Here is a 72,089-nt window from a genome sequence, read left to right as displayed (position 1 = left end):
ACAAAATCCATCCCCCTCTCTTTCCTCAAAAACATTTCGATCACCCTGTTATGTAGTTCATGGCACTTCATTTCTCTCGAGAAGTCCTTTTGTATTCCATCAAGGCCAGTGCTGAGAGTCGACTCCGTTCAGTTGGGTTTTTGAGTAGGTTTTAATTCGCTTTAGAGCCTAAATTGTTCGCTCAAAAGACGCAGTGAACACGGGATTGTAAGCGCTAAACACACAAATCTGTACAGCTGCTTCATGATTCACTCAGATTGTTCTGATGAAGGAAATCGATGAGATCAGTGGGAGGTTTTACTGAAAAATCCTCCATGGCGTACATTACAGTCAGCTCTGTTATTAACCGAGACAGATCAAAAGGAGTGCTCCATGGCTTTGTGTCAAACTGGACAAGGCTGGATGTGTCTTCCTGAAACTTTTGTCCAACCAGAAGGTCTGAATACTGTGACGTTTCCTAAGCCTGCTAGAAGGCCCTGCTGACACCAACTCAAAATTTGATTGGTTGAAGGAAATTAATATCTGACGCTACGTTTTGTATTACAGGGCCCTCAGAACTGATGGTGAATGCCTCATTAACTCTGACCCTGCCTGGCAACAAACGACAGCTGAAATGCGATTGGTTAAATGCTCCAATGTGAAAATATACCTGTCTGGAAGCAGCATAACCATCATAAACACAATAAAAGGAAAATTGACAGACCATTTGGAATGATTTCTTTATTTATTTAATACAGGGGACAGCGCGTATTAATAAACATTTCTGTCAAATTGCCAGAATTTGCCATAGGGCTATTTTTCACCTGCAGTTCCTGGGTAGATTTTAAAATCACGCTAAAAAATAACAAAAAATACATATTTACATAACATTCCATACATATATTAAACAATGCATTCAATAAAATTAGCAGTTATCAATCCAAAATGAGACAAATTTAAGAACGTATGCACACATAAAAGACAAGACAGTAGCAAGGATTGGTGAGAGGAGGTTTACTTAGTGTTGACAGCTCTGATTGTCAATGAGACATTTCTTTAATTGTGTCTTGAACAAATTATATGTTTTGATTTTTGATAGTCACGGGTGTAACTATTTAATGAGTATGCATGGACAAAATATAATTAATCAAGTTCATTAATCTCAAGTTCATCTCACTGTCAATCACAGATACCCAACACACCTCCCCTGCTCAGCTCAAAGTCACTTTGCTGGACCTTCATTTTTTTAATAACTCAAATGTTATTGATTTTATAATGTAACCATATTTCTGCTAACCTCTTGGCCAGGACAGCCTTGCAAAAAAGATCCTCATCTCTCTGGGTTTTATAACTGGTTAAGTACTACACAACAAAAGATGGTCATAGAACAACAAAGTGCAAACATTCACCCTTTATAGCAGAGTCAAATTCAGTGAAAACATGGACAGATTAAAACATCAAAATTTAAGCAGATGCGGGATCTCTACTGATTTGAATTTTATGTAAAGTGGAACTAATTTTAATAACATCCTTACATACAATGAAGTCCCTTGAACAATACAGCAGTATTGATTTGAACTCTGTCTTGCTCCCCTCAGTCTCTCTTCTTCTGTATGTAATTATGTCACCTAAATTAAGTTCTAAACAAACGGGACAGTAAATATATAGGTCCAATATATACGTCTGAATTCCACAATGGGTTGATGTCGTCTTGCAGTTCCAACATTTGTGGACCCAAAAGAGGACTGTCCCATACCAGGACATTGATCCCAGGATGAGGTTCAGCCATGGATCCACTCTCCTCCCATTCAATCTCTGGAACCAGCATACCCTGACAAAAAAAAAAGATACTGTTTGTGAACAGCACTGTTTTTTTTGTGTTTTAGATTATGTAGGCACAGTGACCCACTAATAATTACTTATATTGTTGCTGGCAGGCAGACCTCATATCTCCATAACTGTTTATAATTTGCAAATAAGTGATCCTTAACAAAGTAGTGAGATTAGTACAGCTGATGGCTCATAATGCCATGCATTGTGATGCATTTTGAACTTGCAGTACTGTAGATATGAAAAAAGAAAACCCTATTTTTAATTTGTATTGTTTTCTTTTGTAAATAAACTCAAAAGCTTCCTAATCTCACATCAGCACAGCATTTTTTTTTTAACCCTTGTGCTATCTTAGATGACCCCACCCTTACATTGAAGTGTTCTCCCTACCATGACAAAGGTGGATAAAGGTGAAGAGGATTTCATGTAATCCATGGACACCAGTGAAGATCACAAATCATTGAAGAAAAAAGGTTCAGTGCACTGTCTTGTGGGTCTAGATCAGGGGTGGCCCGTGGGCCGTATCCGGCCCGCCAGGTGGTTTAGTCCGGCCCACACATGAAGAGTAAAAATCATAAGCATGTTTCTAAAAGAAAGCAAGTTTTTAGTCCATTCCTGTGGCGAGTTCTGATTTTTTAAAGAAATAACCGAAATGCGCAATTCCACCACTAGGGGGAGCAAAGGAATAGCTTAACAGGTGTAACAACATTACTGCATGTGCCAAAAATGAAACCTAACAGCTCTGTGTCTGGGTAGGCAGTAGTTTGGTTCCCTGTGAGCCTCACCACTGAAGGATGATCAGTAGTGACACCCTAATGACCAAAATGTTGTCAAAAAGAAAAAGGTTGAAGTGAAGTCCTGAGCTTTCCAGAAAAATGGAAAGCGTTTTATTTGTTCACGGAGCTGAATGCAAACCTGCATGCTTGGTATGTCTTTAACAGGTTCTCCAAGAATATAACATTCAGCACCACTATGAGACTCTCCACAAAGAAAAGTTTCAGCATTTGCAGTTAAGAAAAAAAAAGATTTAGCAACTATTAGCTGGACCGATAAATAACCATCTGGATTTACTGCAGCCCTGACGTCAGTGATGGAGCAGTGACACCTAGCTACCTTATTGCAAACAAGTTGGAGCAAACATCCGAATCATTTTCTGATGGTGAACTTATTGAAAAATAGGGAGCCCGTGTCCTGTGTCCATCAAAGAGCTCTGCGGCGGAGCTAGTAGTAGCCTAGCAGGAGCTATCGTATGACAAAGCAGCCTAGTTATCATAAATCTTTTGATATTTTTCTTATATTCATTGAGACGGTAATAAAGTGATCATTTTTGTTTTTCATGTTCCTTTTTTGAACAAATATGGGTCACAGAGACACGAAAGTTACTGCTGAAAGCGGCTTAGTTTTGCCGGCGTACAGAGAGCATATCCGCGTGAATGACTTATGACGTGAATAATTATTGCGTTCGAACGGATTAATTATTGCGTTCGAACGACATAATTATTGCGTTCGCACGAGTTAATCATTTTGAGGGAACGGAATAGTATTTTGAGGGAACGCAATAGTATCTTGTGGGAATGGAATAGTATCTTGTGGGAACGGAATAGCATTTCGTGCGAACGACATAATAACCTGTGGGAACAAGATATTAATCTGTGGGAACAAGATATATTTTTATATCTTAATGTCAGGACATGGGCTCCGTAGAAAAATGCTGAAGGCTGCAGAAGTCTTGTGCCCCAAAAAGCAGTCGACCGTAACCCTTGTGCTATCCTAGGCACTTTAACATTGGGAGTTGGGTCATCTAAACCCACTAGACAGTCTTCTTCCTCTTTTGGCTTCTCCCATCAGGGGTTGCCACAGCGAACAAGTCGCATGGTAAACTTGGCAATGTTTTACGCCGGATGCCCTTCCTGACGCAACCTTCTCAAACCGGGCTTGGAACCGGCACAGGGGTAGAGAAGGGAACAGGGAGCAGCCCGGAGTTGAACCCTGGTTTCACGGACGGAAGGCGCTGCAAACCAACACGAGCTAAACCGGCTCCCACTAGACAGTAGTGGTGTGTATTGGCAAGAGTTTGGCGATACGATACGTATCCCGATATGCTTCCCGCGATACGATACGTATCCCGATATTTTACCAAAACATATTTTCTTTCTTTTTTTCTTTAAATATGACTTTGAAAAAAACTCTACCTGAATTGTAATGTCTTCCACTGTAATATAATTGTCAAATTCAGTTTATTTAATGATCATGTTATGTTAAGCACTTAATGATCAATGTTAAGCACTGCAACTGTATCTCATATATAAGTTGCGTTTACCAAAGAAAATTCATAGTGCTTTTATTTTGATAAGTTAAAATATAGAAAGGTAACAGTCGACATTGTCTGATTTCCACAACAAAATATTTTTCATTATAAGAAAAACAAAGAATGAATGTGCCTTAATCAATACATTCCTATTAGGGAAATAAAATGCTGTTTAATTTCAGCATTGCTTAATGTAGCTTCTCCAGTACTTTTAAACGGTTCAGGAGCCTGAATGGTGCTTCAAAAAAAAGGCTGGGGTGTGGGGGACACTAATTCTTTCCAGAAACAATAAAGTGTGATGACGCAGCAGGACAGAACGAAGGAAAGTTGCTCTAATTTGAAAAAGAGGGTGCTTTGTTTACATATCAGTCTGCTCTGCCTCTGCTGCAACTTTGCAGCCACACTTCTCACACACAGAAGTAAACTAACGCTCCTCGCCACGATGTCGGCCTTTTCTCAGAGCGTTGTACACATCCCTCTGATCCATCAGGTCGCTAAACTTGAATCTATTGCTGGAATGTTCTGCAGAACTTTAGCCCGCTTTGCTGATAGCATTTTAGCCGATTTAGCCGCTGCCATGCTTCACTAGTATTTATCTGAGCCGCTAAAAAGCACCACAATCCTCGTTTTTATATGTTACTGGCAGCAACATGGCTCAGAGTTTCTGTTTGGTATCCATCCCAATTAAAAAACAATGTAGTTCATGTCTCATAACAACAGAACAAGCTGCCTCTGGCTGCAGTCATCCTGTTGTCTTGTGTGGAGTAGAGCTGCTCTAAGAGGCTCCATGTGCTCTGCTGCCAACTAGCGGTCGGGCTGAAGTGGACAACAAGAGTCAGACGCTGAAGAACGCTCAGAAATAATTAAATAAATATCGATCTGGCAGCATTTTTGAATCGATACAAGTATTGCCAGATGAACTATCGCGATATTTTACAGAATCTATTTTTTCTTACACCCCTACTAGACAATGCTCTGAACCTTTTTACTTCAATGATTTGTGATCTTCACTGGTGTCCATGGATTACATGAAATCTTTCCACCTTTATCCACCTTTGTCATGGTAGGGAGAACACGTCAATATGAAGCCCATTGACACGACTGTTGTTGTGATTTTGGGCTATACAAATAAAATTGAAATTGAAAATATAAGGGTGGGGTCATCTAAGAAAGCACAAGGGTTAAACATGAGTCTGTCAAGAATTAGGACTCCAGATCCAACATCTCTGAGGAAACATGGGCAGCTATGTGAAGGAATCCAGTCATTTATTGTATTTTCAGTCACTATTGATGAAAGCACCAACATCACAGATATGTACAGCTGTGCATATTTATTAAAGGTGTTGAAGAGACCGTCACAGGGGAGTTTCTAGAGTTGATGGACACAACAACAACTGATGACATAGTCAGCTCTCTTGTGCTGGACAATGTTGGAGTGAACTGGTCACATGAAGTAATTTTGGTCACTGATCGCACTCCATCAAAGGTCAGGAAGAAGGCAGGTGTTGCCACAAAATTCAGGCAGAAACCAGGAAAAGATTATTATAATAATGAATGGTAATAATAATGGACATTTCATTGTGTTTTTCACACTTGAATGACAGTAAATGTGTTTCTGCACAGGGTTTGAATCCTGATATCTATGGACAGGTGAAGTTTCAGGAGAGAAAGGAGGTTAACTCCAAACTCTTATGTTCACAAATGTTTGCAAGTTTAATTTAGTGTAATTTTGTCATCGTTTGGACGTTTACATTTTAGGAAGATGTTTCATTTTTTTTCTGTAGCCCCACTTGAATTTATTATCAGGATTGCTTCAGTGTCAGATTCAAAATATTCAGTCTGTATAAAATTGAACAAACCAATATTTTTTAAAGTGAAATTAATTTTATTTAAGATCCATTGGCCTCTGTGAATGAATGTGTAATAAGAAATGATAAGGCTACCATGTTCGTTGAGGCATGTTTTCCAATTAGGTAAAATAAACAAGAATAAAGCTTTATTTTGCCTTTAGGCTACTGGTCCGGCCCACTTGGGATCAAACCGAACCAAAATGAGTTTGACACCCCTGGTCTAGATGATCCAACTCCCAATGGTAAAGTGCCTAGGATAGCACAAGCGTTACATGTTTTTTGGTAGGTAGGGAGGGCTGGTGAGCATGAAGGACCCAAAATGCAGAGATGGGGAAACAAAAAAGGGAAACAAAACTAAACTAACTGTGGGCTAAACATGAAAATATTACAGAAGACAGTCAGGGAAGAGACATTATGGTCCAGCACCAGAGGAAGAGAGAGACAAGAATTAAATACAAAACAGGACTGACAAGACACAGGTGAACATGATCAGGAGAATACAAGGGGACAAGGGAAGTAAAAGTCAAAAGCATGACAAAACAGGAAACCTTCCAAAATAAGACAGAAAACAGAACTAAAACATAACAGTAAAAAAGTAAGCAAAAAACTAAGGCAAAGACTCCCAAACCCTGACACAACCAGGGACTCTGATTTTTTATTGATATATAGATGGAGTCCATTTTTAATTTACAGAAGTGCCAACCGTTTGAAAATTAATCATGGAGGAAAAATTAATAAATTAAGGTAGTGGAATTACATGAGACCAAGTCTCTCATAAATCAGAAAGGAGCTGTGTAAGATAAAGCCATCTAATACACCATGGGCTACACAGACGTAACATGTCTGGTTAGAAATAACTTGTGGCAAAAGGACAAAAAAAGTAAACCTAAAAAACAATTATCAGTAAATAGGTCTCAGAGCTTCCCTCACCTGTCCAGAAAACTCAAGGATAAATTTGTTTGTATTAAAAGAGTTTATCTCTTGAGTAAAAAAAATGTTGATCTAAAATGTAGAGGAATGTTTTCCTTTATCATTTTTCCTTGGATTTTTATTTCTTTTACGTTTAAATAAACCTGAAAAATGTTATATTTTTTACAGCCTAAAGTAATCTTTAGCTTATGTACAGTGTCTCCCCAGATCTATTGACCTACTGCTATCCGACAGTTTTGCATTTGAAAACATTTGCAAAGAATTTTTCATTCTTTGCAAATGTTCTGTTTAAAAATGATACAAAAATTCTTTAAGCTTAAACTGTTTTTCACATATACATATTTTAAAGCTGTATCATAATCTGGGTTAATATATTCCACGAATAATACACTTTAGTCTCTAAGATTTCTTTTTCTCAACTTTATTCAATTGTTCTGAGGAAATGCTGACACTTAACTTCCACAAACTCTGTCAATGCTGATTTTAAAACAGTGAGATGAACCGTCAAGGTATATTTGTTCTGTCACAAAATGAAGTGGTAACTGATGTAGTTAAGGAGGCTTTGCACATAAACTTTAACTTCTAGACTTTTAACCAAAACAATGCTGGTTGGTTCCATGAATAGGTTAACTTGTGAACATCATTTTTAATGTGTGCATCAACAAGATAAATAAGGAAACCAACTCTAACATCTTTTACTTTGCTGGTATTGTTACATGGAACTTACAAAAATGAGAATTTTTTTTTCAAAGCCAGAAACAGGAAGCTACACAGTAAGACCTGCTGCTTTGATGACTGACAACTGATTAAAACAGAACTAACACATTGAGTCTTAGTATTTGACAGAAATTCAGTGGATCCCAGAGCTGCTGGCGAAGACCCTGGTAGGTTTTCTTCATCTTTTTGCTAGTAGTATTTTGATTATCAGTATCATCATGAGTTTTTGTTTTCTGGGTTCCATGTCATTTTTTGATGCACTCAGTGCTGCAGCTGCACAGCGAGGACCTTTTAAAGTCTTCGTTTAAATGTAATTTACATTGTTAGAGCATTGCATTTTGGGAACAGCTGCATGAATCCACTCTTGTATGCATTTATCTCTTATAGATTATGTTGCAATACCTTTACAAAGATCTGAGCTTCAGTAACCGCTCAGTGAAAATGTTCATGCACATTTTAATCTACAGGCATGCCGTGGGTGACAACTCGTAGCCAAAACAAAGTTTTTATGTATTATGTAGCCTATGTAGTTTCCTTCTTTTTTAAATGTTTACCACATTAATGTCTAGGAATAAAGAAAAGAACACTAGTAATATCCATTTTTGTATTATTAAATGCTACAAGGATTAATGAAATGCAACTAAATATCTATGTGTAATTATATAAAGTTTAATTTGGATAATTAATCGTGAACTTGTAGGAAAATGAAAAAAAAAACACACATATATGTTTATATACATAATGAGTTCCTGTAGAACATTTATTAGCCATTCCTTGGAACTAAAAAAATGTTTCTCTTTGCTCTCTTGACAGTGACTCTTTAAAGTTTATTTCTCTAATATATTTGTTTGATCACTGACACTGCTTCACTTTCCATTAAAACATTTTATGTTAACAATTATTGAATTCTAACATTTTGAAACATCTAAATTACTGATTATTTTGTGTCTCTTAGGTCCATCATTTGTTTAGTGTTGGGCGTCATGGAGCAACTCAACTTGACTGCAGTAACTTCAAACATCTCCTCCTCTTTTGAACTTCTCCCTTCTCCTTCCATGGACTCCAGAGGTTTCACTGTGCCGGCTGCAGTGATTATGTCTCTCTGCTTTCTCCTGGGAGTCCCTGGAAACATTGCTGTCATCATTCTGAAGCCAAAGTTTCAGCAGCTGTCCAGCATGACCCAGAGTTTGATGCTGAATCTGGCCGTGTCAGACCTGCTCTGTCTGCTGACTCTCCCTCTGTGGATTTACAGTCTGCTCTACAACTGGATCTTTGGTCTCCTGGCCTGTAAATTCCTAGCATATCTCACATATTGCAGTCTTTATGGAAGTTTGCTGACTGTAGTTTTGTTGAGCTTTCAGCGTTACATGCTCATAGTGCACCAGCAGTTTCAGACAAAAATGAGATTGTGTCTGGTTTTGCTTTGGCTGGTTTCACTGATTCTTGCCATCCCTGCTTTGGTGGTTTCACAGGACATCCCTGATAAGCACCGGCTGCGCTGCGTATTACTATTGTCCTCCAGAAGCAAGAAGTTAGCTGTGATGGTGACAGATACTCTGGTGGGATTTACTTCATGTTTTATTGTAGCATTTTCATACATTCAGCTATATAGGAAGGTGAATCGATCACCATTTTTTAACAACCCTCAGACATCCAGACTGGTTACCAGTATCATTATAGTGTTTTTTGTCTTGTGGATTCCATACCACACTATAAATGTATTGGTAATGGCAGCTCCTGCCTTACACAATAGGAGGCTTTACAAATCTCTCACAGAGTTGCATCGCATTATTAAAGCACTGACATTTATAAACAGCTGTCTTAATCCACTCCTGTACGCATTCACTTCTCACATTTGTAAATGTTAATTTTAAAACAGTGAGATGAGTCATTTCTCTGGATGTCACTGAAGAGGAATTTTCTTAGGTCAAAGTGATTTACCGGTACTTTGTCATAGAAAGCAGCAGATAATGGGATAACTGAGGCTTTGCCTGTAAACTGTGTCATTTAACCACAACTCAGTTAGTTGAACTTGTTTTTGGTTTCTATAAATTGCTTTACTTGCAAACATTTTCATGCAGCTTGCATCAAAAGTAAATTACGCCAAAATATTTTGAATTCATGATATTATTAGACTTGACATAAAAATTTGATACAAGAATAAAGGAAATGTTATTTTTAGATTAAGGTTTGAAATAGGAAGCTCCACAGTCAGACATTTCTCACATGAACAGTCTTTGAGAGTTGAGAGTCTTATTTTAATGTAATTTTTATATAAATAAACCGCCTTGTATTTGAAGTGAATGCTTACTAACTTTTATCTGTCATCTATTTTGATTAAAAACAAATATATTTTTTTCCTACTGAATGTTTATTCTGTTTATTAGTTTGTTTTTGCTTATAATTCTTCATTAAATGAATTCATCAGTGTAGGATGAAGCTTAAAGTGTTTGGATGATGCAAAAGGAAATGCTGTATGTGACAAAAATGTTAACAATAGTCTGTTTTGCTTTTTGAATAAATATTTGTTTGTAATTGTTTGTAAATAATAATTTGTAATAATCGTCTGTAATTTTTTTCTTTTTCTTTTCAGTGTTCCTTTTTTTATTTCACACCAATAATATTTACCTGCTTTTTATTTGATCAACTAAAAGAGAGTTGATAGGACCTGGCACCTTTATATGCTTTTGAATCTTAAGTCTTTTCTGGGGGTTTTTACATTTTTGTTTTAATCTCAGCTTTGGGCCCTGACCGGTTTTCATCTAGGCTCCAAGACATAAGTAGATCTCTTTTTCAACTCACCAGCAGTAATTACAAGAATTAAAGCCGCAAGCGGCGTTGTATGGCCCGCAGAAGCAACCCGCCTTCCACGCCCAACTCTACGCACCACCGCCGCCCTAACCCCCCTAACCGCCCACAATGTGTTCAGTTCCAGCCTTGGATGCATGCTTTCGATTTTCATTGTATTACATTAAAAGGCATGGAAGTTATAACAGTGCTAGTTCGCCACACGCACGCCATTCAAAATCTACAACTTCTAATTGCATCATTTTGTTCCAGAGTAGCTTGCCATGGATGGCCAAAAAGTTTCCAGATGATCAATGAAAATTCCAACGACAAATTTACATTTGAATCCGGCGGTAAAGGTGTTTTTTACGGAGAATTCAAGATGGCGGCCTTTTCCCGAGGTCCAACGTCGACAAAAATCCAGAGGTAGTTGTGGACTTGCTCTAGCAACATGTGTGTGAAATTTCATGAAAATCCCTGGAAGAAAAGTTCATTTTTTCCTATTGTGTAAAAATGCGAAAATAGTGAGATTGCAGACCTTAGCACAAAATGGACGCAAAACCGTAGGTGGTGTTGCCATCCCGTAATGATTTCAAAACTTCCTTTGGATATCGTTGACAAGGGTATATTGGTTTCGTTAGTAAATTCTCAAAAAAAAAAGGTCAGAATTTTGTTGTTTTTGCTGAGTCAGCACATTTTCTTGCCATGGTTTTTTGATTACCACGCCCACATCTCTTTATCGATTTTGTCGTGCGTAACATCGTTTTGTTCAGCGTGGGCCAGGGATTCGCATATTTCCTCTTCACGACATTATGATAAAAAATGTGCGAGCTAGCCAAGATGGCAACGGTTGCGAATACGCAACGTGCACACCGTTCAATAACTACAACTTCTAATTCCAACATTTTGTCCACATCACCTTGCTTTGGATCCCTGAGAAGTTACGAGACAATGGCAAAAAATCCTTATACGCGTTTTTATTTGGATGTAGCCGTGTCTCCTGATGACTCTGGACCCCTGGATAGCCTTTTAAATTGTATTTTAGACATTAAAATGTGGATGGGAGAGAACATTTTGCAGCTCAATCAGGACAAGACTGAAGTCTTGGTTATCGGTTCTGAAGCTGAGAGAGATAGGGTCCAATCTTATCTGTCAACCCACTTTATGAAAATATGTGATACAGTAAGGAACCTCGGTGTGATTTTAGATGCAGATCTTAGCTTTGACCAACATGTGAATCAACTAACTAAATCTGCATTTTACCATCTAAGGAATATTGCCAGAGTGAGACCCTTTCTTTCTAGAGCCAGTGCTGAAATCTTAATCCATGCTTTTATTACATCAAGGATAGATTATTGTAATGCCCTCCTTTCTGGTGTAAAGAAAGCCACTCTCAATCGCGTGCACCTAGTCCAGAACTCTGCTGCCACCTTTTAACAAGAACTAGGAAGAGGGAACACATTACACCAATCTTAAAATCTCTGCACTGGCTCCCCGTCAGCTTCAGGGTTGATTTTAAAATTCTTTTAATAGTTTTTAAGAGTGTCCATGGTCTTAGTCCTTCTTTTATTTCCGACTTGCTTTTAACGTTTGAACTTCCTAGAGTCCTTAGGTCCTCAGGTGCAGGCCTGCTGAAGGTCCCCAGGGTCAGGACAAAAAACCACGGCAAGGCCTCATTTAGATACTATGGGCCTCGTCTGTGGAATAGCCTGCCTGAGGATGTGAGGGCCTCATCCACTGTGAAGGTTTTTAAAAACAAATTAATGACACACCATTTTAAATGGGCTTATAATTAGATTGTATGTCTTTTTATGATTTATGATGTTTTATCACATAATTTTAGCATTTTACTTGTTTAATCTATATATGTATATATATATTTTAACTTTTATATTTTATGATATTTTATCATATATATATATTTATTCTTCAATCTTTTTGTTTTAATGATGTTTTATCACATCATTTTATTATTTTATTTGCTTAATCTAGAATTTTTTAATCTTGTATTTTATGACATTTTATCATATACATATCTGTTTAATCTAGAATTTTACTTGTATACTTTTTATGATATTTTAACACATATTTATCTTATTAGACTGTTTACGAGTGTTTTCTCACCCTTGCCTGGGGTGTTTGGGTTTATACTGACACCCCTGCCAATAGGAGGACAGGGCAGACGGCGCCTTCTGGTTTCTCTGGTTTATCTTTATTTATTTATTTTCCACTGGTGTTTGTCTTTGTGTATTTATTGTGTGGGGCTAATTTAATGTATCTTATTGCACTTTATTGCATTTGATTTTGTTTTAATGTACAGCACCTTGAGCTGTCTTTGTTGTCATGGAAGGTGCTATATAAATAAAATTAATTTAATTTGAATTTGAATGTTGCGTTAAAGGGGCTTTATTTTTAAAATGCGGGATGGCGGCCTTTTCCCTAGGTCAAAGGTCAACGACACTTCTGTGGTATTTGTAGACTGGAGCTGGCAGCAAGTGTGTGCAATTCTGTGAAAATCGCTCAAACCAAAGTGTCGTTTTTTCATATCGTGGGAAAACACAAAAATCGCCAATGAGTTCGCCACAAAATGGCGCCAAGCCGTAGGTCGTGTGGCCGTCCCATAGTGATTTCAAAACTTCTTTGGGACATCCCAAACACGTGTGTTTTGGTTTTGTTACTGTATTTTGAAGTACGTTTTGTTCGGCCCCATGCGCGTTTCTCGGCCCATTCATTTTTTTTGACGGGATTGCTGGCCGTGATGTCATCGTCTTCGGGGGGGTGACGTTGACTTTGTGGAAAATTCATTTGCAATTTATCCCAGGTGTGTGCACATTTTGGTGACTTTTCGAGCATGTGCCGGGGGTCACATTCTCGCTGAAAGGTGGCGAAGTCGTTCCAACTGCGAAAACAATATGGTCCTTGGAGTCAGTGACTGCTGATGCGGGCCATAATTACCCGAACTTTTATTGTCTTGTTGAGTGTTTATTTTGAATTACAATGCTGTTTTTTTCTGCTTCTAATTGAAAAGTAAGAAATCAAAAAGGTTAAATCATTGGGGGGTATCAACTATTCTAACCTAATGTCACATATTTATTTATCTATGTCTGTTTCTAATGCAATATGATCTGTATTTTATCAATGCCTAACTGAGTATTTTTGTTTAATTCTGCAAAAAACTCAGTTCATGTGTGCAACATACATTTACTTTCTTCAACAAAATAAGCAATAGTATAACCTTAAGATTTAGATTTTGCTCCTATCTTTTATCCATCCATTCCTGAGGTAGGATGGATCTCAGCAAAGGATGGTAGGATTTACCATCTTTTTTCTGGTAGTATTTTCATACACCCGTCTCGAGCCAGTTTAGCTCGTGCTGGTTTGCAGCGCCTTCCGTCCGTGAAACCCGGGTTCGACTCCAGGCTGCTCCCTGTTCCCTTCTCTACCTCTGCCGGTTCCAAGTCCGGTTTGAGAAGGTTGCGTCAGGAAGGGCATCCGGCGTAAAACATTGCCAAATTTACCATGCGACTTGTTTGCTGTGGCGACCCCTGATGGGAGAAGCCGAAAGTGGAAGATTTTCATACACCCGTCTCCAGAAGAAGGTGAAGCAAGCAGCATTTTTCAACAATCCACAGACAACCAGGCTGGTTGCCAGTATCATCATGAGTCTTTTGGTTTTGTGGGTTCCATATCTTTTTTTCAATGTTCTTTGTGCAGTAGTTATCTTTCTACACAATGAGGAATTTTTCAGGTATTGTTTGAAAGCTTTGTACACAGTTAGAGCCCTGCTTTTTGTAAACAGCTGCCTGAACGCAGTCTTATATGCATTTACTTCTCATATTTTTTGTTGTACAAAAAAGTAAATTTGCTAAGATCTGAGCTTTTAAGTTAACAGCAGTCTAAATATTTCAACTGTTATCAATGAGAGACAGAGAAAACATATGCTTTTTTTTTTTTTTTTTTTTTTTTTTTTTTTTTTTTTTTTTAACTTGTCCTGTCCAACAGCTAGGCAAACAGATGAGAGCTGAGGGCCTCTTGTGTTGGACATATTTTATTCTAACAAGAGGGGGAACAACCGCCCCCCGGGCGACCAAGACCGCCACCCAGGCCAGGGCCAGCAGGACCGCCGCGAGGCCCCCAGAGCCAGAGAGCAGGGAGGCGCAGAGGGAAAGAGAGCGCCGCCCCAGCCCAGCCAGGAAAGCAGCCCCCCGCCGCGCCGGAAGAGCCCAACGCAGGGCCCCACCGGAGAGGGACGCCCACAGCCCCAGACGAGCACCCCACCACCACCCAGGAGTTCCGGGCATCCCCCCGCCCCGACCCCAGGTACGAGCCAGGACCCCCCAAGGGAGACCCGCTCCGCACTCCAGGCAGCCACCCACCCGGCCCACGGTTGGTCCAGGTAGGAGCAAGGCAGGGGCCCGCCGCCCCCGCCCAGGAGGGGGGAACCCCGGGGAAAAAAGGGCGGCCCATAAGGGATGTTATAAATATGGCCCGACCAGGCTCGGCCATGTTGGAAGTTTGGCGGGGCCCAGCGCCCAGGGGCAAGGACCAGGACCCACCCCCCAGGGACACGAACACCCCCGGCTCAGGTGTAATATGAACCCCCCCACCGTGCGGAGAGAGCACCGCCGGGCCCAGGGAGCCGGCACCCAAGGGACACGGCCGCCATCGCCAAGGGGCCCACACCCCCCACCAGGGACGGGGTAGGGGACAGATGGACCCAGGTCCCACCTTCCTTGTAAAATGTGTGTGCGTGTATGGGTGTTTGAGAGGGTGTTTGTGTGCATGTGTGTGTGTTTATGTTTGAATGTATATATTGAAGGGGGAGGGGTGTGTGTACTAAGGGGGGTGCAGTTAAAATTGGCGAGTAGGGCACTAAGGGGACATCTCCTGATTACTCACAGTGATGTCCCCTCACCCTCCACACCAAGGGGCCCTAAATGTCTAAGGTGCGGTTAAAATTGGCGGGTAGGGTGCCAGGAGGACATCTGCTGCTTGCTGGCAGTGATGTCCAAGCACCCCCCCTACCAAGGACCCTACGTGTCTAAGGGGCAAATAAAACCAAACATATGCTTTTAACCAAACACTCTCATTGTTCATTTGAATTATTCGTAAATTAACTTGTTTTTGGTACCACACGGACGGATTCCAAGTTTTTTCAGTCTAGATTGTTCCTGTTTGTTTAAAGAAAAAGCTTGTTATTAGTGACTATCTAATGACTCAAAAAAGGAACATTTTTATTTCAGATCAATGCATTTTTAATAGCATTTAAAGGATAGAGTTGAAATGCTTTCCTTATTTTTTTATTTGCACTTAATGTAAACAATATCACATGTTTTTTTTATATTATACAAATAGAAGTTATATTTTTATATTAGACTTTTGAGTGAAGTCCAAATAGTCTTATTACTTCACATGTACTTCCTGTAAATGAGTGTTTCATGTTTATAAGAGATACAACTGCAGTAATACCTTTAATGCAAATGCAGGCATATGGCACGCATTCCATTTGTGCATTTATCTATGTTTGTGCAATGACTGATACTGCACTTTCCATTAAAACCTTTTTTATTTAAGTCATTTTTGAGTACCACTTTTCTGTCTATTCCTTGCACCGTTAAGTCAATAACGTTTTCTTATACTGACATAAAACTGTGAACCCTTCATGATTGTATGGGAGGCCATTTCCTGGAAAAACTGACAGAAATCTAGTTTGTGATTGTTGTGATAAGATCTTCAGACTAAATTAGTTTTAACTTTGTCACAGCACATGAGGCAACAAGAAGAGTTAGCATCCAGACAGCGATTCTTTTTTGCAGTGCAAATAATTTACTTTATGGATAAATTATTATCCTGGAAGTATAACTATACATTCACTAAGCATTAATATACAGAGGGATGTAAATATGATGAGTGCAAAGAGCCAAAATGAATATAGTGATGGAAAAAAGAAAGTAGTGTGTAGTATGAAAATAAGAAATATACCTAAATAGTTCAGAGAAAAGCTAAAAACACTGGGGCAAATGAGCAACAGATGCAGGTTATCCAATGAAAAGGCATCAGCATGCATGAAATAATTTAAATGACAATAAACAGAGAAGTTATGTGCTATCATTGCAATAAATTAGATGTCTAGCATGCGCTGATAAATAATTTGTAAACCGGTACTTTGTCATAGAAAGCATCAGATAATGTGGTAACTGAGGCTTTGCCTGTACACTGTGTCATTTAACCACAACTCAGTTAGTTTAACTTGTTTTTGGTTTCTATAAATTCCTTTACTTGCAAACATTTTCATGCAGCTTGCATCAAAAGTAAATTACGTGCAAAGGTAAAAGTAAATCACGCTAAAATATTTTGTATTCATGATATTAGACTTGACATAAAAATATGATACAAGAATAAAGGAAATGTTATTTCTAGATTAAGGTTTGAAATAGGAAGCTCCACAGTCAGACATTTCTCACATGAACAGTCTTTGAGAGTTGAGAGTCTTATTTTAATGTAATTTTTATATAAATAAACCGCCTTGTATTTGAAGTGAATGCTTACTAACTTCTGTCATCTATTTTGATTAAAAACAAATATATTTTTTTCCTACTGAATGTTTGTTCTGTTTATTAGTTTGTTTTTGCTTATAATTCTTCATTAAATGAATTCATCAGTGTAGGATGAAGCTTAAAGTGTTTGGATGATGCAAAAGGAAATGCTGTATGTGACAAAAATGTTAATAGTCTTTTTTGCTTTTTGAATAAATATTTGTAAATGTCACGAACTGGTGGTGGAGGACCCAAATGCAGGAGACCAAGCTTGGTGACAGGAACTAAAACATTTAATTAGCAAACTGAAACATGACAAAACTATGAGGGGAAACAAAACAGAGCAGATGACCTGACAAGGATGAACAGAAACCAAGACACTTAAATAGGCTGAGGGTAATTAACTGAACTGAAGACAGCTGTGGATCATGAACTTGAAGGTGGAGTGACTGACAAAGAAAACCAAAAATATGACCAAGAACAAAACCACTGAATCCTTACAGTACCCCTCCCCAAAAGGGCAGATCCCAGATGCCCAAACGAACCCAGAGAAGGGGACCTGGAGGAACAGGAAAAGAAAAAAGTCCAGAACAGTTTGGGTTCCTGCAGTCAGACTGAGGTGAGGGGCATCAGAACCCCTCCCCATGAAGAGTAGAAGTCCCAATTACTCTCCCCAGGGACAGGAACTATGAAGGGGAGCAGCACTGGTGATCCTCTCATCTGGACCAGGAGACATAGCCAAGGGGGAATGAATGGAGACCATCTTCAGGGACAGGGGACATGAAGTGTGGGCCTGGGGACCCTCCTCAGGAACACACATGAAGAGGAGCGGCCCCGGTGACCCTCCACAGGAAACTTGAGATTTGAAGGATGGTCCCGGCAATCCCCCTAAGGAACAGATTGGCTGGATGTGGAAGGGCATAGCATGAACAATGCTGCAGGAACTCATCTGGCGTGGCATGGAATGGCATGACGAGAAACTCCCCTGCTGGGTCCAAGGTGGTCAGGTCATTCTGTCGCGAACTGGTGGTGGAGGACCCAAATGCAGGAGACCAAGCTTGATGACAGGAACTGAAACATTTAATTAGCAAACTGAAACATGACAAAGCTATGAGGAGAAACAAAACTGTGACACAACAGAGCAGATGACCTGACAAGAAAGAACAGAAACCAAGACACTTAAATAGGCGGAGGGTAATTAACTGAACTGAAGACAGCTGTGGATCATGAACTTGAAGGTGGAGTGACTGACAAAGAAAACCAAAAATATGACCAAGAACAAAACCACTGAATCCTTACAGTAAATAATAATTTGTAATAATCGTCTGTAATTTTTTTCTTTTTCTTTTCAGTGTTCCTTTTTTATTTCACACCAATAATATTTACCTGCTTTTTTGACCAATTAAAAGAGAGTTGATAGGACCTGGCACCTTTATATGCTTTTGAATCTTAAGTCTTTTCTGGTTTTTTTTTACATTTTTGTTTTAATCTCAGCTTTGGGCCCTGACCGGTTTTCATCTAGGCTCCAAGACATTAGTAGATCTCTTTTTCAAGTCACAAGAAGTAATTATTAGAATTAAAGCCGCAAGCGGCGTTGTATGGCCCGCAGAAGCAACCCGCCTTCCACGCCCAACTCTACACACCACCGCCGCCCTCACCTTCAATTTTCACTGTATTACATTAAAAGCCATGGAAGTTGCTAGCTCGCCACACGCACGCCATTCAAAATCTACAACTTCTAATTGCATCATTTTGTTCCAGAGTAGCTTGCCATGGATGGCCAAAAAGTTTCGAGACGATCGATGAAAATTCCAACGACAAATTTACGTTTGAATCCGGTGGTAAAGGTGTTTTTTACGGAAAATTCAAGATGGCGGCCTTTTCCCGAGGTCCAACGTCGACAAAAATCCAGAGGTAGTTGTGGACTTGCTCTAGCAACATTTGTGTGAAATTTTGTGAAAATCCCTGGAAGAAAAGTTCATTTTTTCCTATTGTGTAAAAACTTGAAAAAGGTGAGATTGCAGACTTTAGCACAAAATGGACGCAAAACCGTAGGTGGTGTTGCCATCCCGTAATGATTTCAAATCTTCCTTTGGAGATCGTGGACAAGGGTATATTGGTAGTAAATTCTCAAAAAAAAGGTCAGAATTTTGTTGTTTTTGCCAAGTCGGCACATTTTTTTGTGACGGTTTTTTGCTTACCATGCCCACATTCCTTTATCGATCTTGTCGTGCATAACATCGTTTTGTTCAGCGTGGGCCAGGGATTCGCATATTTCCTCTTAACGACATTCCAATAAAAAATGTGCGAGCTAGCCAAGATGGCAACGGTTGCGAATTCCCCACGTGCACGCCGTTCAAAAACCTACAATTTTTAATTTCAACATTTTGTCCACATCACCTTGCTATGGATGCCTGAGAAGTTACGAGACAATGGCAAAAAATCCCTATACGAGTTTTCGTTTGAATGTTGCGCTAAAGGGGCTGTTCTTTTAAAATGCAGGATGGCGGCCTTTTCCATAGATCAAAGGTCAACAACACTTCTGCGGTATTTGTAGACTGGAGCTGGCAGCAAGTGTGTGCAATTGTCTGAAAATCGTGTGGAAAATTCATTTGCAATTTATCCCAGGTGTGTGCACATTTTGGTGACTTTTCGAGCATGCGGCGGGGGTCACATTCTCGCTGAAAGGTGGCGAAGTCATTCCAACTGCGAAAACAATATGGTCCTTGGAGTCAGTGACTGCTGATGCGGGCCATAATTACCCGAACTTTTATTGTCTTGTTGAGTGTTTATTTTGAATTACAATGCTGTTTTTTTCTGCTCCTAATTGAAAAGTAAGAAATCAAAAAGGTTAAATCATTGGGGGGTATCAACTATTCTAACCTAATGTCACATATTTATTTATCTATGTCTGTTTCTAATGCAATATGATCTGTATTTTATCAATGCCTAACTGAGTATTTTTGTTTAATTCTGCAAAAAACTCAGTTCATGTGTGCAACATACATTTACTTTCTTCAACAAAATAAGCAATAGTATAACCTTAAGATTTAGATTTTGCTCCTATCTTTTATCCATCCATTCCTGAGGTAGGATGGATCTCAGCAAAGGATGGTAGGATTTACCATCTTTTTTCTGGTAGTATTTTCATACACCCGTCTCCAGAAGAAGGTGAAGCAGGCAGCATTTTTCAACAATCCACAGACAACCAGGCTGATTACCATTATCATCGTGAGTCTTTTAGTTTTCTGGGTTCCATATCTTTTTTTCAATGTTCCTAGTGCTGCAGCTATTTTTCTACACAATGAGGAATTTTTCACGTATTGTTTGAAAGCTTTGTACACAGTTAAAGCCCTGCTTTTTGTGAACAGCTGCCTGAACCCAGTCTTGTATGCATTTACTTCTAAAATTTTGGGTTGCAAAAGAAAGCTTTTTAGTTAACAGCAGTTTAAATATCTCAACTGTTATCAATGAGAGAAACTGTTATCAGTGTTCATTTGAATTATTCGTAAATTTACTTTTTTTAGTACCACACAGACGGATTCCAAGTTTTTCAGTCTAGATTGTTCCTGTTTGTTTAAAGAAAAAGCTTGTTAATAGTGACTATCTAATGACTCAAAAAAGGAACATTTTTATTTCAGATCAATGCATTTTTAATAGCATTTAAAGGATAGAGTGGAAATGCTTTCCTTATTTTTTTTTGCACTTAATGTAAACAATATTACATGTTTTTTTTTTATATTATACAAATAGAAGTTATATTTTTATAGTAGACTTTTGAGTGAAGTCCAAATAGTCTTAATATATTCACATGTACTTCCTGTAAATCAGTTATTCTTGTTTATAAGAGACACAACTACAGTAATTTCTTTAATGCAAATGCAGTCATACGGCACACATTCCATTTATATTCACATGAGTTTTGTTTTTCTTGTGAGTGTTGCCTCTATAAAATTTTGTGTTTTTTTATCCATGTTTGTGCAATGACTGATACTGCACTTTCCATTAAAACCTTTTTTAAGTCATTTTTGAGTACTACATTTTTGTCTATTCCTTTCACACCGTTAAGTCAATGAATTTTGTTACACAGACTGAATGATTGTGACTGATATGGGAGGCCATTTCCTGGAAAAACTGACAGACATCTAGTTTCTGATTGAGATAAGATCCTCAGACTAGATTAGTTTTAACTTTGTCACAGCACAGGAGTCAACAAGAAGAGTTAGCATCCAGCTAGAAATTCATTTTTGCAGTGCAAATAATTTATTTTATGGATATACTATTATACTGGAATTATAACAATACATTCACTAAGCATTAATATACAGAGGGGTGTAAATATGATGAGTGCAAAGAGCCAAAATGAATATAGTGGTGCAAAAGAAGAAAGTACTGTATAATATGAAAATAAGATGTATGCCTTAAATAGTACAGAGAAAAGCTCAGAACAGTGGTGCAAATGAGCAACAGATGCAGGTTATCCAATGAAAAGGCATCAGCATACATGAAATAATTCAAATGACAATAAACAGGGAAGTTAAGTACTATCAGTGCAATACATTAGATGTCTAGCATGCACTGATAAATAATTTGTAAACTGTTGGGGGTTGCTGGGAGTTGTAGTAAGGCTAAAAGTCTGAGGACAGCTCCGGCCGGAGCTTGACTTCTGATGGTAGTTCACATATTTTCATGATTTAGGGACAACAAACAAACAAAATGCAATCATTTCCCACATGACCTGTGGCTATACTGTTTTTTTTTATAATAATATATTTATGGCACGCAGCAGCAGTCACTGACTGCAATGACCATATAGATTTTGTGGCGAACTCTGAGAATTGGCGAATTTTGTGTTTTCCCACGATATGGGAAAACGACACTTTTGTTTGAGCGATTTTCACGCAATTGCACACACTTGCTGCCAGCTCCAGTCTACAAACAGCACAGAAGTGTCGTTGACCTTTGACCTTGGGAAAAGGCCGCCATCCCGCATTTAAAAAAAAAAGCCCCTTTAGCGCCACATACAAACGAAAACTCGTCCTAGGGATTTTTTACCATTGTCTCGTAACTTCTTAGGCATCCATAGCAAGGTGATGCGGACAAAATGTTGGAATTAGAAGTTGTAGATTTTGAACAGCGTGTGCGTGGCGGATTCACAACCGTTGCCATCTCAGCTAGCTCGCACATTTTTTATCGGAATGTCGTAAAGAGGAAATACGCAATTCCCTGGCGCATGCGGAACAAAACGATGTCACGCACGACAAGATCGATAAAGGAATGTGGGTGTGGTAAGCAAAGAATCGGCTAACGAAACCCAGATAACTTTGTCTGGGATATCCAAACAAAATTTTGAAAGAATTATGTGAATGCGACACGACCTACAATTTGGCAGATTTTGTGCCAAAATCTGCCATTTTGAGATTTTCGCGTTTTTACACAAGATGGAAAAAGGAACTTTTTTCGAGCGATTTTCATGAAATTTCGACTCACGTGTCCCTAGCTTAAGTCTACACAAACCTCTGGATTTTTGTCGACCTTTGACCTAGGTAAAAGGCCGCCATCTTGAATTTTCTATAAAAACACCTTAACCACTGGATTCAATCGTAAATTTGTCGTTGGAATTTTCAGCGATCATCTCGAAACTTTTTGGACATCAACGGCAAGCTACTGTGGAAAAAATGTTGCAATCAGAAGTTGTAGATTTTGAACGGCGTCCGCGTGTCACTGACTGCGAGGACCATATTGTTTTCGCAGTTGGAATGACGACTTCGCCACCTTTCAGCGAGAATGTGACCCCCGCCGCATGCTCGAAAAGTCACCAAAACGTGCACACACCTGGGATAAATTGCGAATGAATTTTCCACAAAGTCAACGTCACCCCCCCGAAGACGATGACATCACGGCCAGCGATCCCGTCAAAAAAATGAATGGGCCAAAAATCGCGTATGGGGCCGAACAAAATGTACTTCAGAATACAGTTGCGAAACCCAAACACACGTGTTGGGGATATCCCAAAGAAGTTTTGAAATCATTACGGGACGGCCACACGACCTACGGCCTGGCGGCCATTTTGTGGCGAACTCTGAGAATTGGCGATATTTGTGTTTTACCACGATATGGGAAAACGACACTTTTGTTTGAGCGATTTTCGCGCAATTGCACACACTTTTTCTTCCAGCTCCAGTCTACAAACAGCACAGAAGTGTCGTTGACCTTTGACCTTGGGAAAAGGCCGCCATCCTGCATTTAAAAAAAAAGCCCCTTTAGCGCCACATACAAACGAAAATCGTCCTAGGGATTTTTTGCCATTGTCTCGTAACTTCTTAGGCATCCATAGCAAGGTGATGCGGACAAAATGTTGGAATTAGAAGTTGTACATTTTGAACGGCGTGCGCGTGGCATCTTAGCTAGCTCGCACATTTTTTATTGGAATGTCGTAAAGAGGAAATACGCAATTCCCTGGCGCATGCGGAACAAAACGATGTCACGCACGACAAGATCGATAAAGGAATGTGGGTGTGGTAAGCAAACAAAAGTCGCAAAAAAATGTGCCGACTCGGCAAAAAAAAAAAAAAATCCGGATTTTTTTTTAAGAATCGGCTAACGAAACCCAGATAACTTTGTCTGGGATATCCAAACAAAATTTTGAAAGAATTATGTGAAGGCGACAAGACCTACGGTTTGGCGGCCATTTTGTGCCAAAATCTGCTATTTTTAGATTTTCGCGTTTTTACACAATATGGAAAAAGGACGTTTTTTTCGAGCGATTTTGATGAAATTTTGACTCGCGTGTCCCTAGCCTAAGTCTACACAAGCCTCTGGAGTTTTGTCAACCTTTGACCTCGGGAAAAGGCCGCCATCATGAATTTTCTATAAATATTACCTTGATTGGCGGATTCAAACGTAAACTTGTCGTTGGAATTTTCAACGATCGTCTCGAAACTTTTTGGGCATAAATGGCAAGCTACTGTGGAAAAAATGTTGGAATTAGAAGTTGTAGATTTTGAACGGCGTGCGCGTAGCAAGCTAGCAAAGTGGCGCACTGTTGTAACTCCCATGCCTTTCATTGGAATACAGTGAAAATTGAATGCATGCATCCATAGCAGGAACTGAACACAATTAAAAACACTGGATATGGACATATAAGGAATGTGGGCGTGGTTAGCATGACACCACTGTTGCTAAGGACAACAAAAAGTTTATTTTTGCCGATCGTCTGAAACTAACATCAATCTGCTCGTCATCAAAAGGCGACCAAAACACAAAATGGTTGCTATGGAGATAGAATCAACAGAAAAGCCGCCATTTTGTAAAAATGGGGATTTTTTTTATCAACTTCTGACATGTAGTTCTCACCAATGGAGCATCATGTTTTTCTGAGTTAGTTGATGATGCTGATCGCAATGCTAGCACTTTTAGCCACATTAGCATAGCTAGCATAATTAGCATTTTAGGAAATGTGTTTTCCTTAGTCAGTTGATGATGCTGATCGCAATGCTAGCACTTTTAGCCACATTAGCATAGGAAGCATAGTTAGCATAATTAGCAAATGCAGTTTTGACTAGCCTTTATCAAAAGTAGGCAGTGAGGGCGGTGAAGGCGGCGGTGGTGCGTACAGTTGGGCGTGGAAGGCGGGTTGCGTCTGCGGGCCATACAACGCCGCTTGCGGCTTTAATTTAGATTTGTCTCATAATCTGGGTTACAATATTCCACGAATAATACATTTTAGAGGAGTCCTTGGAAACATTGCTGTCATGTGTGCATGTTAACATGTATGGTTGTGAACATTTTTAGAGCCAACGGGTGTGTTTATAACATTTGAGTTTGTGTGTGGACAAGCCCCTCCCCTTACAGATTTGTATTACAACCATCCAGCAACTTTTTGTTTTATGCTGCTTGATGGTTTTATCCCCCCTCTCTCTATAATCACCCTTTTACACCCCCCCTAACATCCCTCTCTCTTCTTCCCTCCTCTTCTTTACAAAAGGGGTTTATTTAGACCAGGGGTCGGGAACCTTTTTGGCCAAGAGAGCCATAAATGCCACATATTTTGAAATGTAATTTCGAAAGAGCCATACAATAATGTAGTGTCCCTTCCCCACACTGAGGCACGGAGACTTAACCTCTTTTAAATTTCTTTATTCCGATTACTGCAGACCGCAACAAACGCCGTTCAATTAATTCAGCAACTCCTGAATCTCTCCCGCCGAGACGAGAGCGCTTCTCCCAACTTTATATTTCCCTGCTCCCGCTGCAGCCCTCCCATTTCCCTGATTCGGCCCATAGCTGAACCCCATTGGTCCAAACTACCTAACAACAGGCTGAGCGACAGAACTGAGGGCCAATCAGATCTCTGCTTGACGCGTTCAATGAACTCCAGAACTTTTAACGCGGCCCAACAGCCATCCAACTCAGTCCGCGACAATTTGTTTAAAACTAAATATACAAATGAATGTGTGCATTTGATTTAATTTCAACATTTTTAAAGTACAATAAGTCTGTGGATTCTTTTTAATAACATTGTTATGCTGTTGCTAATAAATGATGAGTATTTCTCGTGGTGGTTTTGCTGATGGTCTAGTCTGGTTTATACGTGGTGAGTTTCTGCTTCATGCAGGCGTTGAGACTTTAAACGTGATCTTAGGTTGGTCTGAATGTTCTGTAGATGTGACAAAGACTGCTCACATGCAGACGGGGAGCCAAACATATACTCACACGCTGCAGTGAGTGACGGGCAGCGGGTTTTACGTTTTTACAATCCCTGCGCGATTCACCTGCTGCCTGTCCCCACAACACCTCAGCCCCCCCCTCTGCTTTCTCCCTCACACATCCCGTCCTCGCATCTGCGCGCTCTTTCTCAGAGATGGGAGCGCGCAGTTTTAGGCACGTCAATTCACAGGTTTCCAGCTGGTACAAACTCTGTGAAATAATAGATAATAGTAACTGATAGCGCTGGCGCAGATTTCTCTCTCTAAGCACTGCTACTACTGCGCGCCTCTGGCATCGCATCGCGCCCGAGAAGGACTGGTCTAATGAAAAAAAAAAAGTATAATTAAAGATTTGTCTGCGAGCCACATGTGACCATCAAAAGAGCCATATATGGCTCGCGAGCCATAGGTTCCCGACCCCTGATTTAGACATATTTTACATCTGGTATGTCAGAAGATTCATAACCCTTTTTGTAAAAGTAAAATATGTCCAACACAAGAGAGGTCTTCAGCTCTCATCTGTTTGCTCAACTGTTGGACAGGACAAGTAAAAAAACTGTCATAGCAGCTGCAGGGCAGCACAATCATCAAGTGTTCAAGGCCCATCCTGCAGAAAAGCAAGGTGACCAGGAGAGGGCAGAAAAGCCTGCAGTAGAACAGATAATGTAAATGAAAAAGCAAGAAAAATACATGTTTCCAGTTCTACAATATTATTAAAATTCTAAAAAAGACAATTTTCATGTCAAGTAGCTGATTTATTTTGACTTTTTCTTTTAATGACACAGAATATTCTAAACACTTCAGTGATGATAGATAATAATACTTTATTTACACCCATAAGGAGAAATTCTGTTTTCCGGTCCCGATCAAAACAAATCTAAACAAGGAACACATGAGACCAGGGGGGTATTCCAGGAAGCATGTTTAAACTAGCCTGACTTTAAGCCTGAACTCTGGCTGAAATCCGCCTGAACTTGCTTACTCTGGGTATGTCGGTTCCAAAAGACCGGATATGAGTTGGCGTAATTACTCTCGACTTGGTAACCCTGGGTTAACGCACGGTACATAAAGACATTCTCAATAGATCGCCGATTTCTGGAGTCACCATGGAAACGCGTGGAGAAAAAAAAACGAAAGCGCGACACTTGAGACGGAGGTGAGACGGAGTCCGAGATTTTAATGACGGTGGCTAGAAATTATAAGACCATCAAAAAAGTAACACGGCTGAAAGATAATTTAGTTAAATTCATTCAAACTCAATAATTGTTTATACAACTCAAATTTACGTATTTATCTAACTAAATGTCACATTACTTCATTAATCTTTTTTCCATCTTAATTACTTATATTTCTTGAACTCTCATATGTCTAAGTTTGAGCCGGCAGATATGCTCATTTTTATAACAATAAAAAGAACGGAAAAAAATGCACGGAGTGTAAAATTCATCACAGAATATTTCATCACTGTCATGACAAGTCTGGGTGGTAGAAGTGCTATATAAACTTATCATCCTTTACTTTACTCTCACCCATGGTGCAAAGACGTAAGCATAGTAGGAAAAAATAGCTCGGCAAAACACGATGAAACACAGTAAAACAGCTATACAACTACACACATTTTGTAAAAAACCCACACTTAAACCCAAATCCGTCCAGACAGGCAAAGGGAATGATATCCCAGAATCCCTTGCGGTGCCGATCTAACGGCAGCATCAAAGTTACACGTACTTCATTGAATTAATTTGAACGAAAGGAAAATAAATGTCTGAAAACTACGTGTTATTTTTAAGGTGACCTAACAAAAAAATGATTTATCTTAACTGAAGCAAATAATTAAGTTAGATCAAAGTAAAAAAGTTTATCTTTCCAACATCCATACGTGATCTCATCACCCTCTCATGGTGGAAAAAGTATTATCTGAGCTTTTTCATCCACTAAATCATCTTCAAATGGACACGCCATGCTGCTTCACCTCTCTGTAAACAAACTAATCTTCAACTAAACCTGCTCCGGACCAGGTTATGTTCAGAGCATGAGTTGCCATGGTAACTTGACCTACCCTGAAACATACCTCCATTTCTGGAACCGAAAGCTGAGGTTATCAACTTCCATAGCCTCAAACTTATCGTGGGAGCTAGCATAACCTGCTTTCTGGAATACCCCCCAGGTACTTCACCACAGCTCCCGCCGGTGACCAGAGGGGGAGACAGAGTTCTGATACTTACGGTAGTACACATACATACGGTCCCCCCAACTCCGGCTGGATGAAGCTCTTCTACTGGACTTTAAATATGTAGTTGTAGAGTAAGATAAATTTATTCTTCTCTATGAGTACTGGTAAATTGCCTGTCCGTCCTGGGGGAAGATCCCTCCTTCATGTGGGCACCCCTGAGGGCAGGGATGTCCAGTTTAGCTTAGTCAGTTTTTTAGTTCAATTTAGTATTTTCCTATTGAGTTCTATGTAGCCATGATCCTTTTGATTTTATGTTTTACTTCTTCAATTACCTCTACAAAGCCGATCGAGATGTCTGATGTTGTGAATTTGGGCTATACAAATAAAATCGAATTGAATTGAATACAAACAACAACAAACAAACAAAATGCAAGCATTTCCCACATGACCTTTGGCTATACTGTTTTTTATAATAATATATTTTAGATTTGTCTCATAATCTGGCTTACATTGTCATTGTGTACATGTTAACATGTATGTTTGTGAACATTTTTGGAGCCAACGGGTATGTTTATAACATTTGAGTGTGTGTGTGTGAACAAGCCCCGCCCCTTCTAGATTTGTATTACAACCATTCAACTTTTTGCTTTATGCTGCGTGATGGTTATGCCCCCCCCCCCCCCCCTCTATAATCACCCTCCTACAACCCCCCTCCCCTAACATCCCTCTCTCTTCTCACCTTTTCTTTAGAAGATGGGTTTATTTAGACCTACTGTACATCTACTACTGTAGACATACTAACTGTCATAGAAGCTGGTAACCCTTGTGCTATCCTAGGCACTTAAAATATACAAATGAATGTGTGCATTTGATTTAATTTCAACATTTTTAAAGTACAATAAGTCTGTGGATTCTTTTTAATAACATTGTTATGCTGTTGCTAATAAATGATGAGTATTTCTCGTGGTGGTTTTGCTGATGGTCTAGTCTGGTTTATACGTGGTGAGTTTCTGCTTCATGCAGGCGTTGAGACTTTAAACGTGATCTTAGGTTGGTCTGAATGTTCTGTAGATGTGAGAAAGACTGCTCACATGCAGACGGGGAGCCAAACATATACTCACACGCTAAACATTGGGAGTTGGGTCATTTAGACCCACTAGACAGTGCTCTGAACCTTTTTTCTTCAATGATTTGTGAACCTCACTGGTGTCCATGGATTACATGAAATCTTTTCACCTTTGTCATGGTAGGGAGAACACGTCAAAGTAATGGTTGGGTCATCTAAGATAGCACAAGGGTATTAACAGAAAGCCCATCCTGCAGAAAAGCAACATGACCAGGAGAGGGCAGAAAAGCCTGCAGTAGAACAGACAGTGTCAATGAAAAAGCAAGAAAAATACATTTTTCCAATTCTATAATATTGTTAAAATTCTAAAAAAGACAATGTTCGTGTCAGTTAGCTTATTTATTTCGACTTTTTTCTTTTAATCACACAGAATATACACTTCAATGATGATAGATAACAAGACTTTATTTACATCCATAAGGAGGAATTCTGTTGTCCGGTCCCCATCGCAACATATCAATAAAATGGAAAGTAAAATTAAAATAAATGCTTATAATGTTTCTAAAATATAGAAACTCCAACAATCCATTTAAAAATCCAATTGCTTATTGTAAAATCTTATAGCAGCCAGGATAAAAGATCTGCAGAACCTCTCAGTTCTGCAGCAGAGTGAGATAAACCTTTCACTCCGACAGCTTCTCTGAGAAGCCAACGTTTTTTTAGCAGTGGGTGATCTGTGTTGTCGAGGAAAGCCTGCATCCAGCTCTTCATTCTGTCCTCCACCACGAAAAAAAGAAAAACCTACTTTTAATTTGTACTGGTTTAGTTTTGTAAATAAACTCAAAAGCTTCCTAATCTCACATCAGCACACTGTGTTTTTTTTAAATGTCTTTGCATGTTTTGTGACCCCTCAAGAGGGACGTAACAAAGGGTGACAGACAAATTGCTGCCTTCAGAGCCAGAGGAAAAGTAAAAATCTGTTTTGACTGCTTGAGCAATCTGCACAATCTAAAGCTATGTTCACACCACCCTCAGCAAAGCGAGTTCAAGCGACTGCTTTCAATTAAAAGTCTATGCAAACATGTTTAAATGTGCGTTTGAAGCATTTACCTTCAAAACTCTTGCATTCATGTGTAGCAATACACATTTTCAAAACCGTTTTTAGGCTCTATGTGTAAAATGCATGGCACTGAACCTGAGTTGAAAATTAAACCAGGTTGAACTTTGATCAACCTGTCAGGTAGGGAGGGGCTGGTGAGCATGAAGTACCCAAAATGCAGAGACGGGAGGCACACTGTTCCAGGGCAAGAGGTTTATTACCTAAATAAATACAAAACAGGACTGACAAGACACAGGTGAACATGATCAGGAGAGATACAAGGGGACAAGGGAAGTAAAACTCAAAAGTATGACAAAACAGGAACCCTTCCAAAATAAGACAGGAAACAGAACTAAAACATGACAGAAACAAAATGAAGCAAAAAAGTAAGGCAAAGACACCCAAACCCTGACACAACCGGGGACTCTGATTTGTTATTGATGCATAGACGGAGTCCCTTTTTAATTTACAGAAGTGCCAACCGTTTGAGAATTAATCATGGAGGAAAAAACAATAAATTAAGGTAGTGGAATTACATGAGACCAAGTCTCTAATAAATCAGAAAGGAGTTGTGCAGGATAAAGCCATCTAATACACCATGGGCTACACAGACGTAACATGTCTGGTTTGGACATAATTTGTGGCAGAAGGACAAAAAAAGTAAACCTAAAAAACAATTTCCAGTAAATATGTCTGAGAGCTCAGAGCTTCCCTCACCTGTTCAGAAAACTCAAGGATAAATTCGTTTGTATTAAAAGAGTTTATCTCTTGAGTAAAAAAAAAATGTTTATCTAAAATGTAGAGGAATGTCTTCCTTTATCATTTTTCCTTGGATTTCTTTTAAGTTTAAATAAACCTGAAAAATGTTATAGTTTTTACAGCCTAAAAAAATCTTTAGCTTTAGTACAGTGTCTCCCCTGATCTATTATCCTACTACTATCCGACAGCTTTTCATTTGAAAACATTTGCAAAGAATTTTTCATTCTTTGCAAATGTTCCTTCCTTATTTTAGAAGCACTGGCCTAAAGTAATCTTTAGCTTTAACACACTTAACTTTCACAACCTCTGTCAATGCTGATTTTAAAACAATGAAATGAATCGTTTTTCTAGAGAAAACTGAGGAAGATTTTTTTTGGTCAAGGTATTATGGTTCTGTCCCGAAATGATGTGGTAACTGATGTAGTTAAGGAGGCTTTGCACATAAATTTTAAATTCTAGACTATTAACCAAAACAAGGTTAGTGGTTGAATAGGTTAACTTGTGAACATCATTTTTCATATGTGCATCAAAAAGATACATAAGGAAAACAACTCTAACATTTTTTACTTTGCTGGTATTGTTAGACGGAACTCACAAAAATGAGAATTTTTTTTTCAAAGCCAGAAACAGGAAGCTACACAGTAAGACCTGCTTTTTTGACCAGTGATCAGAACCAAACTAACACATTGAGTCTTAATATTTGAAAGAAGGTCAGTGGATCCCAGAGCTGCTGGCGAAGACCCTGGTAGGTTTTCTTCATCTTTTTGCTAGTAGTATTTTGTTTATCAGTGTCATCATGAGTTTTTGTTTTCTGGGTTCCATGTCATTTTTCGATGCACTCAGTGCTGCAGCTGCCTTCTTACACAGCGAGGACCTTTTAAAGTTTTCGTTTAAATGTAATTTACATTGTTAGAGCATTGCATTTTGGGAACAGCTGCATGAATCCACTCTTGTATGCATTTATCTCTTATCGATTATGTTGCAATACCTTTACAAAGATCTGAGCTTCAGTAACCGCTCAGTCAAAATGTTCATGCACATTTTAATCAACTGCCGACAAGTTGTAGCAAAAGCACAAGTCATCCTAAGGGTATGAGAGGGCGGGTGAGACGTACTTTTCTGTCTTTTGTAACCCTTGTGCTATCCTAGGCACTTTGCACACATTGGGAGTTGGGTCATCTAGACCAGTGTTTTTCAACCAGTGTGCGTGGGAGATGGTAAAGTGTGCCGTAGAGAAATTGCCCTCATTCACTGATCTCAAAACAATTACCATCTCCAGGAAATCAGCTCTTTGTTCATCCAAACAGGTCCTGATAAAACACAGAGTAGTTAGGAATGTAAAAGATCATAAAATACTTTTTTCTTTGTGTTTATTTGATTTTATTAAAGACATTTTGATAAGAATGACGGTAACGCGATTTAGCTGCAGCTATAACTGTTTTCTGAAAAGTCCCGCAGCTTTTACTGTCTCCACGACTCCACCAATCATTCTTGAAGGCTTAATCACATGTCATCAGTCTGACCAATCAGAAGTGTTTGAAGTCTTCACTTCCTTGTTCCAATTTAGCTCATAACTCTCTCAGTTCCAACAAAAACACCAGCTAAAGCTCGTCTTTAGCGGTGTAGCTTTCCACAGAATCCGGTATCAGACCGTGGAACAAGTGAACAAAACCATGAAGCTCAGAAGCGCTAGTCTTTCTGCCGTTTTTTCGCAGTTTTCGCACTACATCTCCCATGATGCATTGGCTTGAAAGGGACAGCGCCTCAGCGTACAATGAGTCGTCCTTGTTACACGTCTTGAAAACACAACGAACATACAGTTTGTATGTAACTTAACTTTTATTACATCTTTTAAAGAAAAACATCTGCAACTTCCTGCTTTTTCTGCCACAATTATCACAAAAATGCACGTCAGATTGCCGGGGGGGGGGGGGGGGGGGGTGGCTGTAGATCGATACAGTCCGAGTTTCTGCTTCTTCTTTTTTTGGGATGCTGGTGTGCTGCGGGGTTTTTGTCAAGGTTAAAGTGTGCCGTGGCTCAAAAAAAGTTGAAAAACACTGATCTAGACCCACTAGACAGTGCTCTGAGCCTTTTTTCTTCAATTATTTGTGATCTTCACTGATGTCCCTGGATTACATTAAATCTTTCCACCTTTATCCACCTTTGTCATGGTAGGGAGAACACGTCAAAGTAAGCGTGGGGTCATCTAAGATAGCACAAGGGGTTAAACATCCCACCCCCCCAAAAGGCCCATTAGTGCTGCTCAATTGCTCCTTGCACACCCGGTATAGGGCACCCTGCTTGTAGCTTATCTGTTAGAAATGAAGAAATCAGAGCATAGTTTGTGTTGTCATCCTACATGTGTCCTATGCTGTGAAGGCACAGCATAGGACACATAGGCATAGTATAGGATGTGAAGGCACATTGAAGAGAAGACTATATAGTAATGTCAATTAAGTCTTTATGTGTATTATAGCCTATATAGTTTACTTAGTTTTTAAAGGTTTCAGTGTATATAAAGCTTGATTTGGATAATTAATCATGAACTGGCAGGAATATAAAAACAAATAGAAGCTAAAGGAACACACATACTGTATATGTATATATACATAAAGGGCTACTGTAGAACATTCATTACTCATTTCTTGGAACTACAAAATTGTTTCCGTTTGCTCTGTAGACACTGACTCTTTAAAGTTTATTTCTCTAATATATTTGTGTGTTCACTAACACTGCTTCACTTCCCATCAAAACTTTTTTTGATAACAATTATTGAATGCTATCAGTGTGAAACCTCTGAACTCCTGATTATTTTGTGACTCTTAGGTCCATCATTTGTTTAGTGTTGGGCGTCATGGAGCAACTCAACTTGACTGCAGTAACTTCAAACATCTCCTCTTCTGAACTTCTCCCGTCTCCTTCCATGGACTCCAGAAGTGTGCCGCCTGCAGTGATTATGTCTCTCTGCTTCCTCCTGGGAGTCCCTGGAAACATTGCTGTCATCATTCTGAAGCCAAATTTTCAGCAGCTGTCCAGCATGACCCAGAATTTGATGCTGAATCTGGCCGTGTCAGACCTGCTCTGTCTGCTGACTCTCCCACTGTGGATTTACAGTCTGCTCTACAGCTGGATCTTTGGTCTGCTGGCCTGTAAAATCCTATCATATCTCATTTATTGCAGTCTTTATGGAAGTTTGCTGACTGTAGTTTTGTTGAGCTTTCAGCGTTACATGCTCATAGTGCACCAGCAGTTTAAGAAAAAAGTGAGATTGTGTCTGGTTTTGCTTTGGCTGGTTTCACTGATTCTTTCCATCCCTGCTTTGGTGGTTTCACAGGAAATCCCTGATAAGAACTGGGTACGCTGCGTGTTTCTATTGTCCTCCAGAACCCAGATGCTAGCTGTGAAGCTGACAGAGACTCTGGTGGGATTTGCTTCATGTTTTATTGTAGCATTTTCATACATTCAACTTTACAGGAAGGTGAATCGAGCAGCATTTCTTAACAACCCTCAGACATCCAGACTGGTTACCAGTATCATTATAGTGTTTTTTGTCTTGTGGATTCCATACCTCACAGTAAATGTATTGGTAATGGCAGCTCCTGCCTTACACAATAAGAGGCTTTACAAATCTCTCCCAAAGTTGCGGCGCATTATTGTAGCACTGACATTTATAAACAGCTGTCTGAATCCACTCCTGTATGCATTCACTTCTCACATTTGTAAATGTTAATTTTAAAACAGTGAGATGAGTAATTTCTCTGGATGTCACTGAAGAGGAATTTTTATTAGGTCAGAGTGATTTACTTTGTCATAAAAAAAGCTGCAGATGATGTGGTAACTGAGGCTTTGCCTATAAACTGTGTCATTTAACCACAACTCAGTTAGTTCAACGTGTTTTTGGTTTCCATAAATTGCTTTACTTGCAAACTTTTTCATGCATCTTGCATCAAGAGTAAATTACGTACTAAAGTAAAAGTAAATCATGCTAAAATATTTTGTATTCATGAAATTATTAGACTTGACATAGAAATATGATACAAGAATAAAGGAAATGTTATTTTTAGATTAAGGTTTGAAACAGGAAGCTCGACAGTCAGACCTTTCTCACATGAACAGTCTTTGAGAGTTGAGTCTTATTTTAATGTAATTTTTTAGTCAGGTTGTGTAAATAAATCACCTTGTATTTGAAGTGAATGCTTACTAACTTTTATCTGTCATCTGTTTTGATTAAAAACAAATATATTTTTTTCCTACTGAATGTTTGTTCTGTTTATTAGTTTGTTTTTGCTTATAATTCTTCATTAAATGAATTCATCAGTGTAGGATGAAGCTTAAAATGTTTGGATGATGCAAAAGGAAATGCTGTATGTGACAAAAATGTTAACAATAGTCTTTTTTACTTTTTGAATAAATAATTGTTTGTATTTGTTCGTAAATAATAATTTGTAATAATTGTTTGTAATTTTTTCTTCCTTTCAGTGTCCATTTTTTTATTTCACACCAATAACATTTACCTGCTTTTTTTGATCAATTAGAAGAGAGTTGATAGGACCTGGCACCTTTTTATGCTTTGGAATATTAAGTCTTTTCTGGGGGTTTTTACATTTTAGTTTTAATCTCAGCTTTGGGCCCTGACCGTTTTTTATCTAGGCTCCAAGACATTAGTAGATCTCTTTTTCAAGTCACAAGCAGTAATTACAAGAATTAAAGCCGCAAGCGGCATTGTATGGCCCCCAGACGCAACCCGCCTTCCACGCCCAACTCTACGCACCACCGCCACCCTCACCACCTTCATCGCCCACAATGTGTTCAGTTCCAGCCTTGGATGCATGCTTTTAATTTTCACTATAATATATTAAAAGGCATGGAAATTATAACAGTGCTAGCTCACCACACGCACGCCGTTCAAATCTACAACTTGTAATTGCAACTTTTTCTGCTTACCATGCCCACATTCCTTTATCGATCTTGTCGTGCGTATCATCATTTTGCTCAGCATGGGCAAGGGAATCGCATATTTCCTCTTCACGACATTCTGAAAAAATGTAGGAGCTAGCCAAGATGGCAACGGTTGCGAATTCACCATATGTACGTCGTTCAAAATCTAAAACTTCTAATTCCATCATTTTGTCCAAATCACTTTGCTATGGATGCCTGTGACATTACGAGACAATGGCAAAAAATGCCTAGGACGAGTTTTCGTTTGAAAGTGGCGCTAAAGGGGCTTTTTTTTTTTAATGCAGGATGGCGCCCTTTTCCCAAGGTCAAAGGTCAACGACACTTCTGTGGTATTTTTAGACTGGAGCTGGCAGCAAGTGTTTGCAATTGCGTGAAAATCGTTCAAACCAAAGTCTCGTTTTCCCAAATCGTGGGAAAACACAAAAATCTGCAATTCTCAGAGTTCGCCAAAAAATGGCCGCCAAGCCGTAGGTCGTGTGGCCGTCCCATAGTGATTTCAAAACTTCTATGGGATATCCCAACACGTGTGTTTTGGTTTCGTACAGTAACTGTATTTTATTTTCTTTTTTTTTCATTTTATTTTTTTAACTTGTCCTGTCCAACAGCTGGGCAGGCAGATGAGAGCTGGCGGCCCTAAATGTCTAAGGTGCGGTTAAAATTGGCGGGTAGGGTGAAGGGAGGACATCTGCTGCTTGTTGACAGTGATGTCCAAGCACCCCCCCCTACCAAGGGCCCTTCATGTCTAAGGTGCAAATAAAAGCGAAAGAGGGGGGGCCCACTCCATACAGCAACCATGGGAGGGGGGGGACCACTACCAAGTAGCCCCCCCCAAGGCGCATCGCAGGCTAAGCCCACCACCCCCTCACCCTAATATGAGGTTATATGAGGAAGCACTAAATGTAAAAAATATCACGTTTTTTTTTAATATTACACAAATAGAAATTATATTTTTATATTAGACTTTTGAGTGAAGTCCAAATAGTCTTATTACTTCATATGTACTTCCTGTAGATCAGTGATTCCTGTTTATAAGAGATACAACAGTAATGCCTTTAATGCAAATGCAGTCATATGGCACGCATTCCATTTATATTCATATGAATTTTTGTTTGTTTTTTGAGTGTTGCCTCTATGAAAGTTTGTGTTTTCTTGTCTATGTTTGTGCAGTTACTGCACTTTCCAATAAAACCTTTTCTAGTTAAGTCATTTTTGAGTACCACTTTTCTGACTATTCCTTGCATACCATTAAGTCAATAACATTGACACTAACATAAAACTGTGAACCCTTCATGATTGTGACTGATATGGGAGGCCATTTCCTGGAAAAGCTGACAGACATCTAGTTTCTGATTGTTGTGATAAGATCTTCAGACTAAATTAGTTTTAACTTTGTCACAGCACATGAGGCAACAAGAAAAGTTAGCATCCAGCCAGAAATTCATTTTTGCAGTGCAAATGATGTATTTTATGGATAAATTATTATGCTGGAAGTATAACAATACATTCACTAAGCATTATTATTCAGAGGAATGTAAATATGATCAGTGGAAAGAGCCAAAATAAATATAGTGGTGCAAAAAGAAAGTACTGTATAGTATGAAAATAAGAGATATGCCTTAAACCAGTGATTTCCAAACTGGGGGGCGCGCCGAGGTATTGCAGGGGGGCGCGGTGGAGTTTTTTTTTTTCATACTTTATTGACAAACAACATATTACAATAACAATGTGAATGTCTCAGGGGGAATTGAAATGTGTACATATTGCAGAAAAATATAAGAAATAAAACAAAAAGTATATAAATATATACACATACATATACAACATAAGACAAAAAGAATTAATACTTCAAAAATCTTTGGGGTTTAATAAATTTTAAAAATCTTTCAAAAATTAAATTAGTTCGAATTGCTTTTTGGTTTTGCAGATGTTTGATAATGGTAAATTACTGATTGATTTCACTCAAAAACTGCTGGAATTTAGGTTTGGAGTTTGACCATTTGGTTTTATGGATATGGAATTTTGCCAATAATAAAAACAATTGTGTAATGAAGATACAATCTTTGTCTACTTTGACATTAAGGTAACCCAGAATAATGTCTCTATCTAAAAATGTAACAGTTTTTTTAGTTATATTTCCAATATAGTTTCCCACTTCAATCCAAACGTTATTTGTATGTCTGCAGTCCACAAACAGATGATAAATAGTTTCCTCCTGAGTTCCACAGAATGAACAAAACAGGTCCATGTCCACAACAAATCTATTCAAAGTTTTTTCGGTAGGATATATACAATGCAATATTTTGAAGGACACCTCTTTTATTTTGTTATTTAGACAGTATTTATTGCTAATAGTCCAAACATAAGTCCATTTTATGTCCACAAATTTGAAATCCCAATAAAACCTCCCAGCAGCTAAGGTTGTGGTATGTAAATTTTTCTTATTTGCTTATTGGAAACTGAATTAACACAAATATCCACATTGTCCAAAAAAATTGTCTGTGTTCTTAATTGACTTGTGTTATAAAGCCCTTTAAACAGTTGAAGTAGACTGGTTGGAATGGCATCTAACACTATTGCACATTCTCTGGGTGGAACAGGAATACCGAATTTTAAAAGAAATTCTTCATACGTCAGAAGATGTCCATGAGAATTGAAAAGTTGTCTGATTAAAACAATATCATTATCATAACATCTAGGAAAAAAAGTGATTTATTCTTGTATTGTACATTACTTTTATTCTAAATACAACAAGTTGTTGGAGAAAAATTATGTTTATAAAGGAGTTTCCAGGCCAGCAGGGCTTGTTTGTAAAAGTTTGAAAGTTTTGTGGGTAATTTTTCAATTTTACAATTACATTTTAGCAAGAATTTAATGCCTCCCATTGTGTCAAATATATATTTAGGAAATGCATTCGAGATATTGTCTTCCCCTTTCAATAAATTACTTAACCACTTTATTTTAAAAGAGTTGTTTAAAGTTTCAAAGGTTAATACATCCATGCCTCCATTTTTTCTGGTGTTACATAAAACAAATTTTGTTCAAGTAATGACATTTTTTCCTCCAAATAAAATCAAATAATGTTTTGTTTAATAGGTTACAGATGTGTTTTGGCATTTCTAAAGACAGAGACACATAGACAGATCTAGAGATTCCTTCAGCTTTAGATAACAGAATTCTACTGTTCAGAGAAGGATTTCTCATTAACCACATGTTATAAGGCACGGTGGAGTTTAGAAACAAAGGATTTGTATGTTTGTGTCGGTGTGTGGGGGGGCTCGAAAATATTCTAATCTTCAGAAAGGGGGGCCCTGCAGAAAAAGTTTGGGAACCACTGCCTTAAACAGTACAGAGAAAAGCTAAGTACTGTTTAAAATGAAAATAAGATGTATGCCTTAAACAGTACAGAGAAAAGCTAAGAACAGTGGGGCAAATGAGCAACAGATGCAGGTTATCCAATGAAAAGGCATCAGCATACATGAAATAATTTAAATGACAATAAACGGGGAAGTTAAGTACTATCAGTGCTATACATAAGATGTCTAGCATGCGCTGATAAATAATTTGTAAACTGTACAAATAAAAGATGACTTACTGAAAAAGTTTGGTCTTGCTGGGAGTTGTAGTATGGCTAAAAGTCTGAGGACAGCTCCCGCCGGTGACCAGAGGGGGAGACAGAGTTCTGACTTCTGATGGTAGTACTGTACACATATTTTCAGGATTTAGGGACAACAAACAAACAAAATGCAAGCATTTCCCACATGACCTGTGGCTCTACTGTTTTTATAATAATATATTTTAGATTTGTTTCATAATCTGGGTTACAATATTAAACGAAAAATACATTTTAGAGGAGTCCCTGGAAACATTGCTGTCATTGTGTGCATGTTAACATGTATGTTTGTGAACATTTTTGGTGCCAACAGGTATGTTTATAACATTTGAGAGTGTGTGTGTGGACAAGCCCCACCCCTTGTAGATTTGTATTAGAGCCATTCAGCAACCTTTTGTTTTTTGCTGCTTGATGGTTTTATCCCCCCTCTCTCTATAATCACCCTCCTACACCTCCCCCTAACATCCCTTTCTCTTCTTCCCTCCTCTTCTTTACAAAAGGGGTTTATTTAGACATATTTTACATCTGGTATGTCAGAAGATTCATAACCCCTTGTTGTGAAAGTAAAATATGTCCAACACAAGAGAGGCCTTCAGCTCTCATCTGTTTGCTCAGCTGTTGGACAGGACAAGTAAAAAAACTGTCATAACAGCTGCAGGGCAGCACAATCATCAAGTGTTCAAGGCCCATCCTGCAGAAAAGCAAGGTGACCAGGAGAGGGCAGAAAAGCCTGCAGTAGAACAGACAATGTAAATGAAAATGCAAGAAAAATACATTTTCCCGGTTCTATAATATTTTTTAAATTCTAAAAAAGACAATGTTCATGTCAATAAGCTGATTTATTTAGACTTTTTCTTTTAATGACACAGAATATTCTAAACACTTCAGTGATGATAGATAATAATCCTTTTTTTACACCCATAAGGAGAAATTCTGTTTTCCCCTCCCCATCAAAACAGATCAATAAAATTGAAAGTAAAAATAAAATAAATGCTTATAATGTTTCTAAAATATAAAAACTCTAAAATCCCATTTTAAAATCCAATTGCTTATTGTAAAATCTCATAGCAGCCGGGATAAAAGATCTGCAGAACCTCTCAGTTCTGCGGCAGTGAGATAACCTTTCACTCCGACAGCTTCTCTGAGAAGCCAACGTTTTTGTTGCAGTGGGTGATCTGTGTTATTGAGGAAAGCCTGCATCCAGCTTTTCATTCTGTCCTCCACCATGAAAAATAGAAGCTTTTACCTTCAAAACTCTTGCATTCATGTGTAGCAACACACATTTTCAAAACCGTTTTTAGGCTCTATGGGCAAAATGGATGGCCACTGAACCTGGGTTGAAAATTAAACCAGGTTGAACTTTGATCAACCTGTCAGGTAGGGAGGGGCTGGTGAGCATGAAGTACCCAAAATGCAGAGACGGGAGGCACACTGTTCCAGGGCAAGAGGTTTATTACCTAAATAAATACAAAACAGGACTGACAAGACACAGGTGAATACGATCAGAAGAGGTACAAGGGGACAAGGGAAGTAAAACTTAAAAGCATGAAAAAAATAGGAAACCTTCCAAAATAAGACAGGAAACAGAACTAAAACATGACAGAAACAAAAAGAAGCAAAAAACAAGGCAAACCCTGACACAACCGGGTACTCGGATTTGTTATTGATGCATAGACGGAGTCCCTTTTTAATTTACAGTTTACCGTTTGAAAATTAATCATGGAGGAAAAATTAATAAATTAAGCTAGTGGAATTACATGAGACCAAGTCTCTCATAAATCAGAAAGGAGCTGTGCAAGATAAAGCATCAAATGAATACACCATGGTCTACACAGACGTCACATGTCTGATTTGGACATAACTTGCGGCAAAAGGAGAAAAAAAAGTAAACCTAAAAAACAATTTCCAGTAAATATGTCTAAGAGCTCAGAGCTTCCCTCACCTGTTCAGAAAACTCAAGGATAAATTCGTTTGTATTAAAAGAGTTTATCTCTTGAGTAAAAAAATGTTTATTTAAAATGTAGAGGAATGTCTTCTTTTATCATTTTTCCTTGGATTTTTATTTCTTTTACGTTTAAATAAACCCTTAAAAATGTTATAGTTTTTACAGCCTAAGGTAATCTTTAGCTTTAGTACAGTGTCTCCCCAGATCTATTGACCTACTGCTATTCGAAAGCTTTGCATTTGAAAACATTTGCAAAGAATTTTTCATTCTTTGCAAATGTTCCTTTCCTTATTTTAGAAGCACTGGCCTAAAGTAATCTTTAGCTTTAGTACAGTGTCTCCCCAGAACTGATGACTTACCGCTATCCAGCATAATGTTTCATGTTCCTTCTGTTTAAAAATTATACAATAATTCTTGAAGCCTAAATGGTTTTTCACACATACTTATTTTAAAGCTGTATCATAATCTGGGTTAATATATTCCACTAATAATACACTTTAGTCTTTAAGATTTATTTTTCTCACTTTTCTTCAAGTATTCTGAGGAAATGTTGACACTTAACTTTCAAAAACTCTGTCAATGCTGATTTTAAAACAATGAAATGAGTAATTTTTCTAGAGAAAACTGAGGAAGATTTTTTTTGGTCAAGGTATTATGGTTCTGTCACGAAATGATGTGGTAACTGATGTAGTTAAGGAGGCTTTGCACATAAACTTTAAATTCTAGACTATTAACCAAAACAAGGTTAGTGGTTGAATAGGTTAACTTGTGAACATCATTTTTCATATGTGCATCAACAAGATAAATAAGGAAAACAACTCTAACATCTTTTACTTTGCTGGTATTGTTAGACGGAACTCACAAAAATGAGAATTTTTTTTTCAAAGCCAGAAACAGGAAGCTACACAGTAAGACCTGCTTTTTTGACCAGTGATCAGAACCAAACTAACACATTGAGTCTTAATATTTGACAGAAGTTCAGTGGATCCCAGAGCTGCTGGCGAAGACCCTGGTAGGTTTTCTTCATCTTTTTGCTAGTAGTATTTTGATTATCAGTATCATCATGAGTTTTGTTTTCTGGGTTCCATGTCATTTTTCGATGCACTCAGTGCTGCAGCTGACTTCTTACACAATGAGGACCTTTTAAAGTTTTCGTTTAAATGTAATTTACATTGTTAGAGCATTGCATTTTGTGAACAGCGGCATGAATCCACTCTTGTATGCATTTATCTCTTATAGATTATGTTGCAATACCTTTACAAAGATCTGAGCTTCAGTAACCGCTCAGTCAAAATGTTCATGCACATTTTAATCAACTGGCGACAAGTTGTAGCAAAAGCACAAGTTATCCTAAGGGTATGTGAGGGCGGGTGAGACGTACTTTTCTGTCTTTTGTAACCCTTGTGCCATCCTAGGCACTTTGACATTGGGAGTTGGGTCACCTAGACCCACTAGACAGTGCTCTGAGCCTTTTTTCTCCAATGATTTGTGATCTTCACTGGTGTCCATGGATTACATGAAATCTTTCCACCTTTGTCATGGTAGGGATAACACGTCAAAGTAAGGGTGGGGTCATCTAAGATAGCACAAGGGTTAAACATCCCACCCCCCCAAAAGGCCCATTAGTGCTGCTCAATTGCTCCTTGCACACCCGGTATAGTGCACCCTGCTTGTAGCTTATCTGTTAGAAATTAAAAAAATCAGAGCATAGTTTGTGTTGTCATCCTACATGTGTCCTATGCTGCGTTTCATGTGTACACCCTGTTTGTGCAGCATTTGCGTGTGGTTAGTAAGAAGCAAGTGTGCACACATTAAAAAACAACTATAGTAAAGTATCACCTGTATGTCACAAGTGCCTGCAACTTATACTGTCCCAATAAATGCTTCACAATACACTTACCACACTCACTACAAGGAGATGTCTCCTTAATATTTTGAAATTAAAAAGGTTTCTGTCAGTTGCATTTATGAAATATGAATAGAAATAAAACAATATATTCATTTTAAAAAATCCAGTGTGAACTAGTATTTGAATTCCCCCAATGAAAAGGATTTCTTAAAATCTTCTTTGACATCAAATGTTTAAATGTATTTAACAATTTAAAGGCACATTGAAGAGAAGACTATATAGTAATGTCAATTAAGTCTTTATGTGTATTTTAGCCTATATAGTTTAATTCTTTTTTAAAGGTTTCCAACAATAATGTCTAGGAATAAAGAAAAGAAAACTAGTAGTATCCATTTTTTTATTAGTAAATGCTACAAGAATGAATAAAATGCAACTAAATATCTATGTATAATTAGACTGACCAAAAATATAAACGCAACAGTTTTGTTATTTCTCCCATTTTTATGGTATGAACTCAAAGATGTGAAACATTTTCCACATACACAAAATAACCAGTTCTCTGAAATTTTGTTCACAAATCTGTCTAAATCTGTGATAGTGAGCACTTCTCCTTTGCCAAGAGAATCCATCCCACCTCACAGGTGTGCCATATCAAGATGCTGATCAGACTCCAGAGGTGTGCCGGGTGCAGTGATTCTGTGTCTCTGCTTCCTCCTGGGAGTCCCTGGAAACATTGCTGTCATCATTCTGAAGCCAAATTTTCAGCAGCTGTCCAGCATGACCCAGAGTTTGATGCTGAATCTGGCCGTGTCAGACCTGCTCTGTCTGCTGACTCTCCCGCTGTGGATTTACAGTCTGCTCTACGGCTGGATCTTTGGTCTGCTGGCCTGTAAAGTCCTAACATATCTCAAGTATTGCAGTGTTTATAGAAGTTTGCTGACTGTAGTTTTGTTGAGCTTCCAGCGTTACATGCTCGTAGTGCACCAGCAGTTTCAGACAAAAATGAGATTGTGTCTGGTTTTGCTTTGGCTGGTTTCACTGATTCTTTCCATCCCTAATTTTGAGGTTCGACAGGAAATCCCTGATAAGAACTGGCTGCGCTGTGGATATCTATTCTCGTCCAGAACCCAGAAGTTAGCTCTGCAGCTGATAGAGACTCTGGTGGGATTTATTTCATTTTTTATTGTAGCATTTTCATACATTCAGCTTTACAGGAAGGTGACTCGAGCAGCATTTTTTAACAACCCTCAGACATCCAGACTGGTTACCAGTATCATTATAGTGTTTTTTGTCTTGTGGATTCCATACCACACCATAAATGTATTGAGTGTTGGAGCTACTGTTTTCCACAATGAGAGGCTTGAAAAACATTTTGGAGAGTTGCGTTACATTGTTGTATTTCTGACATTCATAAACAGCTGTCTGAGTCCTCTCCTGTATGCATTCACTTCTCACATTTGTAAATGTTGATTTTAAAACAGAGAGATGAGTTATTTCTCTGGAAGTCACTGAAAGGGAATTTTCTTAGGTCAGAGGGATTTTCTTTGTCACAGAAAACAGCAGATGATGTGATAACTGAGGCTTTGCCTATAAACTGTGTCTTAAAACCAAAACTCAGTTAGTTCAACTTGTACTTGCAAACCTCATTTTCATGCAGCCTGCATCAAAAGTAGATGAGGTACACAGGCAAAATTCAATTACGCTAACATCTTTTATATTCATGACATTATTACACTTGACATACAAATATGATACAAGTGGTTGGTTGTCATTTGTCGTACCACAAAAAAAACAAAAAAACAACACTGGTTTATTGTCCTCTCCTACTCAAACGTCTGAAATGACTTGTTAATAAGTGCGTTCAAAAAGTCAACTGGACCTTTTCTAGTCAGATACCTAAAGAGAAAATAGGTAAAACTTTAACTTTGAAGTTTTGAAATTACCTTAAGATTATTGTTTGAGTTCTTTAAAGCTACAGACCTTGAATTATGCTGTTGTTTAACTGGAATGGTATATATTTTAAGTAGACAAATAGGCAATTTTACATAATACATGAACTCTTTCAAATCAATTACTGCCTGGTCGTTCTTGACAGATAAGGAAAACTTTGAGCTTCAGGGCTTGTTTAATTATTTTTAATTTTCTAAATGTTATTTTTCCTTACATTGTGAAGATTGCTCCAGCAGTCAAAACAGATTACTACTTTTCCTGTGGATCTAGAGGCAGCAATCTGTCAGTCACATACTCTTTAGGAGTTGCAACACATGCATAGACATTTTAGAAAAAGGGTTGGTGGGAGATTATGAAGCTTTAGAGTTTATTTACAAAAATGAGCCTGAAATACATGAAAACTGTGTTTTTCTTAACTACAGCATACTGTACAGATACACATGCTAATTTAAGTTATATACAGCTGTCTCCAAAGCAATGATCAATATTGAACAAAGCAGCAAAATTAAAAAAAAAAAAATATTTGGGCTAAAAAAGTACTTTTGTGGCCAGTCCATTAAGGTCACTTCACAGAATCAATGATGGTAATACTGCTTTGTCTTTGGGAAACACCAGAAGTTCTGCCACAACAGTCACAGTTTTCTGCACACTTCCAAAAGTTACAAGAAGTAAACGCATACAGGAGAGGATTGAGGCTGCTGTTCAAAATGTCAATTGTTCCAACAATGTAACGCATCTTATTGCAAATCTTCAAGAGGTCCTCAATATTGAGAGAAACTGCAGTTACACTCAGTATACTATTGACATGATAGGGAAGTTACAAGTAGGATACATACTTGTAATCATGTATTTTCACACACCCACCTCCAGAAGAAAGTGTAGCAACAATATTTTTCAGTAATTCAGCAACAACCAGACCAGCTTCTAGTAGTGTCATCATGATTTGTTTGTTTTTTATCTTTTTCATATTTCAATAATCTGACTGGTAATCTTTTCAATGGAAAGAGGACAGGCTACTGCTAGAAACAAATGATAAAATCTCAAAGAAAGAACATAACAAAAGGGTGACAAAACACATTGCTTGATCAAGTTGAAGTGAAAAACCAGACACTTAAATACACTAAGGGTAATTAGATACATCAGTTAAGACAGCTATATAGTTAGCAAATGAAACCTGGTGAGATGACTGACAGGGGAAAAACAAGCAGGAAAAAAAACATTATAGGAACTAAGAGAACACAATAACTTAAACAAACTGAATAAAAAAATTCCTTACAAGAGTTCTAGTTCACCCTGTCAAATATTTTTACAAATGCAAAGTCTTAATGATGACAGACATACATACAAAATACATTTTTCTGTAACAGGCTCTTTCATTGTGGCTAATTTATTGCTATAACTTGAAAATAGGTGGAAATGAAACATGTTTAAGCAAAAACTTTTATCTAACCAAACAAAAACTCAGTCTGGATTACTAGGTCTAAAAGTGAGAATCTAACATGCTTTCTTGTTCCTGTCTAGCCTTCCTGTGTAACTTCCTGTCCAACCTACTTCATCTAGTACTGTGACTATATGATACAAACGTGTTTATAAGCAGCAAGGGGCTGGACTTTCCCATAACTTTGTTCAATGTTTTATCAGCTGCATCTCTTTTTCTTCTCTTGTTCCTCATCATTTTTTGGCCTTCCACAGAAACTTAAAGAAGCCATATTAACTACTCAACAATAAAAAAGAGGCAAGGTTCTAAGCCTGCTAAAGACTAAGCTCTACATCTTATGGCAACCATAAGACTAACCTTTGTATATTTTATGGATCAATTTATTTATTCAAAAATTATGAATAGATTTAATGACAAATGGAAATCTTGATGTTGTCTAAACCTGATGGAAAATGTCCAACTTTATAAAACAAGCTCCTGTTTTCTTACAACAGAAGATAATTTATTTGTATCCTCCAGATTGGTCACTTACGTCGGAGTTTTAGGGCCACCAAAAAAAAAAAAAAGTAAAATTACGAGATTTTAATTTGTAAATTTATGAGAAAAAAACTCGTAAATTTACGAGATTAAAGTGGAAGTGAGCATACAGAGCAGCAAGTGAACACCCCGCAGCAGCAGAACAGACCGACTAAACTCAATTGATCAGGTGAGCTGAATGTTTATTGATAACGTTCCAAATGTTTGGAAACTCATTTGTTTGAATTACGATTTATTAATGTTTTATTTATTGATGGGTGGTTTGCAGGATCTCTGCAGCCCGATAATGAAGCTGTCGGTAATCCCTGCAGCTGTCCACTTGAATCCTTTCTTTCTCCACAAAGACCAGATCTCTATGTCTGTTTGACGCTTCCGTCTGAGTAGGAGCACTTTTTAACGTTCTAATGCTAATACAACAAACTATTTTCATTCATCTTTTGTTGTTTTATGTAGAAACGGGACGCTTCATCTGGAGGAGGGGGCGTATGTAACACTGTTTACTTAAAGTGTTCATGTCAAGGGTGTGAATTCGGACACAAAAGCAGGACGGCAGAAGTTCGAATCAAAAAGGATATTTTAATCCAAGGTAGGCTCTTAAGCTCGTAAAGACAGAGGTCAAACAAGTAGAACGATCCGGTGACAAGTGAAGCCAAAACAGGAGCTTATATACACACACAATAAATGAAAACAGGTGGGTACACAGGTGCCGGTGAAGACCGGGGTAAGTTACCTAAAGAACCAACAGAAGACAGAACATGAGTTAACAAAATAAAAGCCCGAAACCCGGAAGTGAGAAAAAGATGAACCGCCCTGGCCCCGGCTCCTGACAGTACCCCATCCTCAAGGGGTGCCTCTGGGCGCACCACCGGGCTTGTCAGGGTGACGCCTGTGGTACTCCCTGAGCATGCCTTTGTCCAACATCCTCGATGTGGGTTCCCAAGACCTCTCCTCAGGACCGTAACCTTTCCAGTCAACCAAGTACTGCAGACCCCGGCCCCGACGTCTGACGTCCATGATACGTTTGATCGTCCATGCAGGCAGACCGTCGATGATGCGAGGTGGCGGAGGTTGAGATGGAGGGGGCTGGAGAGGACTAGTAACATGGGGTTTGAGTTGGGAAACATGAAAAACTGGATGTATGCGCATGGACCGAGGAAGGCGTAGTCGGATCGCCACAGGGTTGACGACCTTCTCCACCTCGAACGGTCCGATGAATCGTGGAGACAGCTTTCTAGACTCTGTCCGCAGCTTGATGTTGGCAGTGGACAGGAGTACTAACTGACCTGGCACGTAGGTAGGCGCCGGTAACCGATGCCGATCAGCCAGTCTTTTGTTAGCTGCGGACGAGCGAAGAAGAGCAGCGCGAGCCTCCCTCCAGATCCGTCTGCAGCGGCGGTAGAGGTGTTGTACCGACGGCACCGCCACCTCCTTCTCCTGCTCTGGAAACAATGGGGGTTGGTAGCCTAGAGAACCCTCAAATGGGGACATACCCGAGGCAGATGACGTCATTGAGTTGTGGGCATACTCAACCCAGGGCAGAAGGGTGCTCCAAGAGGTCTGGTGCCGGGAACAGATGCATCGGAGGGCCACCTCCAGGTCTTGATTGGTCCTCTCGGCCTGCCCATTTGACTGTGGGTGAAAACCCGAAGAGAGACTGACCGTGGGACCAAAAGCTGCACAGAAAGTCTTCCACACTTGTGAGACGAACTGTGGTCCACGGTCAGAAACTATATCAACCGGGATCCCATGCAGTCTGAACACGTGTTCCACAATGACTCTGGCGGTCTCTGAGGCCGAAGGCAGCTTCTTCAGGGGCACGAAGTGAGCTGCCTTAGAAAATCGGTCCACAACAGTCAGGATCACAGTTCTGCCAGCAGATGAGGGCAGGCCGGTCACAAAGTCTAGAGCTATGTGGGACCAAGGGCGGCTCGGAACAGGTAAGGGATGCAGCAGGCCCGCTGGGGGTCGATTGTTGACCTTGTTTTGGGCGCAGATCGTGCAGGCAGAAACGAACTCCCGGGCATCCCTCGCCAAACTGGGCCACCAGAAACAGCGACGCAGGAAGGCGATCGTCCTGTGTACCCTTGTGGATGACAGGTAAGCCGAGTAGCGTGCACCCACTGGAGGACCTGGCTCCTTACGGCCCTGGGAACATAGAGTCTGTTAGGGGGGCCCCCACCAGGGTCTGGCTCCCGGGCCTGTGCAGTCTTGATCTCCCTCTCCAGCTGCCAGGAGAGGGTACCCAGAACACAGGAGGCAGGAATTACAGTCTGAGGAAGGGAATCCTCCATAGCCGGTTCCAGTTGTCGGGAGAGAGCATCTGGTTTAATGTTCTTGGAGCCAGGGCGGTACGACACCACAAAATCAAACCGAGTGAAAAAAAGTGACCACCGTGCCTGCCTCGGGTTAAGCCGTTTTGCGGTCCGGATATAAGACAGATTTTTGTGGTCCGTCCAGACCACAAAAGGCTGTCCCGCCCCCTCTAACCAGTGCCGCCACTCCTCCAACGCCAGCTTAATAGCTAAAAGCTCCTTATCCCCCACGTCGTATTTCATCTCCGCCGGAGTAAGCCGGCGGGAAAAAAAAGCGCCAGGATGAAGCTTGTTGTCAGCACCCTGCCGCTGGGACAGCACAGCTCCAACCCCGACGTCCGAGGCATCAACCTCCACAATAAACTGGGCGGAGGGGTCCGGTTGGATGAGAACTGGGGCGGTGGTAAAAAGGTGTTTGAGCCGCCGGAAAGCTGCCTCTGCAGTCTCTGTCCAAACAAAAGGAGAGGAGGTGGAGGTCAAACCCGTAAGGGGGGCCGCGACCGAACTATAACCCCTAATAAAACGGCGTAGGTAATTGGCAAACCCCAGGAATCGTTGAAGCTGCTTCCGATTGACCGGAGCAGGCCAATCAACCACCGCGCTGACCTTAGCTGGGTCCGGTCGCACCTCCCCCTCCGCAATCACAAAACCCAAAAAAGACACACTGGAGGAGTGAAAATCACATTTTTCTGCCTTGACGAAAAGCTTGTTCTCCAATAGGCGCTGAAGAACCAGACGAACATGCCGCCTATGTTCGCCGGAACTCCTGGAGAAAACAAGAATATCATCAAGGTACACAAAAACAAAATGGTGAATGTAGTCCCTGAGTACATCGTTTATCATGCCCTGAAATACAGCTGGAGCATTAGATAGTCCAAAAGGCATCACCAGATACTCGTAATGTCCCAAATGCGTGTTGAAGGCGGTCTTCCATTCGTCACCCTCCCTGATGCGAACCAAATGGTACGCATTCCGTAGATCCAATTTGGTGAAACACCGGGCCTCCTGCAGCGTCTCGAAAGCGGAGTTCATAAGTGGAAGAGGATAATGGTTCTTTACCGTAATGGCATTCAAACCTCGGTAGTCAATGCATGGGCGTAATGTTCCATCCTTCTTCTCCACGAAGAAAAACCCCGCCCCCACAGGAGACGAAGAAGGTCTGATAAGGCCCGCCTGAAGAGAGTCAGTTACGTACTGCTCCATTGCCTCCCTCTCAGGTTTGGACAGGCTATAGAGATGGTTCTTGGGCAGTGTGGCACCCGGCTGCAGTTCAATAGAGCAGTCATACGGCCTGTGCGGGGGCAAGGAGAGAGCCCGGAATTTGGAAAATACCTCCCCCAGGTCATGATATTCAGGAGGCACCTTGGAGAGGTCAGGTGAGGACGGCTCCCCTACCGGGTCAGCGGAGTCAGACTCTGGATGCCGAGCTGAGCGTAAACAGGCCTTGTGACAATGAGTACTCCAACTGACTACGCGATTGGTTGGCCAATCAATGACTGGGTTGTGATTCAGAAGCCAGGGAAATCCTAGAACCACCGGATTATGAGGGGACTCAAAAAGAAAAAAACTGGTATGCTCGTGGTGGTTCCCAGAAAGGATGAGGTGAACAGGTTCAGTGATCTGGTTAACTGTGGCGACCACCTCACCGTTGAGGGAGATCACCCGCCAAGGACGGGGAAGCGACTTGGTCCTAAGACCGGCCTGTCTGGCTAGCTCAGCATCCATAAGGTTCTGTTCAGCCCCAGAATCTAACAAGGCCCGAACAGGAAACCCCCCACCCTTAGACACAATGTGACCCTCCAAAAGACAGGAGGTGGATTTAGAATCGACGGGCACCTGGCCTCCGCTCGTCAGTGTGCCCACCTTTAATGACGAGCGGAAGCTTTTGGGCAGTTCTTACAGTAATGACCCCGCTGACCACAGTAAAGGCACTCACCTGCTGCCATCCTTCGTCTACGCTCAGTGGGGGACAAACGGCCACGACCCAGCTGCATAGGTTCCTCCAACGGGGCTGCAGGAGGCACTGTGGGGGTAACAGAAGACATATGAGGGGAGGGCTGGACGTAAACGTCAGGGTGTCCCCTGAACTGGGAAACGTCCACCCGGCGCCCCCGCCGACGATCCTGCAGTCGATTGTCGATACGAATCACCAGGGCGATAAGAGGCTCCAGGGATGAGGGCAGCTCCAAGGGAGCTAAGTGGTCCTTCAGCTCCCCTGATAATCCCTCTAGAAAAGCGTCCGTAAGCGCTGCGGGGTTCCACCCGCTCTCTGAAGCGAGAGTCCGGAACTCAATAGCATAATCCGTCACCCGACGGTTACCTTGTGTCAGCCGCATCAGCGCCCGAGCCGCCTCTCTGCCGGGTTTGGTGTGTTGAAAAACCTGGGTGAAGGCGTCGAGAAAGGCAGAGAGAGAGGCGCAGGTCGCTCCTCCACGTTGCCACTCCGCAGTGGCCCATGATCCGGCTCTGTCAGAGAGGTGTGATATTATAAATGCCACCTTGGCCCGATCAGTAGGGAAACTGGCTGCCTGCAGCTCGAAATGGAGCTCGCATTGAGTGATAAACGCCCGACAATCCCCTGAGTCGCCGGAAAACCTCTCTGGTCGGGCCAGTTGAACCCCCGGGGCGAGTGACGTCGTCTGGACTGGAATCACCGGTGTCGGCGCAGAGGTAGAGTGATGTGGCGGATGAGATGACGGCGGCTGCTGGAGCTGCTTTGCCAATGTCTCAATGCGATCACCGATCATGGTCAGCTGTTGCTCCTGGCGCCCAGCCATCTCCAGCATACCTCGTCTGAGGTAATTTAGCTGTTCCTCCTGCTGGAGAATGACCCTCTCCTGTGCGTCGCTGCTCGTTCGTGGAACTCCTGCGTCCGCTGCGTCCATGATGACCGGATCGTAATGTCAAGGGTGTGAATTCGGACACAAAAGCAGGACGGCAGAAGTTCGAATCAAAAAGGATATTTTAATCCAAGGTAGGCTCTTAAGCTCGTAAAGACAGAGGTCAAACAAGTAGAACGATCCGGTGACAAGTGAAGCCAAAACAGGAGCTTATATACACACACAATAAATGAAAACAGGTGGGTACACAGGTGCCGGTGAAGACCGGGGTAAGTTACCTAAAGAACCAACAGAAGACAGAACATGAGTTAACAAAATAAAAGCCCGAAACCCGGAAGTGAGAAAAAGATGAACCGCCCTGGCCCCGGCTCCTGACAGTTCAGGTGTCAGGTTCATAACGTAAGGTGACAAATGAACTTCAGGTTGCGTGAATGAAAAGGAGAATAAAGGCTGCAGCGGTCCTCTACACCAAAACGTGTCCTTGAGCTACTTATTTAACAGATGAAACTCTGCTTTACTGACACCGAACCCCGGAAAGCCGGTTCCACTGACAATAATCTGATTTTGAGTAGCCAAAAGGTTCAGAATCTCTTTGTTTTTTAAACCTATAATCCGGAAATAAAGCTTCACAAAAAGCTCCACATATTTCATCTTCAAGCTAGGCTCCGATAAACAGACAACTTCGGTGTTTTCTCCTTGTCAATCTATGACTTTTTTCTCGTAAATATATGAGATTTTAAGTCGTAAATTTATGAGATATAAACTCGTAAATTTACGAGTTTTTATCTCCTAAATCTAATGCGAGATAATACGAGATAAAATCATGTAAATTTACGAGATTTTTTTCGTGTAAATTTACGACTTAAAAGTCGTACTTACATTTTTTGTTTTTTTAACTTGCCCTAAAACCCTGTCGTAGTCACTAGCCTGGTGTGGCTCATTGTTTTACATAAAAACAGAGAAACATAGTTCACACTTTTGAAGCCGAAACATGTATCAACGGCTGATCTTATATTTTTAATCTGAGAGAAAACTCAACCACTAAAGTTTTTGGCCTCACTGGTACAAGCCCTGTCTCTGAACTCAAATCATGACTATAGTGTTTAAGTAATTTTTGTATACAGAAATGGAGTAAGTTTTTTTTTAGTTCAAACTATGTTTGGTTTGTCAGAGAAGGCTGCAGTTGATCTAGTGTCTCATGATAAACTAGAAACCACAACATTACCACAGCATTTTTTTTTAAGGTTAGCTTTTATAAATACTCCTGTGAAGTGAACATGAGCAGTTTAGCATGTAGAGACCAGTCTATTTCCTCATTACATTACTGGCCCCTTATTTATAAGACAAGAGCACATTTGAAACCATCACAGTCTTCAAAGAAGGATCACAGCATGAAGCAACTTAACTCCAGTGAGCTGTCTTCCAATGTATCTGCATCTCCAGGCAATTTTATCCTTAATCCTTCCTGGAACTACAATGGTCTGATACGATCTGTGGTGTTCTGTTTGAGCTTTTTGTTGGGAGTCCCTGGGAACATCGCTGTGATTATTTTCAAACTCAACTTTCAGCACCTGTCCTCTGTGAGCCAGAAACTGATGCTGAACCTGGTTGTTTCAGATCTGCTCTGCCTGCTCACTCTTCCATTGTGGATTTATGCGTTTCTCTACATGTGGACCTTTGGACTGGTAGCTTGTAAGCTTCTAACTTTCTTTGTGTGCTGCAGCTCATATGGCAGTGGACTAACTGTGACTGTTTTGAGTGTTCAGCGATACTTGCTGGTGGTGCATCAGAAGAATTGGACACATCAGATGGGAGTGAGATTGCTGCTGGTGCTGTTGTGGCTGGTTTCCATCATACTTTCCATTCCTCCACTGGTGTTTCGACAGGTGACCACTGGTCAGAACAAAACACTCTGTGAATCCCAGTATTCCTCAGAAGCTCAGTGGATCACAGTCCTGCTGGTGGAAGGCCTGGTAGGATTTACCATCTTTTTTCTGGTAGTATTTTCATACACCCGTCTCCAGAAGAAGGTGAAGCAAGCAGCATTTTTCAACAATCCACAGACAACCAGGCTGATTACCAGTATCATCGTGAGTCTTTTAGTTTTCTGGGTTCCATATCTTTTTTTCAATGTTCTTTGTGCTGCAGCTATTTTTCTACACAATGAGGAATTTTTCAATTATTGTTTGAAAGCTTTGTTCACAGTTAAAACCCTGCTTTTTGTGAACAGCTGCCTAAACCCAGTCTTGTATGCATTTACTTCTCACATTTTTTGTTGGACAAAAAGGTAAAATTGCTAAGATCTGAGCTTTTTAGTTAACAGCGAAACTGTTATCGATGAGAGTCTGAGAAAACACCTCTGTAGAAATTTTTAAAAACCTATGCTTTTAACAGAAACTCATAGTGTTCATATACAGTTTTTGTAAATTTAAATTTTTTGGGATCACACAGACAGATCACAAGTTTTTTCCGTCTAGATTTGTTCCTGATTGTTTAAAGAAAAAAACTTGTTAATAGGGACTATCTAATGACTCAATAAAAGAACATTTTTATTTCAGATTACTGCATTTGCATAATAGCATTGAAAGGATATAGTGGAAATGCTTTCCTTATTCTTTTATTTGCACTTAGGGAATGTAAACAAAATCACATGTTTTTTTTATATCAGACATTTTGAAATGTAACCGTAAAAGAGATTGCTCCAAAGTATGGAGCTGTCGTAAACTTGATCCATTAATCCTGTGTTTTTATCTCTTTGATTTTTTTATTTCCTTTGTTTTGAAATATTATGAATTTTTCCTTTTGTCCTTTTTTGCAGACTTTTGAATGATGTCCAAATAGTCTTATTACTTCATATGTACTTTCTGTAGATCAGTGATTCCTGTTTATAAGAGACACAACTACAGTAATACCTTTAATGCAAATGCAGTCATATGGCACACTTTTATATTCGGATAAGTTATGTTTGTTTTTTGAATCTTGCCTCTTTGAAAGTTTGTTTTTTCCCCAACTATTTTTGTGCAATTACTGATACTGCACTTTCCATTAAAACCTTTTTTATTCAAGTCATTTTTGAGTACCACTTTTCTGTCTATTCCTTGCACCGTTAAGTCAATAAAGTTTTTTCACACTGACATAAAGCTGTGAACTCTTCATGATTGTGACTGATATGGGAGGCTATTTCCTGGAAAAACTGACAGACATTTATTTCCTGATTGTTGTTGCAAGAGCTTCAGCCTAGATTAGTTTTAACTTTATTTTCACAGCATATGAGGCAACAAGAAGAGTTAGCATCCAGCCAGAAATTCATTTTTTCAGTGCAAATAATTTATTTTATAGACAAATTATTATGCTGGAAGTATAACAATGCATTCACTAAGCATTAAATTACAGAGCAAGGTAAATATGATGAGTGCAATTAACCAAATGAGTAAAAAAATAAAGTGCTGTATAGTAAGAAAATAAGAAATATGCCTTAAACAAGCTAAGAACAGTGGTGCAAATGAGAAACAGATGAAGGTTATCCAATGAAAAGGCATCAGCATACATGAAACAATTTAAATGACAATAAACAGAGAGGTTAAGTACAATGAATGCAATAAATTAGATGTCTGCCATGCGCTGATAAATAATAAGTAAACTATACAAATAAAAGATAATTTGCAAAAGAAAAGTTATACACACGATTAATAGTGTCTTTGGTCAGTTTGAGGTGTGACTAAGTATTTAGATATTGTGATTGGTTGAAAACTGAGTTTGTGATAGAAAGCAGTGTTTGCGTAAATTACTAACCAAAAGGTTTGTAAAATATGCAAAGAGATAGTAAAAGGATAAAACACGGCATCAAGACAGTTTAGACTGAAAAATATCTAAAAATAATCATTTATATGTAAATATGTATTTTTTAAACAACTCACTGTTTTACACAAAACATAATTAAGTATCAATGTTCCACATTCTGAAAATTCGTACTGCAATACTTTATTTGCATATTAGTCAAAGGAAATACAAAGAGATGTCACTTCCTCAAAAGTGTCATGGTGCCTCTGTCAGACTCCTCCCCCTCTCCTCTCCGCTTGGTCCCCTGATTCAGCCCAGCTGTGACCACTCAACTCATCTTCACCGCCTACCTACTCAAGGAGCTCCTGGACCAGTATTCATCGCCAGTCCGTTGCCCCTGATGGTGCTCATTTTGGTATACGTCTAGTTCATGTCAAGCTACATTGTACAAAGCCTGCACCTAATTTATCTTCTTACCTGTCTCCAGGAAATCCCAAGCCACGAGTGGTTGCCTGAATCAGCCGTTGTCTGGAAACCTACGGTGGCCCAGAAGGGTCACAACACAACACATTAACTTTACACACAACACATTAACTTTACACACAACACATTAACTTAACACACAACACATTAACTTTACACACAACACATTAACTTTACACACAACACATTAACTCACAACACAACACAATAACTCACAACACAACACAATAACTCACAACACAACACATTAACTCACAACACAACACATTAACTCACAACACAACACATTAACTCACAACACAACACAACACAATAACTCACAACACAACACAATAACTCACAACACAACACATTAACTCACAACACAACACAATAACTCACAACACATTAACTCACAACACAACACATTAACTCACAACGAAGTAAAGCAGCAATGGAAGTGCTTTTATTCTGAAATTTCCACTGGGCTGAGTGGCTAACTGCCTAACAGAAAGTAACGTCACAGTGAGCTGTGGAGGGAGCATGTTTCTTCTACAAGAGAAGCTACACAATATGAGGGGCCGTATAAGACATTATTTATTCTGAACCATTCACATTCATACATTCTTGCTCTCACAGTCATATATACTCTCTTTCGCATACATATATTCTCTTACGCATCCATATATTCTCTCTCTCACATTCATACATTCTTGCTCTCACAGTCATATATACTCTCTTTCGCATACATATATTCTCACTTGCACATTCATATATTCTCTCTCTCGCATGCATATATATTACTTTACACATACATACATTCTCACTCTCATTGTCACTCTTAAAAAAGAATGTATGTATGTGAAAGACAAGTATATATGAACGTGTGAGGAAGAGTTTATATGTGTGTGTGAGAGAGGAGTATGCATGAAACGGAAGTGACTTTGGATGAAAAGGAAGGCACTTTGAATGAAAAGGAAGGCACTTTGCATGAAACGGAAGGCAGATGATTTCTCGTGCTCTGATTGGACGAGAGGCCGCCACCTCCCATTTTGAACACACTCTAAACCCTATCACTTGTACTGACTCATAACTATTAAGGTTACACAACTTAAATGTCATTTTGTAGTTGATTCAACTATAAAGTATTAAGCTCTATCAAGATTTTTTCAAATTTAACTTAACAGTGCTAAATATTTTAAAGCTTATTTGTATCTAGCACTCAAAAATTTTAAGATCCCTGAAGTAGCGTCATGACGTCATCACGTACTGGTGGGAGGGTCTTTTGTTTTCTCTACGTTAGCTCAGGTGGCCATGTTGGATTTGCCGAATACGAGTATGCGACGTTTGAAATTGAAAGTCGAGCATTTTATTTTTCTGCAAAGCGTTGCGATTTCGTCCCGCTTCAAGACGCCCCAACCTCGGGTTTTTTTTTTCATCCCCCTCATCGCTGATGGTGCCGTCTTGTCTTCAGCCCTGATTTAATTTGGTAAGTATCGTTCATGGTTTATTTTGAATGAATGCTTTAAGAATGCTCTTATACTACCGTAAATGTGGTTTACTGTTGTTTAAACATATGTGTGTTATGATTGTTTTAGAGATTAATGTGGCAATGTATACATGATTAGTTTGTCATAGCAGACGTATGGCGAGCCAAACCCAAAATGCATTTCTGCCCGTAAGTTACGACAGTGATGAGGTTTTTTTTTTTTTCAGAGGTAGAAATGATCTGTTATGCTGCAATCACACTAAACATGATCCGCGTGTGAAATTCGCGTTGGAGGCCTCTGTCTGTGGCTAAAGTTTGCTGCTGGACATTTGTCCAAAAATGTCACTCAAAGCCTCTAACGGTTGTGTGGGAGGAGCTACCGCCAACAGTTTTAAGCCTGGTTGCTACATGGAAGCATTGGGTTTTGAATGCAGCTTTAAGCTTTTATAAATCACTGATCTCCGTTATAAAAAAAGGTTTTTGTAAAAATAAATTAATCAACGTGCTCGTGTTGTGTTCAGGTACCGAACTACAGAGTGTTCAGTGTTTCACCTCAGGTAGACGCCAAGGCCAGCCAGGTAACTTGTCTCCTGATCAGTTATTTGTCTAGAGCTATTTTAAAAAAACAAAAAATGCAATAGGTTGTGTAGTGCAATAAATGTTTTTTGATCAGAATATAATTGAAACATTTTTTAACATTGAAAAATCTCTTTTGGACTTTTTCAGATACTGAACTTCAGAAACTGAACTTCAGAAAGTTCACCAGAAAGTCACCATTTCACCAGAAAAGAGGTGTCAGTGGGTGAGTTTTATACTTATTTAATATATTCATCCTGAACTATTACCATTATTAGATTTATACGGCAGCATGGAAACATTTATGCACATTTTAACTAGCCAAAGGTCTAAATAGAGCTGAAATTATTTACATTTGAACTAAACATATTTAGATTGCAGGCTGAAGGTGGCACAATGGAATGGAGGTGCAAGTTGTGTTCTGTTACTTTGGCACTATGCAGTACTACATATAATACTGCAGTACTACATAGCAAATATTCCAAAGTGTTTCCACTGCCATGTATGTGGAAACACTTTGGAATATTGTCATGTCTTTATGACAGTATATTACAATAATAAAATGATGTTGCATTAGCACCATTCCATCATTTGAAACCATGAAAACTCATCTGTCAAGATCTGAAATGGATTTATGTAGAGTAGATGCAGTCAGAGGAAATTGTGCAGTTTTTACATGTTTGTGTAACTTAAAGCTGCCCTTTTCTGAGACTAAGTCCACCAAAACAGACAGGAACTGGCCAGCTTGGTTAGGATTTATGACCTCCAGGTGAATTTCTAATGTGCATAATTCAAAAACGGATAACAGCTGTAAGAAGCCAAGGTGTAACTTGCCTTAAAAATGACTTTGGGTCTTTGACCTGAAGTGGATCATGACATAAACACTGTATTGTCCTCTTACTAGAAATAGACATCTAGAAAAGGTATCATTTTATTATTTCTTAAAGTTCCTTAAATAAATATTGGAAGTGTTTGCTCTGCATTTGCTTCAAAGGTAATGGATATTTCTTTTTATTCTTTTAGGACCAGCGTGACGTGAACATGAGACGGGCACTTGTCCTCCTTGCACTTCCTGTTTATCTGCATGAAGATGCCTCCAACTTCTTCAAGACCTGTACAGTAAGTGCAAACGACTCCCTGTCAATGGTTTTCACTAATCCTTTAATATTGATTGAGATTTTATTGAGTGACATAATAAATAGGGCAATTGTTTGTAGTTTGTAAACTGAGTGATATTTTTAAATGGTTTTAAAAATGAGATGGAAGATGAGACGAACATCAGGGACTCCTGATTGGAAGGAGTGGGAACATTTTCGTTTACCTTTTTCTGCTCCTGATCCATCATTATTTGAATAAAGAAAAATGAAGCTTTAGTCTTAAATTATTTTATAAATGTCCTTCAGAAAAATGCTAAAGAACTTTTTAAAAACACAATTTTAATTGGAGTTGGTCCTTAAAACATCATAGCCAGTTGATTAAAAGCTAACAGAATGTTAGCATGAAAAGATTCCCATTGACAGATGGCAGTAATGTCAGTTTTGGACATTAGTGTGATGAATATCTTTGAGGGTCTGAACTCATCTGTGTTTTTTGTTTTGTATTTTCCAGAATACCAGACCTCACAGACACTGCTGTGGGTATCTTCTCAGTTGTCGTGGTGACGCTCCTGATGCTGCCGTCAGTGGTCCCACACATCTGGCTGACTAATCTCTTCTAACTCTTCGGGGACATCTATGCTCTGGACCTACAGCCCCCCAAAAAACTTGAACTTGCCTTCATATTTATTCAGAATGCTGTCTTGAACCTTGAGGACAGCAAACCACTGAAAGGACATTTATTGACGCTGAAGAATGTTTCTTTGAGTGAGTCTTCCAGAATGGACTATTTGTTGGTTTAAGTGTTATGTAACTAAAGTGTTTTGTTGTGATCATATGCTTTTTCTGCCGTACAATACAAAACCAACTCTTTTTGTCAATATGTTGTGTGGCACTCTTATAATGCAGTTTTATTGCAATTATTGTTTCTTCATCCTCTTGATATTTGTGCTTTTTTTTAAAGAGCAATTAAAAAAAGTGTATTATGCAATTACTATTGTGTGGCCTTCACGTTTGTTGGTTTTTATCAATGTTAGCCTTTAAAATGTAGTGGGGCAGTATCAATATCTCTGTTTAGAATACATTTTAAGCTGAAGAATTTTAAATATTTTCAATGCTACACATTTAATGAGTTAAAGAATTTATAAAGCATTTGAGTGAATTTTACATAGTTTATGAGTTGAGTAATATAAAAATATAGTTAGTTAAAGCGTTTTTTAGTTGGAAAATATTAAAAACTTTAAGTAAATAATCTCTCTTTTATAAGTTGAGGAATCTTAATATTTTTTATATGAAATAATACAAATGTAAGCCAACTGACAATATGAATTTTAATAAATGTTAACTTAAAAGTTTTAATAATATAACTTAACTGTTGCGTAATCTGTTACACAATAATTTTTAAGTTCAGTCAACTCGCTAGGGATTACAGTGCAGACGCTAACATGAACCAGCAAGAAATCCCAAATTAACAGACTTGTGCTGTGGAAAGGTATGTTTTTCAGCTAGCAGGAATAATCAAAGTATCCGTTCTCTGTTTCAAAATGAGATTGCCACAAAACCGTATGTTATCTCATACTGGAACAGCTTTGGATGTAGAATTCAGTGGGAAAAGGTTTGGACCCTGCCACAAAAGTATTTCATCACCAATAAAATCAGAGAAATTTCTTTCAAAATTCTTCACAAATTTTATCCAGTGAAACATTTCTTTACTAAGTTTAAAAAAGATCTGGACATAAACTGTTCATTCTGTCATTCCTCACCAGAAACTGTGCCTCATCTTTTTTGGTTTTGCTCTTTCACTCAACTATTTTGGAAAGATGTGACACATTTTATAAGAACTCATCTATGTGAAGATTATAGATTATTTTACGAGCATATTATTTTTGGATATTTTACACAAGAAAGACTTAATGCAGAAAAAATATATGTAGTTAATTTACTTATAATTATGGCTAAATACTTTATACACAAGTGTAAATATGCCAACAAAAAAAACGTGTTTTATGTTTTTCAGAAAGAAATGGTTTTGTATGTGAACAGTATTAAATCTTCCACTAACAAAAAAGCTGTCAGAACAGTTGAAACATGGTCTCTCCTGAAACTTTAACAGATTCCTTTGCCTTATTATTTTTGTTTTCTTTTTGCATAACCTGTTTTACATGGTTATCATTATGTTTTTTTTGTTCATTCTCATGGCGAACGTGAAGATTGTATTTTGCACACAGTGGAGTTTTGTGTTTGGTATTTTGTATGTGCAAGATATTGTTAATAAAGTTTATTTTAAAAAAAAAACGAACCGGCATCAAGTAGCCACGGGGGTCCTGCAGCCATCGGAACCTTAACAAATATTTCATCTCCACCTCACCGTTGCCTTTTTTAAGAAATGACAGCTGGTTTTCCCACATTTATATGTAGTTATGGATCGAAAACAAGAGGAATTTGTTTTAATGTAAATGCGTGTTCCAGCGTCTACAGGAAGTGTCGCCCATAATTCACGCAAAGGCTCATGGGGGCTAGGAATAAGGTGGATACGGATTTTCTGTTTCGGTGGCACTTCTATTACCATTATTGGTATTTGAGACATTCCTTTGTGTCTCTAGAGATGCAGACAGATTTGTGACCACTTGAGGTGAAGATAAAATATTTCTTAAGGTTCCGATGGCCTTCTTATTGGTTCGTGTTAGCGTCTGTTCAAAATGGGAGGTGGCGGCCTCTCGTCCAATCAGAGCACGAGAAATCATCTGCCTTCCGTTTCATGCAAAGTGCCTTCCTTTTCATTCAAAGTGCCTTCCTTTTCATCCAAAGTCACTTCCGTTTCATGCATACTCCTCTCTCACACACACATATAAACTCTTCCTCACACGTTCATATATACTTGTCTTTCACATACATACATTCTTTTTTAAGAGTGACAATGAGAGTGAGAATGTATGTATGTGTAAAGTAATATATATGCATGCGAGAGAGAGAATATATGGATGTGCAAGTGAGAATATATGTATGCGAAAGAGAGTATATATGACTGTGAGAGCAAGAATGTATGAATGTGAGAGAGAGAATATATGGATGCGTAAGAGAATATATGTATGCGAAAGAGAGTATATATGACTGTGAGAGCAAGAATGTATGAATGTGAATGGTTCAGAATAAATAATGTCTTATACGGCCCCTCATAACACAATGTTAACGCACACTCCTCCTCCGTGCTGCACTCACACCCCTCTCTGTCGCTGCACGTGCTCTGCTCCTCTCCGTTCTTCAGCCCCCTCCTCTCACACTCACTCGGTCCCCAACACCCCCCACCCACCCACACACCCTCCCAGTCCCTGCAGCGCTCCTCTCCTTTCTTCCCCTCCCTCTTCCTCTCACACATTCGCACGCGGTCCCCAACACTTGACACGATAAATGTGGAGAGATCCCCACTGTCAGGCTTTAATAAACACAATTTCTAAGAGGCGGGGCGTTGCACTCCCCCAACAACAGGTTAGATGACAGAGCCCGGTCCATTAAGCTCTGCCGTTCACGGAGCTTCAGTAGAACTCCAAAAGCCACACGGCCTAACGTAGGCCACTATTATATATTCATGAGTGGGAAAGAACCCGCTGAACCGACCCTAAAACCGCCCAAATTATGCATTTTTGACCGCAAATTTACACCCAAAACCGCCCAATCTGGCAATGCTGCTGCTAGTTTCTCTTGTAGAAAATCATGCTCCCTCCACAGCTCACTGTGACGTTACTTTCTGTTAGGCAGTTAGCCGCTCAGCCCAGTGGAAATTTCAGAATAAAAGCACTTCCATTGCAGCTTTACTTCCGTTGTGAGTTAATGTGTTGTGTTGTGAGTTAATGTGTTGTGAGTTATTGTGTTGTGTTGTGAGTTAATGTGTTGTGTTGTGAGTTAATGTGTTGTGTTGTGATTTATTGTGTTGTGTTGCGAGTTAATGTGTTGTGTTGTGAGTTATTGTGTTGTGTTGTGAGTTAATGTGTTGTGTTGTGAGTTAATGTGTTGTGTTGTGAGTTAATGTGTTGTGTTGTGAGTTAATGTGTTGTGTTGTGAGTTATTTTGTTGTGTTGTGAGTTAATGTGTTGTGTGTAAAGTTAATGTGTTGTGTGTAAAGTTAATGTGTTGTGTTGTGAGTTAATGTGTTGTGTGTTAAGTTAATGTGTTGTGTGTTAAGTTAATGTGTTGTGTGTAAAGTTAATGTGTTGTGTTGTGATTTAATGTGTTGTGTTGTGAGTTAATGTGTTGTGTGTTAAGTTAATGTGTTGTGTGTAAAGTTAATGTGTTGTGTGTAAAGTTAATGTGTTGTGTTGTGACCCTTCTGGGCCACCGTAGAAACCTCATTCAGTCTGCTTCACCCGGTCTCACCACGAGCCTCAGCCGATCATCCAACCCCACAGATCTCCACCGACTCTGCCCTACGGACAGATCCACCAGTGACGCCACAGAAACCAACCTCTCGTATTGTGGACCACATGGAATCTGCTTGCTCCTGAAGGAATTTTATATTTTTGTGGTCCTCATTTCTCCTAGGCTTTTATCTTATCTTTATTTCATTGAAGGTTTTCTTGAAGGTTTACTGTGTGAGTTTCCCATACTTTGAATTTCAAAGGGGCTTCCAGAACATTGCATATGTAAAGAGGTTGTGATGCTGCAGCTTCGAACTCATCCCCTTCAGGAGAAAACGGTCTTTGATCTTCTGAGGCCATTTGGTTGTAGGTATGACTTGGATCATAAATCAATCATCTCTGAGACTGATTCAATCCCTGGGAACCGCCACAGGCATCTGCTCACGTGTGGGGAACAAAGGTGTATTGTCTACTGGATGCTAGGAAGATCCGGCCACATGTGGGGGACCACCTGGGGAGCCATTTGATTGCGGGACCATGTCAGTCTGGGAGGTGACTTCCGACGCGGGAAACGGATGCTGACTCCTAACATGGACTGACAGAAGTAGGCAGGCTCCCTGCCAGCCAATCCGAGCGTCCAGAGGAGGAGTCTGGACGCCATGCTGTGTTACGAAGGAGGAGGCTGAAACCGACATGTTAAAACAGCTGGACGGAGAAGCTTTCGTTGTTCTCAACAGGCTGGCATGTTAAGACGTTTGTAATTTTGGCGCTGTGCAAGCTCTGAAACTTTGAGAACCCAGATGATCTGTTTTATTTTGTTTTACTCTGTTTTTAGAAATATTGTTAGGGAATAAATTTGTTAATCTTTAATCCGGCCTAATCCCGTGGTTTTTCTCCTTCTCGACTTTTTTGAACATGCAACAAGGAAAGTAATCTCAAAGCGACAGATTAGTTCCTACACTCCCTAACCTTGCTGACAATTATATCTGCTTACTCACCACACCAGCTTTCTCCTGTGTTTTTGGTGACCCCGACGTGATAAGTGGGGAAGGAACGCGGAATCGCAACGCAGATAAGAGGACCGATAGTGGTTTATAACGAGATCTCTGAGACTTTTGGCGAAAAGTCGGTGACGCTCCCCCCCACGTGCTTGACTTCCCTCGAGGCCTCACAAACAAGAAGGTAAAGCAGGAACCTGTTCGTAAATTCTGCATATTGATCAGGTTATTCTCTTAGTGAATAACTCAAATTGTGGGGAAGTGAAGTATGTGGGCGGCATAGCGCACCTGTACAAGTTTTGTGGTTCACCCTCCTGAAACAGCGAATTGGATAATGAGCAAATTTATGAAAATTGAATCTGAGCAAATTGTGCAGGTTTTGTGTCTGTTCAGCCTGTCAAAATTGAATAAATAGCAAATTGGGAGCTTGTGATATTTGGATTAAAGCAAATTTAGTAGGTTTTGCGTCTGTTTAGCCTGTACAAAATCCCGTACAAATAAACGGTGTTACTATAGGAACTAATTTTGCGCGTTTTAGGATTTTCGGAAACACCGGGAAGGTGGCGACCCTTCACAAAGTATTTTTTTAATGCGTAAAGAAACCACAGAGAGATTCACAATAAAAATGAAAGGTGCACTAGACAGAAGAAATTAGGAAACCGGTGAATTTCGTTTTGACGACAGACTTGATGACGCTGACGACTTGACTTTACAACAGCGGTGAAAATGGCTTGAATGAGGATGAATGGAATGAAATGTATGCGAATTTGGAAAGAATAGGATGAAAAAGTGTTTGAAATCTGTGTATTTTAACTGTATCTTCCACATTTCCCTGTGTATTGTCTGCTCTATGGACGCAGCCATCTTGCTCACAGCGTGTTTACGTCACATGGACCAATGACGGGACGTTTTAGTTGCTTCGAATGTGTCGGCGATTCTGATTGGGTTTGACTGTACCACGTGGTAAGCATGACGGAGTCCTAGCCAAAATGGCGTCAACGGCTGTGATTGGCTTTGTTTGTACCATGTGGTCGGCGAGACGCGTCCCTGACGACCAAATATGACGGAATGTGCTGAACTTTTTAACGATGAAAATTTGAAGAGTTTGGGATGTAATTTGCGGTAAAATCATGGTGGGGATCGTCGTTATCGAGCGTGGTAATGACCTCGGTTGTAAGACGTCGTTTAAAAACAAATTTCAGTGGGTTTTCGGTTCGCCGAAAAAGGTTTTTATGTTGCACTGCGCCTCCGACGGGAGCCTCTGCCGCAACGGCGAGATCAACGTGCATGGTTGCAGGGTCTAATACATTTGGTGTAAAATAATTTTGTAATTATTTCGGTTTTCTTATTGTGAATACATGTCTCTAATTTGTTTGTATGTCCTAACCGTGATTAAGTTCAGCTGTGTTCAAAGAAGTATTATTCAACGTTGATTAGTATTTTTTGGTTTAGATCCGGACTTTCTTAAAAAGAATCTCTACAATGTTTAATTTAGTTTGTCTGTTTGTTTTAATCTTTCCCTGATTATTTAGGATTGTTGTGATGTGCTGGTTTTCGGTGTGAATGAGAATGACTGGCGATTCTGTTTGTTTGAATCATAATCAGGAGTATTTGAAAATTGTTATCAGAATGGGGAAAAGGACGAGGTAAAGAAAAGGGAAATATGGTTTTTGAGGATCTGGAAGGATGTTGCAATGTAGAGACAAGAAATGTAAGGTGACAAGCAGGAGAAATGAAAGGCATGGGAAGTGAAATGGAGGGTCTGTGGACATGGAAAGGTGTGGTAAGAAGGTGCAGGGTCTGGTAGAACAGGAGAAGAGGGAACATGAATGTTAAAACGCTAGTTATGAACGAGTCATTTCAGTAAAATGGTTTATTTTTGTTTATGTGTAAGGTACCTAATTTGTTGTGTTATGTCTTTTGCAAAAATAGTTAAAAGTTATTGTCTTTGTATTGATTGTCTTTGTTTTAGAGTGTGAATTGTGTTTTTGGTTAAATAAGGAAAAGCTTAAATTGTGGGATTTTGTTGCTTTTAGCACTTCTCCAAATTCTTTTTGTAGGGCAGCAAGTCTTTAATGGTAAGTCAAAACAATTTGTCTTTGTTTTCTTGATTAAGAGTGAATGATTAGCTGCCAGAATGCATGTAAGAATATTTTTCAAAGATTTTGCTCCAGGTCCGTCATTTCGGATAAAGAAAATTTTAGGGATTTTTCCCTTTGCTGGCTTTCATTACTGATCAACTGACGGCGTTGGAGACGGTGAAGAATGAACATGACTAATACATTTCTAAATCTCTTTCCAAGCAGAAGAGCAGATCTATCCTGAGACTTCATAAATCTTTACGCAGAAAACCCCCCTCTGCTTCAAACCCCCCTCTGCTTCGTGGGTGAGTGACAAAAAGCGCAGAAGTTTACCATCCTCCGCAGCTCACTACCTTCACAGGAGGGGGCTGTGTCAGGAATGTCTGACCCTCAGGTCTGCTCTCCTAGTCAGTTGAAGGCATGAATTTACACATGAAAAATGCAGTGGAGCGTCTGGCAGGTGATAAGAGTCGATTTTAACATGCATCTGATTCATCACTGCAGAGCACATTACAGGGCAGAAGGAGAAGTGGATCAACTGAAAAAACTATTTCTATGAAACTATGAAAACATTATTTCTGGATAATAAAGGTTTTACAAATTAAAGGAAAGCAAATAACATGATGACTTTAACGTCAACACATACTGGCAAAATTGTGTTTTTTCAGGTGTTCACTTTCCTCCCTCAATAAAATGTACAGGTTAATTTTGCCTTCAACAACTGAGCAGAGAGGAGACGGCTCATGAAGATGCAGAGGTGATGTTTAAAACGCTCTCTGATGCTTCATGGAGCACAGATTCAGTTGATGTTGGTTCATGCTTCACCGTCCCCCTGGTGGTGATTCAGGTAACTACAGGAGCACAGGTTTTAGATCTCAGTGCAGCTGAGTGAAGGATGCAGATGAAGGAAACTCAGTCTGGGCTGTGGAACTATGGTGTCATTGAATATTCGTATTCTTCATGGTGTACTTTTTTGAAACCGGTTTTAAAAACTGATGGATCGCGTGGCATATGATTTAAGATAATGTCAATTTGAGTTGCATTATTATAAAACCTATCCGTCCCTGATCCATATTGCATGCTGTCAACTTTAACCCCACAAGGTGTGTTGTTTGTTGCTATTGCTTTAGCACACGTTTTCTTTTACATTCATTACATAAAAATATCAGACAATTATTTACATTTTAGTACAGAGGTGTTCAAAAAAATCCTTCTGGCATTTTTTAATCACTGTTTAAAATCTCTCTGACAGAACATTATGCTATAAGAGGTTTGTGTTTTGCTAATGTAGGTGGATGACATCTGCCTGCAAGTAATAAAAGATCTTCTGTTGCAGCTGTATTATTTCTTCTTGTGACCTTGCCTTTTACAGGAGCGTGGACAGGACGCCTGTTCACCTTACCGGTGCACCAAACTGTTTCTTGTTTTTATGTTCTTGCTTTACATTTAATTCGTTTTATGTGTTTGTGTCCTGGAGCTTAGCCCCAGGCCAAGAGAGGGAGGTAGACAAAAGAGGTCTTAATGATTAAAAGAAGGACATTATTTTATTATCGTTTAAATGTATTTGTCTAGAAAGAATGTTTCAATGGGAACGCAGATTGACCATTTTTAAATGTTTAAAGCTTTGTGTGTCTGTTCATCTGATTTTCTCTCATCCACAGCAAGGATGAGTAGGTTATACGACTGGGTCATTAGACGACAGCCCCTAATACACTTTTTTCTTTTTCTTGAATTTGTATTTTCCCCACTTGTGTTCTTCATAAAACAGCACGAGGGGAAGCAGACCTTTGAGAAGAGAAATGTGGTGGACCTTTTCCATCATATTTGTTCTTCACCTGCGCATGGGTAAATTGATTCTATTCTCATTGTTTTTTGTGTTTTATTGTTTTTTATTTTCTAATTTCCTGACCCTAACACAAACAAATACTTAGACCCACAGCAGAATCATCTTGGCAGAACAGTACCACAGCAGTGGACACCCTAAGTTCTTTTGCAGCCGTTCTGTTGTATCACCATGTGTCAGATCTCTAATAACAGGCTTATTGAGAAGTCCATAGGAGGCCAGGTCCAAGCTTGCCAGAGCTTGTGGGACATGCAGAAGGAGGACGCGAGTGTTCGAGGCCCGGAATGACCTTTTTGGACTTTGTTGCATTTTACAAAATTGCTTGCTGTTATGTTTGACAATTCTATTTTTCTTTTCATCGTCTGTGTGATTTTGTCCTGCTTCAACATTTCTCAATCCCCCCCCCTTAAATCCAGGTTTTCCTTTTCCTTACAGGAAATGCTATTTTATTGTCTTTGTATCTTTTATTTTTTAGAATAATTTGAATTTTTATTTGTGCATTTTCTTTATTTACTAATTTATGTCTTGTTCTTTGTAAACGCCAATGTGCCAAAGATCCAATGAAGCATGAGTATCCTTAGGGATGGTCGCCGATGGGGCACGGGACCTTAGCAAGCATTTTTCCTGTCCAACTGAATGTTTCTTAAAGATGATTAATGCAAGCTCCACAGGTTTTCGCTGCTAAACTCATAAATGGATCATCAACACCTTTGAAATGCACATTAAGGCACATTGGTTCGGTTATAGATTGTGAGGGCTTGAGACCACAGCTGTTTTGATTGCATGATGTGATTATGTGTTTTTATTTTTTTGTGTGACCTCACTTTGTGAGGTCAAGAGAGGGAAACTGAAGGAATTTTATATTTTTGTGGTCCTCATTTCTCCTAGGCTTTTATCTTATCTTTATTTCATTGAAGGTTTTCTTGCAGGTTTACTGTGTGGGGTTCCCATACTTTGAATTTCAAAGGGGCTTCCTGAACATTGCATATGTAAAGAGGTTGTGATGCTGCAGCTTCGAACTCATCCCCTTCAGGAGAAAACGGTCTTTGATCTTCTGAGGCCATTTGGTTGTAGGTCTGACTTGGATCATAAATCAATCATCTCTGAGACTGATTCCATCCCTGGGAACCGCCACAGGCATCTGCTCACGTGTGGGGAACAAAGGTGTATTGTCTACTGGATGCTAGGAAGATCCGGCCACATGTGGGGGACCACCTGGGGAGCCATTTGATTGCGGGACCATGTCAGTCTGGGAGGTGACTTCCGACGCGGGAAACGGATGTTGACTCCTAACATGGACTGACAGAAGTAAGCAGGCTCCCTGCCAGCCAATCCGAGCGTCCAGAGGAGGAGTCTGGACGCCATGCTATGTTACGAAGGAGGAGGCTGAAACCGACATGTTAAAACAGCTGGACGGAGAAGCTTTCGTTGTTCTCAACAGGCTGGCATGTTAAGACGTTTGTAATTTCGGCGCTGTGCAAGCTCTGAAACTTTGAGAACCCAGATGATCTGTTTTATTTTGTTTTACTCTGTTTTTAGAAATATTGTTAGGGAATAAATTTGTTAATCTTTAATCCGGCCTAATCCCGTGGTTTCTCCTTCTCGACTTTTTTGAACATGCAACAAGGAAAGTAATCTCAAAGCGACAGATTAGTTCCTACACTCCCTAACCTTGCTGACAATTATATCTGCTTACTCACCACACCAGCTTTCTCTTGTGTTTTCTTCCGGGTTACAGCATCTGGGTCTCAAATGTTCTCTAATCATGACAAAAAGGGTTCATTTGCTTTTTTTTAAAATTTTTTATTAAATAATTTTATTTTGCATCACAATATCTTGTGGGGGAGTCGTGGATCAAAGCAGCAGACAGACGAATCTTTTGACTTTTTATTGAGACCAGAAGTCTTTATTAGGAGAACAGGCTGGACCGGGCTGGTGCTGGCTGGCAGGTATGCTGGGTTGCTGTCTTGTATTTTCAGAAGCTGGAGAAGAGAGCTGGAGCTGGAGATCTGGACTGGAAATTAGAACTGGATATCAGGACTGGAACAGGGAGTGTGAGCAGCAAGCAAGGCAAGCAGGCAGGCAGGAACAGAAAATGAAGATTGGAGTGTGTAAAGAAACAAACTTTGTATTTATCCTACAGGAATGTTAATGGGAATATGGGCTCCAGCTGAATAGGAGATGGAATCAGGGGAGGAGCCAGTCCCCTCAACTCTCCATACAACTCCTGCAGTGAGAGAGAGAGGGGCAGAGAGAGCGATAGATGGTAACTTAAAGTGATCCTAACACAAAAATAGATCTGCTTCGTGGACACTGTCGAAGAATTCAAAGAAAATCGGGAAACAGATTTTCTAACCTTCAATTTCTTCTGTTCAGGACTTCATCATTTGTGAACGCATGTCCCTAAATATTTCATAACGTTTCTTATTTCCTGAATATTTTTATAATCATAGTAAAACATGTTTGGACTCACCTCATCCTCTTGCTTCCCAACAGCCATCTCATCTACTTTGAGCTCTCTAAGATTTTCCTCATTTGTAAGCTCTTCAAAGCTCATCTTCCATCTTTCCATCACACTTGTGGAACTTCATAACACATTTCTTTCCCTGTCATTGATCACCCTAACCTGTTGCATATCCTTCAATCTCTGTTTCTCTGCTTCTTCTGTGCACATCCACCTCTCCGTCCTATGTGTCCAACCTGTCAGACTGGTTCTAATGCGCCCTTTGTATGTCTCTATGGTTGCAATACTTTTCTAAATTAAATTGAAGAATTTCTTGGTCAGGGGATCTTTATTTATTTTTTTCCCCCCACCAAAGCTGCAGAGGATGTGATAACTTGGGTTTTCAAATATAAACTGTGACTTTTAGCCAAAACATATCTAGTTGGTTCAGCCTGTTTTTGGTTTCCATAAGTTCTGCTAGTGAAAATCATTTTTCATCTGCACAGCCTAAAATATGCTTAAATGGTTAACCCTAGCATCTCTCATGTTGATGTCATTGTTAGACATAGTTCTAGCTGTTCACACCATCTCATGTCCTCATCATATCACTGCCCCCCCTTTAACAGAAGAGGGCATGATTAAAGCCATCACAGTTCAGCGTTACTTGCTAAAGGTGCTTCAGAAGAATTGAACCAATCAGGCTGGTGCTGCAGTGGCTGGTTTTAATCGTCCTTTCTGTTCTTGCTTTAGTGGTACGGCAGGTGACAACTGACAGAAGCCCTGGGAATG

The 72,089-nt window shown here is 39.5% G+C and overlaps 1 protein-coding gene and 2 long non-coding RNA genes across 4 annotated transcripts; 1 reads left to right on the top strand and 2 right to left on the bottom strand.

The window, feature by feature from the left end:
- Nucleotides 1-33,655: 33,655 nt before the first annotated feature.
- Nucleotides 33,656-40,265, bottom strand: LOC144990013 (uncharacterized). Its single transcript, XR_013653936.1, has 2 exons — nt 39,294-40,265; nt 33,656-33,726 (listed from the first exon to the last, which is right to left on the bottom strand). It is a non-coding gene; the product is annotated as an uncharacterized LOC144990013 (long non-coding RNA).
- A 6,477-nt stretch (nt 40,266-46,742) lies between these two features.
- Nucleotides 46,743-48,795, bottom strand: LOC144990012 (uncharacterized). 2 transcript variants are annotated; one of them, XR_013653935.1, is made up of 2 exons: nt 48,561-48,795; nt 46,743-48,464 (listed from the first exon to the last, which is right to left on the bottom strand). XR_013653935.1 is itself a non-coding variant. In XM_078942371.1 (2 exons), exons 1-2 carry the CDS (start codon nt 48,607-48,609, stop codon nt 47,871-47,873), a joined length of 648 nt encoding a protein of 215 aa, XP_078798497.1. In that variant the 5' UTR covers nt 48,610-48,791; the 3' UTR covers nt 46,743-47,870. The 2 variants fall into 2 exon arrangements, 1 of the variants encoding a protein (XP_078798497.1); XM_078942371.1 differs by having other exon boundaries at nt 46,743-48,469; nt 48,561-48,791.
- Nucleotides 48,796-56,982: 8,187 nt separating this feature from the next.
- On the top strand, nt 56,983-60,577 carry LOC144990011 (uncharacterized). The gene is made up of 5 exons (XR_013653934.1): nt 56,983-57,913; nt 58,435-58,491; nt 58,640-58,715; nt 59,513-59,608; nt 60,098-60,577. It is a non-coding gene; the product is annotated as an uncharacterized LOC144990011 (long non-coding RNA).
- Nucleotides 60,578-72,089: the final 11,512 nt, after the last annotated feature.

Source organism: Oryzias latipes, chromosome 24 (assembly GCF_053564925.1).
Source record: "Oryzias latipes strain Hd-rR chromosome 24, Olatipes_Hd-rR_3.1".
In the NCBI taxonomy this organism is placed as follows: domain Eukaryota; kingdom Metazoa; phylum Chordata; class Actinopteri; order Beloniformes; family Adrianichthyidae; genus Oryzias; species Oryzias latipes.
Note: the sequence above shows the minus strand (reverse complement) of the source record. Positions and strands in the feature narration are given on the sequence as shown.

Bases quoted from the DNA above. Each gene is read 5' to 3' on its own strand.
- LOC144990012 (XM_078942371.1), bottom strand. From the start codon at position 48,609: ATGCATCTGTTCCCGGCACCAGACCTCTTGGAGCACCCTTCTGCCCTG. The intron at 48,470-48,560 runs GTTGAGTATGCC...CATTGTTTCCAG, and splicing joins GGAGCACCCTTCTGCCCTGG to AGCAGGAGAAGGAGGTGGCG.